This window comes from Danio aesculapii, chromosome 7, assembly GCF_903798145.1.
Source record: "Danio aesculapii chromosome 7, fDanAes4.1, whole genome shotgun sequence".
Lineage (NCBI taxonomy): Eukaryota > Metazoa > Chordata > Actinopteri > Cypriniformes > Danionidae > Danio > Danio aesculapii.
In genome coordinates this window covers 34089545-34161633 of record NC_079441.1, presented here as the reverse complement: position 1 = coordinate 34161633, position 72089 = coordinate 34089545, and the positions used below count along the sequence as shown (strand labels likewise).

Here is a 72089-nt window from a genome sequence, read left to right as displayed (position 1 = left end):
TTAGTTTTAGTCTCGGTCCCATGTTTCAAGTTGGTTTTCATCATAGGGGTTTGTCTAGTTTTAGCCAAAGAAAACTAAGTCAACAAAAACTTAATAAAAACAGACTACTCTGTCCAAAACTATATTCAGTTTTTACTATTAGAATTTTAATTTAAAAAAATTTGTTAATAATATTGTCCGATCTTTGTCTTGACTTAGTCTTAGAAAAAAGTCATTGATAATTTTTTTGTTATTTTCATTGACGACATTAAGACTCTTTTTTTTTTTTATTTTGGCCCAGTTGACCCAGTTCCTAAACAATGTAAAACATTACATTAAAAAGCAAGCTTACAGTATTTACATCACAACAAGTTTCCACATACAAGTATCATCCCACTTTATAATAGATTTAAAGTACACTTAAAAAACTATTTTGCTGCTTGTTAAAACTACTTATTTAAAATGAGTTGAATCAACTCAATTCTTGAGTTTTTCTGGGACAACTTAGTTGTTTTATGTTCAATCCACTTAAATTTGTAAAATAATTAAGTTAGCTTTATCAATTTGTGGGCGGCATGGTGGCTTAGTAGTTAGCACTATTGCCTCAAAGCAAGAAGGTCGCTGGTTCACGTCTCAGCTGAGTCAGTTGGCATTTCTGTGTGGAATTTGTATGTTCTCCCCGTGTTCACATGGATTTTCCCCCACTGTCCAAAGACATGCGATATAGGTCAATTGGATGAACTAAATTGGCTTTAGTGTGTGAATATGCGAGTTTATGGGTCTTTTCCAGTACTGGGTGGCGACTGGAAGGGCATCCGCTGTGTAAAACATATTCTGGATAAGTTGGCGGTTCATTCCGCTGTGGCGACCCCTGATAAATAAGGGACTAAGCCAAAGGAAAATAAATGAATGAACGAATGAAAAATCAATTTGTGTTAGGACAACATGAGTAAATTGTGTAGAACCCAGCATTTTTTACAGTGTAAACACTTAATGAATATGACTAATACTGAAGACTACTATTTTTGGTTGGTATGAGCCAAAAATGGTTTAAAACAATATAAAAACTTATACAAATAAAATAAAAATAATGTGCCATTTTGGGGTGATGAAAGCAACAAGTTAAGTACACAACATCAATGTGAGGTTGTAAGGAAACATACAGAAACTGCTCATGATTAAAAGCATGCACATCGTTTTGGAATTTAATGCATGACTTCAACATTGCATCATCATAAGTTTGCTTTATTTATAATGAAGAGATACTTTATACATTTGCTGCCTCAATTTCACATACAATTGAAGAGTGCATGCTAAGAGCTGGAAACAAGGTTTTTGTTTTTCTTCCTGAGGTGAGCCACCAGTTGAGAAACACTGCATGAATATTAAACTACTAACCCTTCATTTTGATGCTCCACCATACATTCTGCTGAATCTAAGTAACTTTACAAATACATTAACTTGATTTACCATCCCTAACCTAACCGTTTGCTAATACCCTGCTAATAGTATATTGGCAGTTGCAAAGGCACTAACAGAATGTCTAAATTGTTTAAAATATTTTTTTAAAGTAACCATTTTAACCTCTAACATTAAATAACCTTTTGTCTCATTCCTTTCCTCTTTCTCTCCTACATTCTGTGAGTTTTGACATATATATCTGATTTGTTTTAAAACATTCGCAGTGTAGTCTACAGTGTTCCTGTATCAGAGCAAAGTAGAGCCTGGTAGAGGATTCTTGGAACTTAACTCCATCCCAATTACAGCTGGCATTAAGCCTTCAGCAAAAACAAAAAACAGCTATATGCTCCCCCCTGCTCAAGATGAGGAGTTTTTTCCAGTCTGAAGAGCACATAAAACTCTACATAAGAGTAAAGCTGAAAAGAAAAGGGGTAAAAGATTTATCACGCAAGTTTTACGCAAGGTGCTCTGGTTTCATTTAGCTTTACGGGAATTTACTTAACATACATGTTTTTACAACCACCCAGCTCTTTCCTTCTGTCACTAACACATTTACTGTACACTCTTACAGGTACACATGCGCACACACACACACAAACACCTCATAGAGCAGGCCTGTGTGATGTCTGAAAGGTTCCTCTGTGTGTGTGTGTGTGTGTGTGTGTGTGTGTGTGTGTGTGTGTGTGTGTGTGTGTGTGTGTGTGTGTGTGTGTGTGTGCGCGTGTGTGCGTGTGTGTGCGTGTGTGTGCGTGTGTGTGTGTGTGCGTTTACACAAGCAAGAACAAACTCTCTGGGTTGTGAAAAAGACCTCATGCTTCAAAAAAGTTTCTGATAAATAGAGGCAGTGGTTAACCTGTTTAAGGTTAACATCATTTTTTAGTGTTTTATTGACATCATAGTTTACCTCAGTAATTTCTTTTCTTGATGGTTTTTTTTTTACCGTAAAATAAATATTCAGCAATTCCAGTGGAAATTGATCAAAAGTACTACAGTAAGATGGGAAAAATAATCAGCAATGCAAGAAGCACCAAATCAGTCAAGACAATCTGCTGCAGTTCAAACTGAGCATCAGAATAGGGAAGAAATGTGATTTAAGTGACTTTGAATGTGGCATGGTAGTTGGTGCCAGACGGGCTGGTCTGAGTATTTCAGAAACTGCTGATCTACTGGGATTTTCACACACACAACAAGGACCCTCAAGGATTTACAGAGGATGGTCCAAAAAAGAGAGAATATCCAGTGAGTGGCAGTTCTGTGGGCGCAAATGCCTTATTGATGCCAGAGGTCAAAGGAGAATGACCAGATTGATTCAAGCTGATAGAAAGGCAACAGTAACTCACATAATCGCTTGTTACAACCGAGATGTGCAGAAGAGCATCTCTGAACGCACAACATGTTAAACCTTGAGGCAGATGGGCTACAGCAGCAGAAAACCACACCAGGTGCCAATTCTGTCAGCTAAGAACAGGAAACTGAGGCTACAATTCACACAGGCTCACCAAAATTGGTCAATAGAATATTGGAAAAACGTTTCCTGGTCTGATGAGTCGATTTCTGCTGCAACAGGCTGGGTTGTAGGGTCTGAATTTGGCGTCAACAACATGAAAGCATTGATCCATCCTGCCTTCTATCAATGATACAGGCTGGTGGTGGTCTAATGATGTGGGGGATATTTTCTTGGCACACTTTGAGCCCATTAGTTGCAATTGAGCATCATGTCAATGCCACAGCTACCTGTGTATTGTTGTTGACCATGTCCATCCCTTTATAACCACAGTGTACCCATCTTCTGACGGCTATCTCCCACAGGATAATGCGCCATGTCATAAAGCGCGAATCATCTCAGACTGGTTTCTTGAACATGACAATGAGTTCACTGAACTCAAATGATCTCCACAGTCACCAGATCTCAATACAATAGAGCACTTTTGGGATGTGGTGGAGCAGGAGATTCTTATCATGGATGTGTAGCGGACAAATCTGCAGCAACTGCTTGACGCTATCATGTCAAAATGGACCAAAATCCTTGAGGAATATTTCCAGTACCTTGTGGAATCTATGCCACAAAGGATTAAGGCAGTTCTGAAGGCAAAAATAGGTCCAACTCGGTGTAACAGACGATTCTGTTCACTTCTGGAATTTCAGTTCCCCCTTTATGGAGCTTGTCCGCTAACAGTATATGCCGACACACCCAAACACAAATGGATGTACCGAAAAGCGAAAAGGAACAAAAGTGTTGACAACACTTTCATGTCTTCTATGTCAAAGTAGCGTAATAAAATTAATCTTACGCTCCCATTACGTATTTTCTGTGGTTTCTGTTTGTATTCTCAGCTTTTTTTATGTCTGAGTTTATGCACCCTAGTTTAATATTGCGCGTAGGCCTACAGTTGTGTTAGTCCTTTTCATTTTTAAGCTTGGAAAAAATACCACTTTGCTTTCCATACATCCACTTGTGTTTGGGTGTGTCAGCATACGCTGTTAGCCGACACGCTTTGTAGAGTGGGAACTGGAATTCCAGAAAGGAACAGAATCAACTGCTACACCGGTACTAGTAAGGTGTACCTAATAATGTGGCTGGTAGGTGTAGTTATGCGAATATATATTGTATATGCAAGAAAAGAGATTGGCTGCACCTGAAAGCTCTAAAATCACAAGAAGATATCAAAGCCAAATCCAAATTCTGCTTTATTTTCTGTTTCCAGACATACTTTCTTCTGATTACATTTTTATGATATCCCAAAATTCTGTGTTCCATTTCTCTGACAGTTAAGCTAAAATAAAAAACCAAGATGGCATCTCAAAGCAACATTTGGGAAACATGTTGTGTGCAATTGTACATGTTGACCAACGTTTTCCACTTTCGATGGCATTTCTGGCAAGAAGTTAGTATTGTAGTGAGCGAATGTTCCTTTAATTAACACCAAAGCTCTAAGAAGTTAGCTGCCTATTTTTGGAATCCAGCCATTGATTGAGAGACTGTGATTACTTTCTATATTCGTTCTTCAGGTCAAACTCGTCTCCAGATCACTTTAAAAAGCATTTGTTTGAATGGCCAATGAGGAAAGTGTTGTATGCCTTCAACAGCTGAACTGGTTTCAAATTCAACAACAAAAAAATAAAAATTCTTTTTGGACGATTTAATTTAGCATAAGACAGTCTCTGTTGCCATCTGATGGTGGCACAATGTAAAATACTTTTACTAAATTATTTTACAGGGTATCCGCAGGGTCTTAAAATGTCTTAAATCTCAAAGGCTAAATTTTAGGCCTTAAGAAGTCTCAAATCTACTGAAATATTGTGTTGTAAGTCTTAAATCTTTTTTTAACAGGTCCTAATTTTCCTTTGTTGATGTATAGTTACCCAATCTGGCCATTAACGCCCATACAATCACCAACAGTCCATCTCAATAAAACTTTTTATTTAAACAATAGAACTTTTTATTTAAAAATAGCATTTAATTACTTTCCTTAAAGTGACAATTGCTCAAAAGTTCTTCATTTATTTACTGCTGAGTATACTGGCCTGATTGATATTTTTATTATTATTATTGTAGACTGAAGTAATTGACAGCTATGTTTTGTTCTATTCTTGGTAAGGGTTATAGGGTTTGTAAATAGATATATTTAAAAGTAATACTTATTATTATTAGTAGTAGTAGTATATATGAAAAATTTGTAATTGATTAATTTGGATAATTTTTTGATAGGGCAAGTGAAAATCTTTACCAACTGGGATATTTTTTTAAAAAATCCTTAGCATTTAGCACTGTTTAAGTCTAAAATTTCATTCATAGTGGTCTTAAAAATGTATTAAATAGTCTTAAATGTAACTTGGTGAAACCTTCAGAAACCCTGTTTTTATTTATATATTAGCCAATTTCATTTAAAAACCAAAAACAATATTGCATAATGTTTAATTAATTTTAGAATATTACAGTAGTGAGCATGAGGCATATTTAAAAAAGATTTAGACATTAATTTTCAAAAACCTGTACAGGTTTATGTGTTTTCATTGAAGTTGGTCCGTTTTGCACATTTCTAATGTGTTATTAACACGTATGAAATATTTTTAGGTCACAGCTACTTCTTCAAAGACTCCCACTATCTCAAAATGGATGACAGCACTCTGAAAATTATCAAAGTCGGCGAGGTCAAAAAGGACTGGTTGCGCTGCTGAACCTCGACAGACCATTCAGCTCCATGCCCTTCAACACTCGATAAACAAGGCCAGAAATGACAGCACTCAAATTTACCATTCAGCCCCTCTTGGTTAGTCAGAGCCTCTTAGATTATAACCCTTTTTTACTAACCAGAGAGGCCTGGTAAGCTTCACTGCCTGGACCAACAATAAGCAAACAGGACCGTTGTTTTCATTGTTTTGTCATAATGTGTGATATTTTTCTTTATTTTTAAATATAAAAGGTTTAGTGCACTCCTTAATATAACCTTACATGTATATCATCAGACTTAAAGAGGACTTCTGACATTTCCCATGTACATGTAAAATGTATCAGTGAGATGGATCTCTTTTTTTATTTGCACAGAATAACTGAATCCAGGCAGTATGTAAAAAGCACAATGTAATGTTTTGCTAGTACTGATATGAAAAAGATTAAAGACTTAATTCATGTTTTATTTTGTAGTAAATACCATCCAATAAACATTCCTGCATTTAATTAAAGGATGAATTTTATACATGACAAATGTATACAAACAGAGACCAAACAACTGTCAAAGCAGATGATTTTATGTTTGTTTCTTTCATCTCATGGTACAGAGAGATTCATGGCACGGGCTGCCTGAAGACTGTATAGGGTTTGTTGCATGATGGACTCATGTCAAGCAAGTATCATGAAAAGCTGATTATTAATAATCATTTGTACTCTTTTTTTATATAATTACTTTTTTGTAGTTTTTTAATTGACATGCAATCTGTTTATATTTGTAATGTTTTATTTTTTATTATTTTCTATATGCTTTGTGCACTTTGTCACTATGTTTCAAAATAAATAATAATTATCCTTTACATTGAATTCTACCATAACTTTTAATTTTCTAAACAGTGTTTAGAATTTGCTATTTTGCTATTTCTCAGATGTCTCATTTAGGCAAACAGCGACATCGTGTGGTTGATTGAACAAAAAAAGCAGTTCTACATCCCCTTTCCAAAAAAAATGAAGAGAACTTCAAAGCTATTATATACGTTCTCGCTAGTATTTGCCTTTAGTGTTTTGTTTTACAACTACTGCACTGTAAAAATGATATGATCAATTAGTCATGACAGCATATGTTTTTAGTTCATTGTAACTTATTAAACTATGTCAATGTTCTAACTTAATTTTATAAGTTACAGAAGCTGTTTTAAGTCAGGTTATCATAATATAAGGTCAATGGACTCATAAGGTTAATTTGATTCAGCTTAAAAATTTAAGGCAACCAGGATCTTTTTTCAGGTAGGAATATTATTATGTAGCGCATTTATTTGCAAAAAGAGAAAAAAGAAAGAAAAAAAAGAACAACAGATCAATCAATAAATAAAGATGTTCTCTTCAGGTCTGAAATATCCCATATTGTATATTACATAAATAGTTTACATACATTTAATTCATAACAATTGAGGTATGAAAACGAGGAACATTTTAAATCAAACTTGATATTTTCCGCAAATAAACATTCTAAATTATCATTTTAAATTACTTGAAATATCGAAGAGCGTTATGAGCAGTTAAAAAGCAGTTTTTGCTTGTCAAGAAAAGGCTTCTTTGTTTAAGAATTTATAGATATTTGGACTAGAAACAAGACAAAAGTCTAAGTAAAGAAACGCATTTTTTGCAGTGCACAAGTGCACATTTTTTTGTTTTTCTTTTTCCCCCTTGGTTCTTTAAATGCTTTCATGATACTCTTTGTTGGAATTAGAAACGTTTTTTAGCTGCACTGTTTGAAATGTGGATTTAGCATGTACCAAGTGTACATTTTTACTTAATTTTACGCCTTTTTGACCTCTTTACTTTTTGGAAACATTACTGTGAAGAACCGATTCGGGTGCTCGAACTGATTTGATCAAAACTTGTTTGTTAAGCCCATTGAAAGGAGTCGACTCGAATGAATCTTTCTTAAATCGGGCATCGGTGCTTGCGAATAACTGGACACTGTTTGCTGAAGTATGGACTTTCTCAACTCGGTACACTCCCTTGTTGGACAATGTATTATCAAATTTCATAAGGGTGTGTTTTTCCTGTTAAAAAGAGTCCAGCGACTCCACTGGTTCAAGCTGTAAACCTGTAAGGTTACGTTAGAGAATAACTTTACGAGTGTAGGCTATATCTTTAGCCCCATGTGGCTACTAAACGGCTAAATAGGATTATGTCCGTAAGAGGTGGAGTGTAAACACACTGGCTTTGTCTTCAAACCACCTGAGTTGCCTGCTTAGACAGCATTTTAGAACAAGTGCTCGTAAACCTCGACACCAAACTCGACTGGGATGCACTACATTGCTCAGGCTTCTGTGAATAAGAGCCATTTGTTTTCTGGTTAGGTAGCTTGTTTGATTGTGAAACACGAGTCATAACGAGGAAGCGCGTCGCTCCCTGAGGTCTGGACACATGAAGACAGGCTGCGATGAGTAAAGATGCCTCCGCCGCACAGAGTGTTCGCGCTGCCCAGACAACAGTCCCTGCTGCTGCCCGCGGTCATCAACCCGTTCGTGCACGACCTGAGCTTAAGCACAGCCGACAAAACCAAAGTGAGTCCAGCACTAGATAAGCCAGAAAACAAAGTCTGGGTGTGCCACATTTATTGTCAGATTTTGTATGTGTGTTGTCTATGTATCATTAGCGTAGACAGAAAAGTGATCTGGGTGTGCCACATTTATTTTCAGATTTTGTGTAAACAATTAAATTAAATAAATACTTATTACCATGGATTACACGCAAAAAACAAACAAACAAATAGCTATTAATGTTACCAGTATTATAAGTGATTTATTTATTAATTGATTTATTAATTTATTTATGAAATAGGCATGCCATACGTCAGCACCAGATATTATTTTCTCATTATCCGTTACAACCGACGGCTGACTATTATTACATATTTATTTATTTATTTATTTATTTATTTTAGAATTATTTATTATTATATTATTAAATATTCATATTTTTTTAATTGAGCTATATGTTAAAATGATAATATAAAGCATTTCATAACTTTTGTTTTCAGGTAACATTTTGATTTTTAAGTCCATCCTATATGAGCTTGCTATTCATGCACTGACATCTTATTTGATTTGACTAACGATTTATTTCCATGTGTTTCTCCAGTATTGTGTAATATTTACATAATAGTAACTTCCCCCGTTACTTCGCACCCAAGCGGCAACCTCCCGCTCTCCCTCGGGAGGCCAATACGGAAGTAACAGAAACTGCAATTCATCAAAATTCCGCTAGTCCTGGCTCCATAATAGAGCAAGTTGTAATTGAGCCCACTGTTAGAATGGTCAACTTTACAGCAGAAAAAAAGGTGTTTACAGCCTGGTACAAAGAACGATTTTGGTTCATATAGCTATTATTACCCTCCATGACAACTGTGAGGGGGGTGAATTTTTTTATAACTCATCCATTTCCTTTATATAAGGTTATATTAAGTTTGCATAATTAAGGGCGTGGCCACCTGAGTGACAGCTAGGTCTCGCTGGTCGCCGTCACTTCACCTCAGCTGAATCTGGCAGATTAGCCACTGATCTCGGCATATTTATCGTATTTTTGTTCTGTTTTATGTGGCTTTACACAGTCAGCTGCCTTTTGGACTTATTTCTTACAATTATCAGATGATATGGGATGCTGTGTGCACTTAATTGTGCTCACAAACCATTCACGTGGCCTCCGTTTCCCATGTGAGTAAAGTTATATACTTGTATACCATCTCTATAAATGTATTTGTTTTATTTAAGATCATTTATCATTAATATTTTTCTTTAGACCCGTAAAGCACTCCAGAATGTGACAGATTGATTAGCTGTAGGCTCTAGAACAGTCATCTGAAGCGTTGTCATACTGTGTTGTGCTGGATTTTATCAATAGTCTTGCATTTACTAACACACACACATATCTGAAGTGTTTGGAAGTAATTCGCGTTTTCCTCCTGTAGAAAAACGTCATAAGAGCAATGTTTAGTGGCTCAATGTATTACTACAGTGTTTTTGAAAGTCTAAACACTTTATTGACATAGTGTACAGCCAAGCAAATGTGGTCAGAACACAAACGAGTCGCAGGTAATAAAGTATCAAGCGTTTCTCCCAAAGTAATGTCTGTCTGCCAGGTCTAAGCATAGGGTCTAAGCAAAGTGCCAGCAGGTGTCTGTAGCTCCGCCCACTCTCCGCCTCTTTGCCCTTGTTTGGTATCCCGCCGTGGGTGCGATGACGCGCGAACAAAATGGCGACGGTTGGCCGCGCCTACTTGTGGCTTCTTTTGCGCTCTTCAGAAACCTATGGGTGACGTCACGGATACTCCGTCCATATATTTTACAGTCTATGTTCGCACCACAGTGACTTTGGAAGAAGGTTTGAACAGAGAAGGGCTCAGAAATGTTGTCAATACTTTGTTTCAAAGTGATAAAATGTTACATTTGTACATTTGTTACACTCCCTCTGTGCTGTGGAAAGAGTTCAACTGGATGCTACAATTGTACACAGTGTTGCAATTAGCGTTTTGTAATGATTTAACATTCTTTACAGCTTGTGGTTGAGAGAATAGTGTAAATGTTGCATTTCTGGTCTTTGAAATTATTATTTTTTTTTAGTACAGAGAAGTTGAATGCCAATACAGTAGATTATGTGGGAAATATTAGATTTATGGCTTTACAATTAAGAAGGTCAAGACCTCTGCTTGGTCAGTGGTTTTGACCTGAAAGCCCTACTTGTTCAACATTTTTAAACAACCCCATCTTGCTTTAAATGCCTGTATTTTATATTACTTACATTGATTTTATTAAAATATTCTTATTTATATGATTGGATGTGTATTTTGCAATAGATAAAAATATTAATTTGATATTATATTTATAATAATACCACGATTGAAGGTAGTTGTAATTTATTTCCTACAATTTCATCCAAACTTATTGTAACACTTCCTCTTTTGCGTCTGGTACAAACTGTTACACATTTGCATGACAGCCTTACAAACTGTGGAGATTAGTTGTTGGATTAATTAGCTTTGTAAGCCATATCAACTTACGTTTACATTAAATTTACCTGTTAAACATGAAACACACTTAACCTTTTTTCATAAGTAACAAAAACTTTGCTGTCATGATACAATTTTTACAGTGCAGTTTATTACAAAGTCTGACAGTCTTTTAAGTTGAATCACTTCTTCAATGTTACATCAGATGCCTTAAATAAAAACAGTGAAATTTGGTTTGCATTGTGCAGATTTCTGTTCACCATTTATTATGTGTTTTGTGTAGTGTTTTCTTCTAGGAATTATCCTTGTGCCGCTCCGTGCCATTTTCTTGCTTCTAGTTCTCATGGTCATGTGGCCTGTTTCTGTCATAATAACATTCGGACAGTCTCTGAAAGGAGCGGTGGAGCCCATGACTGGCTGGAGAAGGTAAATACCACTCCCTGTTCACTCGCATTACACCACATTTTGGCTTACAGTTTGTTTAAACCATAATAAAACACAATACTCTTGACCTAATAATTAAACCTGACATCAAAACACCTTCTATCTTACAGATAGCTTTACATCTAACCTGACAGTTTTTTATTTGTTCATCTTTTGCTACCTTATTCTTAGAATGAATAGTTATGCATTTAGCAAGTCTTCTGACTGTGGGAGTTTCTGTATTAATAATAGAAGTGTGAGCTGGTAATGTGAAATTTGGGGTTTGCATATCAGCGGTTGCAGATATTTGGTGCATTACAGAAGCCTCTCCAGTCTTTAATTCATGCTTCTCAGTCTGATTGGCCACGTGGTTTCTTGCGAAACAGCTCATTTAGTATCTCGTTTTTTCCTAGGACTGACCACGCAGATCAGATTAATTAAATTGTAGCATAGCAGGCAGAGCGACTGTAGGAGGGATGTGGTTACTCTCTTAACTGATGCAATGACATACTGATCTGACACATTGATGAGCACAACACCTCAAAGCTGTTAAAGCAAGCATTATCTCTCCCCTCTCTCTCTCTCTCTCTCTCTCTCTCTCTCTCTCTGTGTGTGTGTGTGTGTGCGTGCACGTGTTGCAGTATGTTGGATTAACTAGTATTATCACTTAGTAAGTTTTGTGCTTGTATATGTACTTTTGGGCAGGTTCCTGCACAAAAGGGTGATGACCTTTCTTGGCCGAATGTATTTCTTTGGGATGGGCTTCAAGGTGGTGGTGAAGGGGAAGAAGGCCAGCACTTTAGACGCCCCCATTCTAGCTGTGGCCCCCCACTCTTCTTTCTTTGATGCCATCGCCTGTATTGAATCCGGTCTGCCCTCTACCGTATCCCGCATAGAGTCTCTAGAAGCACCAATCTTTGGCAGTAAGAACACTTTTTTCTTAAAACAAGAAATTCCAAAAATAATAAAACAGCAAATCATTTAAAGAAGTTTTCAAGTAGCTTTTGAAGGAACATATCACATAAAAATAAACATTGCTCTTGACCTCAGGCCATTCAAGATGCAGGTGACCCTTTTCTAAAGTAGAACATAAAGAAACTGTAGCCTTTGATGAGTCCTATATGACAAGACAATGGTTACAGTCTATTTCGAGAGTAAAAAATATATAGATATATATCGAAAATCTGTTTTAAAGATAACAATCACACACACAAACAATCTTACTCTCTTACATAAGTTGAAACATCTAGGATAAGCACAAATTTGTATTATTTGAATGAACAACACAACACACATGTCCTTACACCTCACATATTGGATGTCATTCCAGATGGGGACTATTTTCTGTTTTGCTTTACAGTATATATGCTTTTTTTGACTTTCAAAAGGATGGCTACCATTGTCTTTCATTTTATGAATCACCAAGGACCACAGTTTCAGCTAGAAATCTTTTGGAATGTTCTACTGATAGATTACAAGTTTCCTAAATCTTGGACAGTCTGCAAATAAAAAATTTTGGGTGAACTACCCCTTTAATATATACACTTCCTGATCAGTTTGGTTTGCATTGCTGCAATATATTGAAGATACCACAGTCGAAGAAGCTTGTTAAATGTCAATAATATACATTTTAAACTATTGAAGAATAAAGGAATTTTGTGATCCCCAGGGTTTTTGCGTTGTGTTCAACCAGTGCTGGTTTCACGCACTGATCCAGACTCTCGTAGAAACACTATTATTGAGATTGAAAGGAGAGCAAAGTCAGGAGGACATTGGCCACAGGTGAGAGCCACCACATCTAACATCCTAAGAACAGCATTCACCAAATGCGACAAAGTGCAACACCATGATAATTCCTAGTTAGAGTGGAAATGTTTTGGGATGATTCAAAATTAAGAATGACCAATGATTAACACAAAACAGCAAATTATACAATATGCATGATGATTCTAAGAGTTTTGCTGTAATACTAGACTGATTACAGCAAACATTAACCTTTTAAGATTCATCCAAAAACTCTATTCCCATATACCTTGTGTCTAAAAGGTAATTTATGCGAATGAATTGTTCATCTGCAAGAAATGTCCTAGTTTTTTTGTTAATTTTTTTGTCTTTAGTAAATCTTGACAGTTATTATTGTATTTAATTATTGTAGTTATCAAAACCAAAGGATTGTTGCAAGCTGCCACTAAATCTGCCCCTGAAGGTCTGGAACTCTACAAGATTGCCACATTAGTTTAAAAGTTTAAAAAGGTTAAATCTTCTATCTCAAGTGAATTTCACAATGTGAAACCAAAGTGACAGACTAAGTGTGTTCATCAACTTTTGAAAGCAGGAAATTGACCTGAACTTCCTCATCCTGCTCCAAAAAAAAACTGCTTGCTTGTCAATGCTGTGGACATTTCTTTTTAAATCAATCAAATTGAGCTGCATCTGAAACTGGATGTTTATTTACGTCTTGTTTATTGCATGACAGCTGTTCTACCACTGAAAATATCACTGGTGTTATTTTCTTGTTTCAGGTGCTCATCTTTCCTGAAGGAACATGTACAAACAGATCATGTCTTATTACTTTCAAGCAAGGTTAGCGGAGCATGTTTTGTGTGTTTTTTTTATGTACAGCAAAAAGTTAATTATGATGTTGCACAACATAATAATACACATTCATTATTTGGATCTGACTGAAATGTTACAGATACTATATTATAGCAGTATACAGAATTAAAGTCTATAATTCAGTAAGTAAGGAATGGTGTTTATGAACTGCGCCATATGAAAATCTTGTTGTTTGTTATCAGTTAACTTATTTTCATAATGCAAATGTATACACGAGAAAAGCAACAGAAACTATCAAAGAATTAGGAGTTTTCTGTGCCTGGGGTTTGTTTTTTGTGTACTAAAGAAACAAGAATGAGTGTGCTGAGACCAGCAAAAACCAGCAGCACATAAAGAGAGCGAGTGTTTGTGCCAATGAATAGGTATAATCCACACCACTAAGTCTTTATCCCTTTGAGTATGTGAAATTTATTTAAACATATTTTAAAAGCAATTCTGTTTGCATTATAGGCTCCAATAATTAAGCAGGCCAGTGTGTTGTTGATTGTTGCATTATGTACAAACTATAGATTTGTTTTATATTCAGGTCATATCATTAGTACAGTGTTTACTTTGGTTCTCATTTGGGCAGTCAATGATTATCAAACAGTTTTCTAGCTGTGGCTTGATATGTAGAGCATGCTGTGATCAATAGAGTGTTAGATTGGGACTTAACTTCATCATGAAGCATGTGACCCAGAATATGGTAAATTGAACTGTGTACAGAGCAGCTTTTAGAAGGTATGACTGTGACTAAAAAGAACAATAGGATGAATGGAGGACGCTTATGTTTGGCTCTTTTTACTTCCACAGGTGGCTTTGTCCCTGGGGTCCCAGTGCAGCCTGTTCTTATCAGATACCCAAATAAGCTGGTCAGTATAAATTCATCGGAAGCCTTACAATATTATCTTGACACATCAGTTACTAGTGATAAAAACAAACACAATGGATGAACTCAAGATATTTGCAAATATGTAAAATACAACTCCATAAATAACCATAAAATCCTAATAGAGAGTACTAAAGATTGACCCAAAAAACAAACAAACATTCAGCTGGCAAAGTTGTATGCCAAGTCTGCCTGTTGAGTTGTCTTTTTTGGGAATAGCTTACATTTCATACCTTTTTAAGGTTACATTTTGCTTTGATGGTTTTGGACGTTATTTTGACTATGTAACTTTGCAATTATATGTCAACTACTCTCTCATCAGAGCAATGGTGGAAAAGTACTCCATTGTCATGCTCAAGTAAAAGTACTATTACTTACTAATTCATTACTGTACACCTCTGCATCAGAGTGCTACAACATTTTGCATTTAATCATTTTGTCAGCCTTTATTTTTTTATTAGTATGTGTCTTAGTAGTCTTAGTTAATTAATATTCATACAATTATATTACAAATGAGAACAATAAAAGTAACTGTTGGAAATTGATGAACCCAGTCCAAGGGTTCAAGACACTCCAAGACACTCGTTTCAAGCAGAGTTTTTTTATTGGGATGTGTTGGTTGTTGTGCTGTCAAACAGCATCTTCAAAAAGTCCACATGAGTCTAACAAGACTCTAATGTGTCTAACGTGAGTATAACAGTGTATAATAACAGTCCATATAAGTTTAATTTGGTCGGAGATGCCCTGTCTATTATGTTTTAGGAGGGGGCAGTGACTAAACAAGTCATGTAAATGTGGTAGAAAGTTTGAGAACCTGTCCAGACAAGTTTATCAACAAAATAGTTTATTCGGCCTGAATGGCTCCACAAAGATAAAGTTATAGTTGTTAAGACCCTGCCCATAGCATTTGCATTAATTTGGGATCTGCCAGTGCTCAGGTAGCAAAACGTTTGATGTGTCTCACATCCTGGCTGCTAGAGTTTTGAATGAAATTCTATAATTAAAAAACAAAGAATATACATTTTCAGTTTCATATATTATTGCTAATTTGGAACTAGTTTATACAAATTTATATTTCCACATAGCCAAAGCAACAGAAGAATACAAGTACTGTTTCCAGTTAGTCTAATGCATATTAAGAATTGTAAATATAATAAAATCAGGTTGTGTAAATTATCAAGTACTGAATTATTAGACAATTCTTGAGAATTAGAATTCATATTAGTAGAAGTTAGGTTTAGCAGAACAAATTGAAGTATTTGTAAAATGACTTGTAGTAAGTATAATGTCTGTTGGTGGAGCATCAAAATACAGAGTCAGCAGATATTAAGCAGATAGTCTATTCATATTGTAATGACTGTTTTTTCACATGTAGTTTACAAAGTCATTGATAGTCAACACAATGTCTAAAGGACATCATTAAAATAATGTGTTACATCTTTCATTATTAAATACAAAGATTTGTAAGAATGTTTCTATGTTTAATGCTTACAGGATACAGTCACATGGACATGGCAGGGCCCAAAATCGTAAGTCATATTAAAGTTCACCAATGACAAAGGCATATTAATGTTACAATCAAGACGTAACCAGAATTTAGATTGACACTAGACTTGCCTATAATGTCACAAGTAATGCTTCGGTGGACCGAAATGCCTGTTTTATTGTCTTATTGTGTTGAAGATAATAAAAATTGAGATACATTTTATAATAAATAAAGAATAAAGTACAAAAGAGAATTCAGATTAACACTAGACTTACATATAATATCACAAGTAATGCTTTGGTGGGCCAAAATGCATGTTTCATTGGTTTATTATGTTAAAGATAATAAAAATTGAGCTACATTTTATAATAAAATAAAAATAAAGTACAAAAGACAATTCAGATTAACACTAGACTCACATATAATGTCACAAGTAATGCTTTGGTGGGCTAAAATGTCCACCAAACCCAGGTTTATTATGTTAAAGACAATAAAAATGAAGCTACATTTTATAGTAAAATAAAAATAAAGGACAAAAGATTGCAGTCTCCCTCTTCATACATAAAGGCATCTGTGGGTGTGCAATGTTGTAGATGACTTGTACAGATAAGCTTTGTTTTGAGAGCTTTTTTGTTAGTATGCTATACTTGCACTGTCATGCATATGTAGAGAGCAATGCTTCCTGAAGTGCTGTTGTTTTGGAACCTCACCACCAGTTCCTGTTTTAGGGCCAGACTACTGCTGCTCACACTCTGTCAGCTCTGTACTACAGTGGAGGTCGAGGTCTGTGAGAACCGTTTGTGTATTTCATACTAATATTCTCTTCTTTTGCATCTCTTTTAAATGAAGAAACATGTCAAAAGGGCAGTGAGAGGCTGAGGAGAACACTGTTGTTGTTGTTATAATAAATGGTGAACTTATTCTTTCATGTAGCATATGCTTTCTGTCTGTTTTAGTTTTTGCCCCCTCAAGTACCTACTGAGATGGAGAAGAAGTGTCCTCTGAAGTTTGCTCAGTCAGTGAGAGCTGTCATGGCTGAGTAAGCATGTCATGTTGCTGTTTCTTCAATGCGTTTATGAAATTATCATCACAGGCTCAATGGAAATATGAGCCTCAGCCTACATTTTTGTGAAACTGCGTGTGGAAAGCGTACTTCAATATACAATTGCAGTAATAGGTTTTACTGCAGTTTCTATGTAAATTGAACACTGTAGGACAGTATGACGCCAATTTATCATGTGTTCCTTTTCACACTAATGATATTTACTGGGATATATTAGAGATGACTAGTGGATTATTTTCACCAAATGAATACGACAAAACATCTTAACAATCTTCATAACTTTTAATTGAATACTTTTGCCTCATTATTTTGTACACTGTTGAGTTTGAGTCCTGTGAAGCACGGTTTTACAAGAAAGACTTTTTGGTCACACTTTATAGTAGGTGTCCTTAACTACTATGTACTTTAAAATATAAATACGATGTACTTAATGTGTTGATACTGTATTGCAGAACACTTCTGGTGATATTAAGGTGGGATACGGGTCAATTTAGGGGTCGGTTTTGTGGTATGGGTGGGTTTAAGGGTGGGTTAAAGGGTAAGGGATGGTCTACAGTGTAATTATATATCTATTTACAGAAATTAATTACAGATTCAATTACATGCAGGTATGTAATCGAGCATGAGCAAAATGTAAAAACACGTATTTACACCAAGTAAATTGTAATGAATTAGAAATTTTTATGTAAGTACATATTAGTTAAGGACACTTAATATAAAGTGGCCTTTGTTAAATCAAAAATCTTTTTCTTATGCTTTTGAAAGCACTATTGGTTGGGTTTGGGTCAGTTGTTCTATAGGCCAGTGTTTCCCAACCCTGATCCTGGAGGCACACCAACAGTACATATTTTGGATGTCTCCCTTTTCTAACCGATTAACTTCAGGTGTTGGAGTCCCTTCTGATGTTATGATAAGTTGATTCAGGTGTGTTTGATTAGGGAGAGGTTGCAAATGTGTACTGTTGGTGTGCCTTCAGGAACAGGGTTGGGAAACACTGCTATAGGCAATCTATTCGACAAGCCTTGCCTTTCTGTGAGCAGGTGACTAGAAAGATGCGATATACACTATAAAATGTAGCTTAAAGCATAGATTTTCATTAAGCCTAGGTTGGAGATTATTTTTGGCAGACATTTAAATTGTAAACACAGTTAAGTATTTCAGTGTAAATAGGTTTATCACAATTTCTTGTGCATTTACTAGGTCTCTGCACCTGCCAGTCACAGACCACACTTACGAAGACTGCCGTTTGATGATTGCTGCTGGAGAACTGACTTTGCCTATGGAGGCTGGGCTAGTGGAGTTTACCAAGATCAGCAGAAAATTGGAGTAAGAAAACCGTATACACGTGTAATTTTAATAATATAAAATATACATAAACTTGTTGTTTTTGTAATAGTGGTGAAACGGTAGACCTAAATTATGGTTCAGAATGTACCTTGGTCTTAAAGTCATAATGTGATACATTCCAGTACAACCTGAAGAAACTAGAACCGAAATTGTCTTATTTACTGAACAATTTGTGGCTTTATTTTTAAACAAAAGATAATTAGCATTACAATTTGTTGAATAGAAATTGGGAAAGGTAAACACAAATGAACACATAAGCTAATATAATAATAAAAAGATAGCCGTGAGCACCAAAAGAGGTAAATGTAATGCTTCTTGATGTATTGGTTATTTATAACTACCTGTAAAGAGGAAGGAGGGAAGGAAGGAAGGAAGTAGTATCTTCATTTGCGCTTCGTAACTTTTTTTGAGCCACCTATACAACAATCGGTCACTGTTACAACCGACTCAAAATCGTAACATAAGTGAGACAATGCAAATGCAGAAAAGATTTTTTAATGAAAGGCATAATTAACAAAGGATATTAAAGCAACTGAAGTCAGTATAAATGGAGGTCATTGGTGAAGAGCGTGTGGACGGTAGTGACAGGTGAGAAGAAGGGCAACATGGTGGCTCAGTGATTAGCACTGTCGCCTCATAGCAAGAAGGTCGCTGGTTCGAGTCTGGGCCAGTTGGCTTTTCTGTGTGGAGTGTGCATGTTCTCCCCGTGTTTGCATAGATTTCCTTTGGGTGCTCCGGTATTCCCTACAGTCCAAAGACGTGCACTATAGGTGAATTTAATAAACAAAATTGGCTGTAGTGTATGTGTGTGAATGAGTGTATGGATGTTTCCCAGCACTGGGTTGCAGGTGGAAGGGTATCCGCTCTGTAAAACATATGCTGGATAAGTTGCGGTTCATTCCACTGTGGCTGCCCTTGATGAATAAAGGGATTAAGCTGAAGGAAAATGAATGAATGACAGGCGGGAAGGTCCGGCTAATCAAGCTCTCCTCACATCAGATGTTGAGCTTTTTATAGACGGCACATAATGGGCCTCAGATGAAATGACTCGCCTTCAAATCACAAAAACACAAAAAAAAAACAAGTCCCTAACAGTCACAAACCATCAAAGAGCTTCAAAAGAGCATCTATTGTGTTAATTCCTAATTAAATAGAAAACATTTGAAATTTGAACTTTGTTTCTTTCCAAAAAAATATATATTGTTGGGCATTATGTCTACTGTAGTGAAGTTTAACTTTTATTCACGCATAAACTGAAAAATATTGACAGAAAGACATTGTAACAGGGGCATCGGGGTACAACAGATTTGAGGGTCCAAATGCAGTTTTATAATCAAGAGTAGTTAGGCAGGCAATGGTCAAACAGGAACAAACAGAAACATGCAGGTAATCCAAAAGAGTAGTCATGGTCACAGGCAAAGAGATGGTACAGGTGGCAAACAACAGAAAAACAATTAACAAGACGAGGGTCGGGAAACACGGCAAGGCAAGACAATGGAATAACGCTTCATAAAGTTACAGGTAAACAAGACCCAGCAAAGTCAGCGTGTGTGCTGTTTATATGATCCATTTAGTCATTTAGCAGATCCATCTGATTAGTCTATCATGAGCTTTGAGCTGAGTGAGTACAATCGCGGAAAGAACTGGTGTGTATGTGGTGCATGATGAAATTTGTAGTTCTTTTCAGTGGCATATGTGTAGTCCTTCAGTGATGTGCACAGGCTAGATCGCTGATGATTGTGCCACTGATCTTGGGATTGAAGAATTGATATCTACTTGTTAAATTAATGGTAAAGCTAGACTTTTCAAATTAGGATTTGCACAAACAGTGTTTCTAGCAACATACTAAATGGAAAGGACTTTACCAATATGAATACTGTACAAATATATGTACTGTTACACCCATAATTTGGAGTTATTAAATGTTGTGCAATGAGTAACCTACATTACTTAGATCAAATCAAAGCTTACAGTAGATTTAGATAAATCTCTCTCTTGAAAACTCAGATTAAAATGGGACAATGTGAAGAAGGAGTTGGAGAGTTTTGCCAACATAGCTTGTTCTTGCAAAGGCGGGAGGATCACCGTTGAGGAATTTGCCAGCTTCCTCAAATTACCCATCAGCCCAGCTCTACAGCAGCTCTTCGCTCTGTTCGACAGGGTGAGTGAGCTCATGAAAGAAGATCCATTATTGTTCTACAATCATGTGAATTATAATAATTTGTGGATCCCCCCAACCCCCCACCCCCCAAAATGCTCTCAGATATCTGTATTAAAAGCTACTTATTTTCAGAGTTTATTATTCCGCCAATTCAACATCTAGGATTGGATAAATCAAGTGATATTATATTTTATTGACTGACTTGCCTAATTAAAGTTGTGTTTTCTATTTCTGTTTGTAGAATGGGGACGGCACTATTGATTTCAGAGAGTATGTCATTGGTGTCACGGTTCTGTGCCGACCAGCTAATAATGAGGAAGTCATTCAGACTGCTTTTAAGGTAATGGTATTAAAGATGCTATTTGTGAGATAATGATTGCAATACATAAAGTCTCATAGAGTGTCTATGCAAAGATTACAAGAGGATTTAATGGACTGTAGTGAAAAAAGATGCTTGGATGTGGTAAACCATAAAAGCAATGATGTGTCAGTGGTTGTTAGCACATTGGGGTGGTTTTTCAATTCTTGAGCTACTCAGCTAAAAGAAATCAGTAAACGATAGAACATACGGTATAGAGGGATCATTAGTGTGTGATTTATTGTCAAATTTGGCCTTGTGTGTTTGTATAAAAAGAGATTTAGTCGTGTTTTTTTTCTGCAGTTGTTTGACATTGATGAGGATAACTGTATCACACAAGAGGAGTTCAGCAGTTTGCTACGTTCAGCTCTTGGAGTGTGTGATCTCGACGTCCACAGCCTCTTCAGAGAAATTGATGCAGATGGATCAGGACACATAACTTATGGTCTGTATGCCAACTGTACAACAGCTTCCTTTGTTGTCAGTCAGTATTTCTAAAAGTGATTTCCTTCAAAGAATGATTCGTATTGTGGCAGATTTGTTTTAGGATTAGAATCAGCTCTTCAAAGCAAAATCTTTAATTATACATCAGCTGTCACATTATGGCAATAGACATTAGATGGCTGAAAATTTGAGTGTATTGTCAACTGCCAAATAAAAGGAAAAGCAACAGCTCAAATATGTACATGTAATATGTCTGCACATTCACTTACTCAAGTAAAAGTTTGTTGTTTTTCTTTTAGTATACCAGAAAGGTTGAATCATTTTACCCCTATATTGACTGATTGCCCAATTCAACTTCAGATTGTTTCGAAATGAGGAATTAGTTTTGTACTGTAGTACTTTCAGGCAGTTTTAATGACCTTTGAGCTCCTTTCAGATCATCAGCTACATGTTTTAGCCTACTTGAATACCTCAAATACATTGTCAGTGAAGATCTGTGCCTGATTCAGCTGGTTACTAATTTCATCCCTGTCTGTTACCTCTCTTCATTAGTCTGGTTTCATTTTGAGTACAAATTTTTACTAACTTTGCTATTTCAATGTCTCTGTCAGATGAGTTTCGCTCCTTCGCTCTCACGCATCCGGAATATGCCAAGCTCTTTACCACCTACATCGAGCTCCAGCGTTACCAGGGTCTGCAAGGGGACGAGACTGACTCTGACAGTGCTTTTTCTCACTGCTGTACTGCTGCTTTTGATGAGCATCAGGAGGACAGTGCCTCCGATAAGAAAGATGACTGACTCGGATGAAGGAGATTGAGCATGCAGACACAATGGTAATACTCCAAGCCATGCCATCTGAACGTGTGCCTTAAGCCTGCATGGGTGGGGTGCTTCTGCACACGAGCACATGCCCTATCAGAAAATGTAGTTTTCTGTTTACAGCATCAAGTGTTTCATAAACTATTTAATGATTTATTTAAAAGCTTGTTTATATGTATAAGCATGCTGAAACTGTTCTTATTGTAATGCAGGTAAAAACATACCTGCAGCTTTTAGACTTAATGGCCTGTAATTCCACAGTTTTATATGATATCTAATTAATAAATATGAATTGCTTATATATAATTTTGGGGAAAGGTTGGCTTTTTTTTAGATCGAATACTGTCAATACAAACACGTGAAAATCAGGAACTTGTATATTATTTCATAAAATCTAATTTCTTTCTTACTTAATCCCAGGGTCGTTAATATCGAAGTTGATATTTAGCCTACTATTGGTGATATTTTGGTGTTTTGTAACATCTAATTTTTACAAGGTGGATCGTTAGCCTAATGCTCAACCCCCAACCTGGTGGACCAGGACATACACACATGCACTACAGACAATTTATCTAACCCAATGCATCTGTAGCCTGTCTGTGGACTTGTGGGGTAGACCAGAGCAACCTGCAAACTCCACACAGAAATGCCAACTAACCCAGCCACGCTTGAACCAGCGATCTTTTTGCTGTGAGGTGACAGTGCTACCCGCTGCGCCACCGTGCAGCCCCTGAACTCTAATTAATAAATAATAATTGTTTACATATAATTGAGGGGAATATTTTTGAGATCCTGTACTTTTAAAGGGGTGGTCCAGAGTGTATTTTTAAGGCTTGGTTGTGTTTATAAGATGCAAAACAATGTGTGCTCATGCTTCATTTTTAGAAAATCACATTATTTTTTTTCATATATCTTTAATTATATACTGCTACTCGGCTAACATGAAAACGACTGTCATATTTCCTAGTTCCTCTGAAAGGCTCACCCTCAATGGGTCTGATTGGTCATCTAACATAACGTAGTGTGATTCGTAGATTTGCTGCACGTCACTATGTCATACCCCTACCCCTAGCTTTTCCTATTTCCAGTTGTTTACATCCTTGTTTATGTACTCGCTACAACATACCGTTAACACTAGAAACTGTCCACGTAGTTGATCAAATTAAACAAATAAAAATACTTACAGGTTGTGTCTCACAATCCACAGCTTCGATGGTTGGAGGAGTTTTTAGCTGAATCCAGCACTGAACTGGGAGAGATTCTAAAGGTTCTCCTTTGTCAAATGCTAGAGCTATATATTTTTAATAATTCTCTAGAACATAAGTAAAATTAAACTGTAAGCACTTCTCTCTTTGTGTCGTGTCCTTTGGAAGCCCAAATACAGAAACAGAAGAAGCTCTGTGTTTTAGCTTTCTCTGCTATAACATTACAGCGCTCTGGCCACGCCCCTTTGCTGCGCTGTGTGTGTGCGCATGGTGAATGCACGTAACCGGAAGCCCTTGTAATCTCACAAGCCTGGATGTATTTTTTTGTAGTCCCCAAACATCGTTCGCTGTAGGCTTTGCTAAGCTAACTCTGTAAAAGCCAATGTCTCTCTTTGCATTAAACTTTGAGCGTCTTACATTCAGAGATGTTGTTTATGTTCACACAGCTACATTAAACATCAACTAAAGTTTAACATATGATATCGTAGTGGACCCCCCTTTAAATACACACAGATACAAAAAAAGAGAACTCAGATTTTTTATTTAATTTCATGAAATCTGATTAAATGTTAATTTAAAAATCATATTACATATTTCCTGTACTTTCAAGAGAGACGCACACACACAGTTTAAAAATGTAGTTTTCGCTCAGAAATTACTAATAAATTTCCACAAACATAAACTTATTACATGTTCCACATATTGTATAAGAATAATGAACACACCAAATTAAAGATTTAAAGAAAAATAGAAAATCAAAACATGTAAAACAGCTTTCGTTCTATGCTGTTTTATTTATAACTTACATTTTTTGTCAGTGAGCATATCTTAATAAGTTTTTCCTTTAAATTAATACTTTAAAAAAAATCTTATACAAACTTTTCTTTTCCTCTCCATTCCTTTTCTGTTCTTTTCTTTCTTCTCTGCTCAGGGACTTTGGTACAAAAAGTGAGTTGTAATCAAAGGTTTTGCTTTGCATCTTGTTTTTATTTGCATTCCCATTGAGAGGAGATGTTGCTGAGTTAGCGTTTTGTTCCTGCTGCTTGTACAGACTAATACTCTGTTGCATGCACTGAAAATAGGCCAATTTGTGAGCAAACAGGCAACACAACACGCCCACAGTATCAAGCACCAGAGGGTCTGCTTCCAAATTATCCCACTGCAGTGGTATTTATTTAGCAATGCGGGTTCCAATTAGGATTTTGTTAACACAGCAAAGTTAGCTTCTTCTTTTTTTGCAATTAAAAAAATCCTTTGAATTTTAACTAGTATTTGTTGGCTCTTTTATGTTTGAGTGGATGAACACTTGTTAGAATAGTTTGTACATTCTTTTGAATTATCAAGAGATGCAGAAAAAATTGCTGATTAGCAAATCCACTAACAAATACGTTCATACTGAAAGCATCCACTAGGTGACAGCAGCGCCCAGTATATAAAATGACCGACTGCTCAAGTAATCCATCTACTGTAAATCTGCAGAGAATGTGCAGATATTGTATATGTGCATCCAATATAGATCATATAGTCCTGCTTTCATGTTTCTGAAAGCATGGGTATGCGTTTAGCGTACATGTGTACACGTTTTGTCACCTCTCCTTGGTCATTTTATAAAATGTCACTTAATATTGAGGTCAGAGGTCAAGTTTTCCTTTCTGTGCTCATATGCTGCATTCTAGATGGGATAAATATACTTCTGAAAGGCACATTAATATAGGGGGGAAATTATCAATGCCTTGTTGAAGGGTCGTTCCAAACTAAATAGCTCTAAATGGGTCACTTCAAAGGCCCATTTGGTTGCTGTAAAAAGTATTTGACCATTAATTCAGAAAAAAACATGTTACACATAATATATGCATTCAAAGGGACAGTTTGTTTGTTTCTTTTTTTGTTTCTTTTGGTTGGAACAACCTGTCCAGTCCTGTCCGAAGGGCCAGTCCAGCAGATTTTACCTCCCATCAAATTTCTAAAGATGACCTTCATTTTCTGGTTCCAGAGTGTTTAATTCAGATTGAAGCTAAATGCCAAAAAGTTAAGGTGACTCAAACCATTTGAGGAAACAGATTGCAACAAACCATTTAAGTTCAAAAACTAATCCTAATGTGTACTGTCAACTTAATCCAATTGAGTAAATGAAGCAATTTGAGCACAGTAAAACCCAATAAATAAAGTGAACTCAAACCAGCTGAGTACTGTAAAAACCAATAAGTTAAGGAAACTCAAACTGTTTGAGGAAACCGATTGCTACAAACCATTTGAGTTAAAAAAAACTAATCTATATGAGTACTGTGAACTTACTCCATTTAAGTTGAAGTAATGAGGTTTTCAATGAACTCATTACTTTCACCACTGAGTTCAAAACTCTTTTCAAATGAGTAGAAATTTTTCATTTGATAAAGTTGACTGTTGGGTTTTACAGTGTACAGGAAAGGGATCCTTCAGCAAAATAGATTGAATGGATTAACACATAGGGGAATTGGCCATTCAGAATGAAACACAGCCCTAGTCGGCCCTGTTTAAACAGCGGCCAAAATCCTCTCAATCTGAGCCGACACTTTGATGACAAAATGCAGCACAAACTGTTTTGGTGGAAGTTCGATATGGAGTCAGCGTCAGCGCAGCTCAGCAGAAAAAAATATTCTGAAGGCACACAGTGGTCATAAAGAGTCCGTTTGTCATTTTAAATGTTCTTCAAAATGGCAAGCGAGACACCCTGGCTACATCCGAAGCTCAGGCAGTTGACTTGTTGCCTTGCCGCCCTATCAGGCAATGACACCACAGGCAGCATTTGCGCACAAAAGCACCCCACGAAACTGATTTTGAGCAGTCTTCAGAGGCTGCATGAAGATTTAATGATCTACAGCAAAGCAGACAGAGCCCTGGAGATGATTTAAGTGAATGTTTGCTTCCTACAATGCCCATTTATCACTAGAAATTAAATCAAAAGTTGCGCAAAAACACACAAACTGACCACCAACGACTATTTTCAGACATCACCGAATGCCAGATCAGTGGGATATCATATAGAGAGGGATACATTTTGTCTTCAAACATCAGTCAGATGAAGGTAGTTGAATAAGGACTGCTGAATAAAAATGACATTAATGATACTTGTATAAATCTACTTGTTTTAAAGTATGTAAAGATTATATTTTAAAGGGATTGGGGTGTTCACTTGCTTACAAAATAATGAACCAATTACAAGCGTTTATACATATACTATAACTATTTTTCAGGAGAATTTTACAGATATTAAAATAAATAAAAAGGTACAATATCACTGCACATTAATGACATTAATCAATAGGGATACTCCGATCAGGATTTTTGCTGCCGATACCGAGTACCAATTCCTTATCATGGTGATTGTCCGATACCAAGAATACTGATTCTGATGCTTCAAGCTTTATAATGCACAAAGGGCATTTTTCCTCTAAGTATGATACTTCAGAGGAGATCTTGCCTTACCTGAGATAATAAATTAAAGATGCTGCATATAATTTCTTAAACATGTATCTTATAACCATTTAACTTGGACATGTAATAATCAGAAGCAATTTTACAAAAAATAATAGATAAAACAAATACAAAAAAATTGTTAAGAAAAGTCACTAAGCAATTTAGAAACATTGCACATAATGGAAGAAGAATTCAGCATGTCTCATGGAAGTTTGGAAGGCATCTTTGATGCATAAGAAGTTAAAATGCACACCTATAAATCCAGAAAATAGGCCCATAAACTACCTGTTTATTGCAATAAGTATATTACAAGAAGTTATATTATTAAATATTCAAGTCAAAAATATTTTTTTTTATTTCCTTACACTGTAAAACCCATCAGTCAACTTTATCAAATGAAATGAGTGTAGCTAACTCAAAATTTACTGAAAGTTAATTTCAGTTTCGAAGGTAATGAGTTCATTTAAAGACTTCACACTTAGCTGATGATTGGTAATAAACTTGTTTGGCATGCTGTCCCAGGAGAGAGCCCTGAGCTCATGAGATCCTTGAGCCTGGGGCTCCCTCCCGTTTGCAGGGCGAGAGGGGAGTTTGAGCTCAGGTAGATCTCGAGAACCCCCCCACCCCTCCTGCTGCTTAAGGATTGTTATTAAGGTGTGTTGCTGGTGGAATTTGACTATGGTGCTGATTTGGTTTAGTCAATTTACTTATGTCTCATGTTCTTGGACTGTGGGAGAAAACCGGAGGACCCAGGGAAAACCCACACAAGCACAGAGAGAACATGAACTCCACACAGAAATCCTGACTGGCCGGGTAGAGACCCGAACCAGAGGCATTCTTGCTGTGAGGCCACAGTGCTAGCCACTGGGCCGCCGTGTTGCCCTATAAAGGAAAAAGAGGAGGAGAGGGGATGGAAGGGGGGATTCTTCAAGACGAAGATGACTAAAGGTAAGATGCTTGGTTATTTATACTGAGTTAGGAATCGTCTGATTGGTGGTTCGTACATTAGCTTGACTCGGTGCCAGCAGTGTCAATTATAAGCACCTGATCCTGTTGAAATTAGTATATAAATAAACTTCACTAAATACCTCATTACTTCAACTTAAATGGTTTGTATCAGTTTCCTCAAATGGTTTGAGTTGCCTTAACTTATTGGGTTTTACAGTACTCAGCTTGTTTGAGTTCTCTTCATTGATTGGGTTTTACTGTGCTCAAATTGCTTCATTTACTCAAATGAATTAAGTTTACAGTACTCATTAGGATTCATTTTTGAACTTAAATGATTTGTTGCAATCGGTTTCTTCAAATGGTTTGAGTCAGTTTAACTTTTTGGGTTATTCAGTTTTTTCATTGGCGAGTACCGATAGAGTCATGAAATGTTATTATCCAATGATACTATTCTCTGGCTGAATGATCAGGGCATCTCTATTAATCATTCATTAATTAATTCATTTTCTTTTTGGCTTAGTCCCTATGTTAATCAGGGGTCGCCACAGCGGAATATACCGCCAACTGACCCAGCCGAGGCTCGAACCAGCAATCTTCTTGCTCTGAGGCGATTGTGCTACCCACTGTGCCACCGTGCAGCCCCTATTAATCATACTTGCATAAATCTATTTGGAAACACAATGTTTTAAAAGGATTGGGGTGTTCACATGCTTACAATATAATGAACAAACTACAAGCATTTATAAATATAATAGAACTATAATTGTCTTTTTGTTCAGGGGGTCTAACAGAAATTAAACAATTGAAAAAGGTAAAATTGCACTGCATAGACTTCACTGTAAAACACAATGCATCTGTTACAGCTACATAAATTATTGTTTCTTTTCTAAATTCTTTAAAATATCCTACTTGCATGTAGTATGGATGTGAGTATGAATGAAATTTGGACACGCTACATCTGGCATATTGTCCTCTCAACACACACTAGTACCATTTGCATAATGTCCATTCATAAATATTCTCCCATGGCCTCATGGAAGAATAAAATGTCCATTGAAGAATCTTGGTGAAAAATAGGTCATCCAGGTACTTTTCATCTGCTGGACAAACACTATGAATTCAGACATGCTTTTCAGCTCACATATTGTTTCTCACATATACTGTATGTTATGTAAGCGATGTTGGATGCATCGGATCTGACTTGATCATAGGATACAGATGTGTCTTCCGATGTCCTGCCAGCATTATACTGCACTTTTTCATCTTTCAGACGCAACCCCAATAACCTTGTAGATCAAAACCACATGTTTACACACAAACTCATCTCAGCTGTCACAAAATCAAAAACTCAGAATATTGAATCATAAGTGAATAATGCATTTTGCCTCCATAAGCCTGCATTGTAGTTTGATTTATCTCTCAGAGACACCCCTGTGTCCATGTGAACTTCATGTATACCTGTCATTGCAAGTCTGCCAGATGGCTATTTGGAACAGGGCCTACAAATTGGTTAGTCCTAATGCAAATTTGTCTGCACAGGATGTAATTTCTGTCCTTTTTAAATATTATAATAGTGGTCGGTAAAGAAGACAAAGGTTGAGCTTTAAGTGGTTCCATAATGCACCTTTTGTTGTGCTGAGCTGCAGTATATCAAAACCAAGTCAGTCAGTATGGGTACTCTGCCAGTGAGTGCTTTTGTCAATATATCTTCAGAGGGCAGGTCGGGATGATGATGTCTTATGAGTAGCTAATGTTCTCTCTCGTCTGATACAGCGGAATGAAGGATGGGATTGCAGTCACTTCATTAAAGTCCTGCTGCTCCGCGCGCTGTGATAAGCAGCTGTGATTTCCACCGTCAATTTGTTTTAACCTTTTCAAACATGAGGGGGGCATTTCATTTTAATCACAACTGATGAGATTGCACCGAATCAATTATGGCGCATTGTTGTTACTGTTTCCTTTTCTCCCTCTCCCGCGCTCTCTCTCTGTTTACCTTTTCGTTCTCTCGCGCCCTGTCCTTTTCTCCCTTCTTTTGCTACGAATATTGCAGCATTCATTTTTATTTCAGCCTGAGGTGAGTCTGCCTAGTCAAATTGTGGACAATCAGGCCAAGTAATCGGGTTTTATTTGCACAACACCAAACAAGAGTTAGCTGTTAGGGCTTTGGCGGGGCGGTCTGTGCTGGAACAGATGAGGGGGCTTGACTGAAAAGGTCAGTGCCGACAGGCTGTACTGCTAATTGACGGGTTGCAAAATAGCTGCAAATCACAAGCCCTTTACTCTCATTGCATGTGCAGACAATGTATATGTTTTCTCTTTAGAATGAGGGCGTGCGTGTAGTATGTTTCATTTTGCCATTTTCCCATTGCTTCTTTCTCCCCCAAGTTGTCAAAGTGTCAGAATATTGCTTTAAATCAGTGTGTTTTATTGTTTTCATTTCTTTTTCGCCTTCTTTTCCAGTTTGAGTTATCATGCCCTCTGAGCAGGAGGTCCTGGCCTTAAAGTTCTTCTCAGCGAGAGCGCATATAAACCTTGCATTATCCTTGCGCAAACCGCTGGATGAATTCATGCTAATGTACTACTCTGCTCTCTCTGGCAGGACGAGCAGAGCACACAATGTAATTTCACGGATATCATCATAACACCTGCTCTTGATTTTTTTTTGCGTGACTTAAGTTACATTGTTCAGAAAAAAGATGATGTAATACTTCACCCTGTGGTGTTGATGCTGTGTAGGGCTGAGCAAAAAAAAGTCATGTTATGTCAATTAAATGTTGTTCAGTTACAATACAATTCATTTATTCATTTTCTTTTTGGCTCAGTCCCTTTATTAATCAGGGGTCGCCACAGAGAAATGAACCGCCAATTTATCCAGCATATGTTTTACGCAGTGGATACCCTTCCAGCTGCAACCCACCACTGGGAAACATCCATAGACTCATTCGTACACATCCACTTCCGACAATCTAGCTTACCCAATTCACCTGTACCGCATGTCTTTGGACTTGTAGGGGAAACCAGAGCACCTGGAGGAAACCCGCGGAAGACGGGGAGAACATGCAAACTCCACACAGAAATGTCAACTGACCCAGCCGAGGCTCAAACCAGTGACCATCTTGCTGTGAGGCAACAGTGCTACCCACTGCACCACCGCGCCGCCCCGGTAACAATTAACATTAAATATTTTATATAGGGCATATAGGCTAAGTTTTTTTTACACTTCTTTATATGTTGTTGAATGCCAGTGAAACATTATTTCATCCATATATTGACATTTTATCTTTACAAAGGTTCTTTGTAAAATTAAATTAGACACTTTACTTGCATTTCATGTTTTCTACTGATATAAAATTCAAATTTAGACCTGTGTGCAAGTATGTAATCATAAATATGCAATTATAATATATAATATTCACTAAGGCTGTCTTAATTGAATTGAACTTACTGTAAAAATATTTTACAGTAAAACTAGAAAGCAGTGCATTATTGTAATGGTAAAGTTCAGTAGCAATTACTTCAGTCTTCAGTGTCACATTACCCTTCTAAAATGATTGATTTTGTGTTACATTTTTAAAGACTTTTAAATAAATTTTGTTTAATAGAAGGTTCAGAAGATTATAATTTATTTGAAATTCATTATAAATATGCTCATAATAACAGGTTTGTGACTTTATCATTGGTCACACTGGAATAATGTCATTGAGAATACAGAACAAATTCAATTCTGGTTCAGATTTGACGATGAGAAAATTAGTTCTTCATTTGTTTAGCTGTGAAGCCAGTTGTGACAGACAGATCAATTAATATTGACATTTAGTTGAATTGAAAGCTCCATGCTGCTGGGTTTTGTAGACAAGAACACTTTAATAGTAGTAGGGATGAACTCACTGTTCATCCCTATTCAAAACATCATACTATACATGTCTCTTCACTTTTTTGGAAAATTATTATCACTCATAATTGAGATGCTAAAAAAAGTAAGTCTAATTATAGTCTTATTCCATTTGTATATTATTAAGAGTTTTTTACTCTGTCACACCATTTTTTAATGGTAGTTCAGTAAAACGTTTTTAAAAATAGTGAATGAATTGATAAAGTAAGCAACCCCTTATATTTTTGCTAACATTTTTCATATATTTTTCATACATTTTCTCTTTTAGTTTCCCAAATTTTAAACTACATAAATATTGCTATATTATACAATATAATTACTGTTGTTGTTTTTTTCCAAACATATACACATTAGCGGGAAAATGTTTGGGGTCATTTTTTAACAAAAATTATTCTGTTTATCAAGGCGCCATTAATTAAATGTAAAAAAAAAAAAGTTAAATTAAATATTTGTTTATTAAACATTTATTTATTACTTATTGTATGTAGTTTCAAATGAAATTATTACTCCAGTCATTATTGCTATTATTGCTTTTATTACTAGTACCATTATTAACAATACTATTAATAATAATAACAATAATAACAATACTAATTAACAGTAATTTCTGAAGGATCATGTGACTCTGAAGACTGGAGTAATAAAGCTGACAATTCATCATTAAAATCTGCAATAAATGATTAAATTAAATGATAAACTACTTTTGAACAGTTATTTTATAGTGCAATAACATTTCATAATTTTACAATTTGTACTGTATTTTTGATGAAATAAATGCAGCCTTGGTGAGCAGGAGAAGCTTATTTTAACACATTTAAAAATCCTACTGACCTCAAACTTTTGACCAGTAGTGTATATAAGGCCTAATGGCTACTATATAAAATAATAACAAGATGTTCACTACAAAAAAAATCGAATAAACTCAGCCCCTGAAGCAATGATAGGTGCATGGGAGAAATCACCATGTGAAAGTGTGTAAAATGGAAACAAATAATTCCGCACACCATCAATACTTGCTGAATGAATAATTTATTATAATGTTTCGGTCCCATGACCTTCATCAGACATATACACAAAGAATAAACAACATGTTTGAAAAACAATAGTCAGTGAACATCATCAATATGAGCCAATCACCTTGCAGAGTGCAAATGAGCAATCATGTCTCATTTAAACCTTTGTCTATCAAAGAGAAAGAGGAAAGAAAGAAAAAAAAATACTATCCAAATAATCACCTAATACCCAAATCTTTGATAATTTATGTTGTCACAATATAGAAAAAAATATATTGCTTTGACAGTACTTTTATGAAGGTCATTATTTTAGTTCTATAACAAAATCAAATTTACTAAAACGGGGTGAGTATCCACAAGATTTATTTCTGTTATCCTTCTTGTAAGCTATCTTCTCTTGGCAGTATATTCATGAATGCATTTAATGGTCAATGCTGTATATGGTTTGTAAAACACTATAGGTGTATTGATCCAAGATTAAATCCAAACTGCATGTAAATACAATCACTAGAAAATGAAAAGGGCAAAACTGATCCCAGGTCATTAGTCTTGTCTTGAATGACACAAATGACCCCATATTAGTGATATTGATCTGTCACAGAGCTAAAATCGGCATAATTAAGGAAAATCAAGAATATTAATTCAGTGCAATAAGTGTCATTCTTCTGTGAGCCCAGATGCGGTCAGTCATCACCTAAACATAGGGATTCATAAATATAAAACATATTCAAACATTATGCCATGAACTGGAGTATATCTTTATTATACGTTTTCAATCTATGCAAATAATGGGTCTAAATAATAGATATAAATGGTTATTCTGAGATGGGTTTTTACAGTGAGATTGACTCCTCAGGTCAAAGGTCAGGGGCTGTGTTTATAACATGATTGGCTTGTTATAAGATGCCCTGAGATACAGTGGCTCATAATACCTGTGCATACTCCCATCAAGTGGAGACTACTTGCAATATTGATGGAAAATATGCAAATATCCTTCATGCCTCGAAGGAAAGGTTGCTTTGCTCCAAAGGTGACCTTCTTCGGCATCAGCCTTTCCCCACATGTACAGCAACATCCTGAAGTAGAAATGAGGGATTCCAGCTCCTTTAGGAGGAAGAATGTGTGTTAAGGAACAAATAAATCAGCCTCTAAAACCTTGTTCCTTACTTTTGTTATCTAATCTGAAGCAGAATATGTACAAAACTGCAGAAAAACAGGCCTGTAAAGGTTTCATAAAAGAAACGCTGGAGAGCTTTAAGGGGACATTCATTGACTTTAATGGGATGAACTGATTGCCCATATCTAATAGAAATCGTCGCCTTTGGCTAAAGCGGGTGTGGAATTAGATTACACGTGGAACACAATGCTTTTACTGCTTCTTAGAAAACAACTAATTGAATCTATGTAGAAGAAGAGAGAAGAAACAGGCAACTCAAAGGGTGAATAAAAACAGACTTAAAAAAAATACAAAACTAGTAGTGATGGCAGAGGGATAAAGCATAATCATAGTTTCAACAGAAATCAGTCCAAGGCACTCGGAAAATGTGGAAAATTTAAAAAGCCTTTATTCACATGGCTAAATCTTTAAAAAAAACTACACGTTTCGGCAAGGATCTGCCTTCATCAGGGTAACAGTGATCAGGTGCGTCTAGAGTCTCTTTTGAGAACTATGGTCACATGACTCATTCAAACAGCTCAACAACACTCAAATAATTTAACAAACATAGTCAACTACTATCATTAATTCAGAATAGATGGGTGACTTTTAACCATACACAGACATACAGAAAAATATGCTTAAACATGGCATGTACATACATACTTCCGAACACACATTTACATGTGCACATACATATATATATATATATATATATATATATATATATATATATATATATATATATATATATATATATATATATATATATATATATATATATATATATATATACACACATACATGTATAAAAACATGTACACATAAGAAAATACAAACACGTTCTACAATATATGATGATAATCTGTGAACCATCTATAGAAAAACTGTTTTACAAAAAAGAAGAAAAGTCTAATTCACCATTTAGACCTGGGAATCTAGTTGCTTTTAACGTATAGATCCTTTCTGGGTTAATATACATAATCATAGTTTATTTGCTTTTTATGTCTTGACAAGTTACACAGGGTGTGAATTAAGAGGGAAAATGCTTAGTTTTGGTTGTTGAACCCTAATTTTGGGGGTAAGAGAGATTTTTTATTAAACACATTTAAACTCATGCGCATCTAAATAAGATGATGATTCACAAGACAGTGAATTGTTTTATTTTTTTGTGCAGCAGACACATGAGAGATGACATGGTAAAATTATATGTAGTATGTCCAGAATAGGCCCACTACCTAATTAAAATCAGTTTGTAATCAAAAGGCATACAGTATGTCTGGTTAATTGGAAACATGGAATTTATTAAATTTAACAGTTAATAATTAAGAGTTGAAAAAATGCAGTTTTGTGGTTAAATATTCACAGTCAGTGTCACAATTTAAATGTACATCACTACTTTAGATTTATTCAAGCATAGTTTGCTCATTTTTGTGACATTACAATTACAAATCTTATTTTTTATGTTATGTTTGGATTGCTGGATTCCATCCATGTTTTCCAAATCATGGAAATGATGGGGAAAGGCAAGTAAAGGTGTGTTCATGCTTGGGCAGTCATTTGAGATATTGGAAACATTTACAAAACATGATGTTCTCCTCTCCTGTCACTTTTTAATTGTTATCTATATAAACATTTACAGGACAGTTTTAACATTTATTGGCATCTTACACTGTAAAAATGCTGGGTTCCACACAATTCATTCATGTTGACTCAACATGAATCGATTAAGTTAACTTAATTGCTTTTTTTACAAATTTAAGTTGATTGAATGTAAAAAAAAAAGTTATCCCACAAAACCATAAAGAATTGTGTTGATTCAGCTAATTATAAATTTGAACAAGCAGCAAAAATATTTTTTGTGTATGTTTTGGGGCTGTTAGCTCAAGACTTTGTGGCACATTCTGTGACAGATCCTATTTTCAGGCATTTCCAGACTGAACAATGTGGCGTTCAATATCATAGCTTCTAAGCTTGTCAAGTTAAATGTTTAAAAAAAACGAATTTGACCTTTGCTTTAGCACAGCGCTTGGTTAACATTGAATAAATCACATTGTAAATTAGAAAAATCTTTCATATGTGAACAACTTAAAATATAATCATGTATTCCATGAAAATGTAATTGTCTGATTAGAGTGTTTTGCAAAAAAAGTAGTTTACTCTAGGGCAGCACGGTGGCACAGTGGGTAGCACAATCGCCTCACAGCAAAAAGGTTGCTGGTTCGAGCCTCGGCTGGGTCAGTTGGCACTTCTGTATGGAGTTTGCGTGTTCTCCCCGTGTTGGCATTTGTGTACTCTGGGTGCTCCGGTTTTCCCCACAGTCCAAAGACATGCGGTATAGGTGAACTGGGTAAGCTAAATTGTCCATAGTGTACAGGATGTGTGTGAATGAGAGTGTGTGGGTGTTTCCCAATAATGGGTAGCAGCTGGAAGGGCATCCGCTGCTTAAAACATATGCTGGATAAGTTGGCGGTTCATTCTGTTGTGGCGACCCCAGATTAATAAACTGACTAAGCCGAAAAGAAAATGAATGATATTTGATAATCCAGATCACATGTAATCTATTACTACTCTCTCTCTCTGTCTCTGTCTCTCTCTCTCTCTCTCTGTCTCTCTCTCTCTCTCTCTCTCTCTCTCTCTCTCTGTGTGTGTGTGTGTGTGTGTGTGACATCTACAATATTCTGAATGTGTCAGGGTTTTTGCTCCGTTTTTATTCAAGTTATGAAATTACTGTAAATGCTTATATTTTATTACACTATACTATTTTGTTGATGCAATTAGATTAATTTCAAATTACAAAGAATAATAATCACTTCAACAAATGAAGCAACAGTCAGTTCGTCAACTGCATCCCATTGTTCTCATGGACACGCCTCCAAGACGGAAACGAAAATCCCGACGTTCCCACGACTTTATGATGGCTTTCATGTCCGTTCAACTCTTAAAATCTAATTTCCCGACATTACTTACCCTAACGCACCATCCTGTTGTTGTTACTTATTTTGTGCACATCACCTGCAAATAACAAGTGTTTTGGCAAAAGTTGACTGTTAGTTATGACGGTGGTGCAACTTTCAGTGAATGATTTGCATTTATTTACAGAGAATTCATTTATATTAAATGCATGCAAACACTGCGCCTTTGGGTTAATTTCTGAGGACGAAGAAAAAACGAAATTTCTGTCAGGGATGTAACCACCGCTCACACATATAGTGTGTTTTCAAAGTCGACCAGCAGATCTAGGAGAAATCATTCAAGTGCTATGGAAAAATCTTTGCGATAAACGTACAAAAAAGTACTCGCAAGGTGCGTCAGCTTCATTTTCAAGTCCAGCCAGCATTGTGTTGCGTCCAGCGGTGGCGCACCGCCTGTTTACTTCAGCATGAGTTTGGCATTCTGGGAGGAGGAGAAGCTTCCAAAACATTATCAAGCCGGTGATGATGATGACGATGATGATCATATAGAAAATATCACGTGTGGAGAAACTGGATGTTGGTTTAAATACTCACAGTTTATAGCCTGCAGCTGGTAGGGAGGGGAGAGTAAAACTTCCTAGAGAAGCGTCAGTCTCTCATTTTCTGGATCAAGCAGGAGGGACGGATCATGGAGGGACCCCCTCATGACAAGTACAGAGTCATCTTTAAACATTACACTCGCGAAAAGCGGCACTTTAGGCAGACATGTACAGTTATTCCATGAAGTGTGCTGCGTCCAGCGAACAATGCTGAGCGAATGACACTGTAAAGTTTTCTTCTCTTTGCTAACCTTGACTAAACGCTTTCGCATATAGCCTACAGTAAATTGCTTTGCGCGCGCGCTTGGTTAAGAGTGCATGGGATGTAACACAGTAACAGTAAACTTTCATTCCTTTTTTCTTTCAGCTCATGAAAGCTTGGCAACACTCTCTACCTCACCGGGAGAGGAACTGCTGTAGCGTTTCTTGTTCATCATCATCTTCTTCATCATCCTCCTCAGCAGCAGCAGCATCATCAGCAGCAGCAGCATCATCATCATCGTCAGCGCGAGCGGCACGCACTTCACTTGCTCCACATCCTCGGGGCCACGAGAGCGCCAGGGCGCAAAGATGAACATCCAAGTCCTGCCCGAGCACAAACTGTCCTCGGTGGCCCCGCTGAAACAGTTTAACGTGGAGAAAAAGGAAGTGGAGCTGATCCTGGTGAAGGAGCAGAATGGGGTCCAGTACACGAACTCCTCGGTCGTGGCCTCCCCGAGCTCCCGCGGCTGCACCTCTGCCTCCGGTGAAGATGTGGAGAGGGAGACCTGGGGCAAGAAAATGGACTTTCTGCTCTCTGTCATAGGCTTTGCTGTGGATCTGGCCAATGTGTGGAGGTTCCCCTACTTGTGTTACAAAAACGGAGGAGGTAAGCTTATTGCTTCTGTTTATTTTGAGGGTTACCCCATAGCTCATATGACTACTTGTGATCTAAAATATGTGAATTAGCTTACTTAATATGTCATTATTTGCTGGAATAGATTGCAAACTTTTTTATTGCTTCTGAAAATTATTTCATTGCATTCTTCGTATAACATTGACACACTCTGTCACAAACTATTTTTAAATCATTCTGTTCAGAAATAATTTGAACTGGATATTAATATATAAAGATGATATATTAAAATAAATATATATATAATTGTCTTACATATTAGGATTTATCTTTTATAGATAAATAACAGTAGAATGCATTTACTCCATAAAATCTTTAGAGTTTTGTTCAGATGTTAAAAGAGCTAGTCTGAAGAGCTGTTAACAAATACACAATTGAACATTATTTCATGATGCCACTTTAGTCCAGTCATTATGACTCGAATCACTCAATCATTTTGTACCAGTTGTTTCTTTGAAAAAAAAATGTCAGTATCAACAAACTCATTAGCTATCAGCGGGCTATTGGGCTGTCTTATTTGCATAACTTAATTGAAATGTCTTATGCTTTTACAATTTTTTAGTATAAAAGACAACACATTTTCCACCATGAATGTTAAAGTTTCTTTTAATATGGTAAACAAATGTCCAATCATAATATTATTAAACTATAATATTGAAACTGATGTGAACATAAATAGGGCACGGTTGGGTAAATGTATGTTTTCATGTGGAGTTTTCATATTTTCCACATCTGAAAATATATCAATGCAAACAACACAAAGTGAGAGTTAAGAACTATGATTATATTAAAATGATCCTGACCTTTTCACTACATAAGCAGTTACAGGGACAATCGCCTATTCTTCATCTGTTTATTCTTTGGCCTTCTATACATATCTGTCAGCATTCAAATGTTAAACTCTATAATGTGTCCCCCAGGTGCCTTTTTGATCCCATATGTTCTGTTCCTGTTTATTGCTGGGATGCCTCTGTTTTACATGGAACTTGCCCTGGGTCAGTATAACAGAGAGGGAGCAGCTACTCTTTGGAAAATCTGTCCTGTATTTAAAGGTGCGTAGAAAATTAACTAAAGAGTAGGTACAAATGATAAGAATTCTAAAATCACTGTGTGTTCTACAAGCGTCATCTAGACAATTTTGATATTTCACTACCAACAAACACCACAGCAAATATCCTTTTGGATGTCTCATTTTTTAAACTGACCAGGCAAACACAAACATGGTTAACTCAATGACCCAACAAAAGCCAACAACAGTGTTCGTTGAGTCTGTGAACTAGGTTACACAGTGGATCTGATGTGATCTGATGTGATTCGTGGTTCAAGTCAAACCTATCTGGCAGATTGTATCAGTAAATGAAAAGGTATCAAATCAATAACAAGTTTTAATTATGGAGTGCCGCAAGGCTTAGTTCTAGGACTGCTGCTTTCAACTTTGAAGTCATTACACACACTTTTAACTGCACATATTAAAACAAACAGACCTAAATTAAGTTAAAATATATAATTTTTTTTTACTTTTCTCTTTAGGTGTTGGCTACACAGTGATTGTCATAGCACTCTATGTTGGCTTTTACTACAATGTCATCATAGCATGGTCACTGTATTACTTATACGCATCACTGACGAGTGAGCTGCCCTGGCTCCACTGTAACAACCCATGGAACAGCCCCAACTGCACAGAGCCAAAGGACATCAATGGCACCATCTTGGGTAACGGAACCTCCTATGCCAAGTACAAGAACACACCGGCCGCAGAGTTCTACGAGTGAGTCTTACATTTATTTTCATCACTGTCTTTTCCAGTTGCAAATAAGTGGTTGCTTATATTTTGTTTTGGTGGCCCCTGTAGACATTCATACTAAACTTAACTTTGGAACTACATGTCAACTAGCAGTCACTAGCAGATATGCTCAATATAATGTCTGTTGGGCAAGCCTCAAATGAAGTATTATCAGATATTAAGCACTTATATTCTAGAATCTGCTGGTTGATAAGTGTCACCAAATTTACAATGCTCAGCATATATAAGTATACCCCTCACAAATCTTCTTTTAAATTAATATTTTTAATAGGAAGCTATACAATATTATATTTGTGCCACACATTAGATTAGTCAGTACTGAAGCCAAATCTGGAGCTTATCTAACAAAATAACTTACAATAACGGTCCAAAAATAAGTACACACAAATTTATATGTTATAGAAAAATATGAAATACAAATTTTAAAAAGAGGAAAAATCAAGAGAAACTAAAATATTGAAAAATTTTGTTGAAATTTTGTACTTTGGAATTTTTTTTTTTGCAATATTTAGCTTGAATTGAATTGTATTAACTTTCAATTTCTAAATATGTTTGGTGACTAAAATATAATTTTAATAAATATATCTGTTTAATAAATCTTTTTGTTTAAATGCACCAAAATACATTGCCTATATCTACTGAGAAATGGATTAAAATATTCATTTTCAAAATGGGGTGTACTCAATTATGCTGAGCACTGTATTTATAGTCCACAGGGCACATTCAAAATAGTTAACAATTAACAAATTGTTTCTAAATGATTCTGTATGTATGTTATTGTAGCAGTTTATTTACAGAAGTGTCATGAAATATGTCTGGGCAAGCAAAGTTTTAGCTGTGAAGCAATATCATTATCAGTTAAAATAATTCATGCTGAGTGTGGATTTAATGGACTGCAGTCAGCAAAAGATTTGCAGGTATCAGTTTTATTAAACAGTCCCCTACTGTATGTGAGTATTGTAAAACTGTTAAAAGAAGTTCATCTCCACTAACAAAATCTTTTATGGGTTAATAGCTGTTTTACTTTGCTTTGTCTGTGATTTTCGTCGACATTGTTCCAGTTTGTCATGTACCAGTCGCTTGCCGCTTCCTGTGGTCTTAACGATATGACATGAAATGAAACTATCTCTCTCTTATCACCATTTTCCATTCAGTCTTGCATTGCATCGTGCATGTAATGTTGCTCAGGGCTGGCACAAAGTATGGCACATCTGCACAGTATCATCTGTGTAACTGTGTGTGTGTGTAAGATCAGGAAAACATTCTAATGGATGTTGATTATTTCTTTTGGATAAGACAGGAAAAGATGAAAAACACATTTCACACCTGGCTGTGACTTTGTCTCTGTCGGGATGTGTCGAGGAGATTTATGCATTAGTTAATCATCACTGCTAGTCAGCTATGTTGTAAAACTCCCAGACAGAAGATGCGAATGAGTAAGGAGCAGTCATTTGAATAAGTTAGTTGGCTTCACAGAGGAATAACTGGGAAAATATATTAGTCTGCATTCGTCTAAGAATGTTGCCCCATTTTGTAGTTATTTCTGATTAAAAGGCCTTTGAGGAAATAATTTATAGTAGTTAAAGTTCTTCTGCATTATTTACTCTTGCTCACGTCTTTCTTTCTTCTGCGGAACACTTTTTCTTGTCTTTTTTTTTTCTTTTGCCTATAGAATGGACGTGTATATATATCCAAAATCTTCAATATATTTATGCGTATATGTGTGTTCTGCAGAAGAAAGTCATATAGCTTTGGAATGCCATGATGGTGAGTAAATGATGAACAGAATTGTGTTCTTGTCTAAGATGTCTATTTAAATTATCAAGGTATGTTGTACCTTGTTGTCATTCTGAGGTAGATGTTGATCATATACAAACACTTTTGCTGTGGTTCTCCAAAATAGGTCAGTATCACTGAAACTTGTATGCAGCACTCAAACTCAGAAACTCCTGCCTACAGTCTGTGACGCGTGTCAGGCTATGTTTAAACTCTTGATGTAGACTGAAAGAAAGGCAGTCGCTTGCACTTCAAAGAAAAGCAGTGCTTTACCGAGTTTAATGGAAAATTTGGCTCCTCACGTTAGGGGAAACCAGAAGAATGCATGATGGAGCAATAAAGAACACACAGCACTTGTTGATTTGTTAACAACTGGTTATGGGCAAAATTGTAATGCACGTCATCAGAGTTTAGTGAGTTCTCCTCTAATAATTTCTTCAATTTATTGCTCAAATCATATTCATAAATCTCTTGAAGAGACAAATGTGTTTGATGTAGATTATAACGATTGTTCACCCAAAATGTGCTGTTGATTTACGAATGCTCAGGCCATTCAAGGTGAACATGAGTGGTTTTCCTTCAGTAGATCATTATAGAAGATGTTTAGCTGAAAATGTGGTTCTTGGTGATTTATCAAATGCAAATGCTACTGGTACTTTGAGAATCAAAAGTCATCAGTGTTTCTCCTTGGATATTTGGAACCTAAATTGACTGATTTTACAGTGTCTTTTCTCAAAATGTGCAGCAATATTTGTGACAGATAAACACTGGGACTAGATTATTGGGAGATAATATTATCTTGGGAGATAAGTAAAGACAACACGGTGGTGCAGTGGGAGGCACAATCACCTCACAGCAAGAAAGGTCTCTGGTTCGAGCCTCGGCTAGGTCAATTGGCATTTCTGTATGGAGTTTGCATGTTCTTCCCATGTTCGCGTGGGTTTCCTCCGGGTGCTCCGGTTTCCCCCACAGTCCGAAATCATGTGGTATAGGTGAATTGGGTAGGTAATAAAACTAAATAAATAAATAGGGCGGCGCAGTGAGTAGCGCTTGCTGGTTCGAGCCCTGGCTGGGTCAGTTGGCATTTCTGTGTGGAGTTTGCATGTTCTCCCCGTGTTGGTGTGGGTTTCCTCCAGGTTTCCTCCAAGTCCAAAGACATGCGCTATAGGTGAATTTGGTAAGCTAATTGTCCATAGTGTATGTGTGTGAATGAGAGTGTATGGGTGTTTCCCAGTGATGGATTGCAGAAGGAAGGGCATCCGCTGCGTAAAACATATGCTGGATAAGTTGGTGGTTCATTCCGCTGTGGATTAATAAAGGGACTAAGCTGAAAAGAAAATGAATGAATGAATGAAGGAATGACTGAATGAATGACAACATAAATAGCCAACATGCTATGGCTGAATACGAATTGCGATAACATCACACGACACTGGCCACACATTGAACGCAATGTGTAACACTGCATCTAAAAGCATGATTTATTTACTTTTGCCTGACTCTGCAGATAATTTTTTGATTTCCATCTGGTTGACGCAACATATTTTATGCGAGTTTACTTACTTGTGTAATCAGAGTGGAATTCCACCATATGAAATATACAGGGCACTCTCTAATAAAAAGATAGGGGTAACACTGAGCATATACAGGCAAAACATAATTAACAGCTGATTATACATTCAGGCCTTTTGAAGTGAAAGCACTGGTCTGTGCAAGAAACTCAAAATTCAGCAAAAGATCCTGTGTGTTCAAGACAGCCTGGACTGTGACTGGCCTGTCTCATAATGATGTGTTGTTGATGTGATGTATACAGTAAAACATTTGTAATCTGTAAAATTGAATCTTTTTATATAGGTTGCAGAACACGTGAATGTGTTTGCCGTGGATGAAATGTTGTAAACAAAGTTCGTTTTCTAAATAAAATGATTCACTTTATATGACCCATGAACCATGGGTATTAAACAGTTAGTTCACTGTAAAAATGAAAGTTATCCCATGTTTTACTCACCCTCAAACCATCCTACACTCTCAGACTAAAGGTACAGGAGCTGGGGCAATTCCTTTTCAAAAGGTACATATTTGTACCTGAACGATCCATAATGGTACTTCAAAGGTACTTTTTAGGTACAATTGGGTACTGATGTGCACCTTTTAGCTACCACTGACTGTTTGGGTACAAATATGTATCTGTTGCAGCGACAGCTCCCCTTCCTTTGTTTCTGAGAGTGTAAGTATATATGACTTTACTCTTTCAGTTAAATACAGTCAGGAATATTTTTTTAATTATATTTGGCTTTTGTCCTTCCATAATAAAAAGTGCTTTGTATGGCTTTGGGAGCAGGGATAATTGGGGGTGTCTTAAAAACAGTCAATCTATGTGTGTGTGTTTTTTTTTATCTATCTTTACTGCACTTCTGCGTTAATTTCAGTATTCGAAGTTTTAAATATGGATATTTTTTCTTACAAAAGCACATCAATTCACTACAGGATACCTTTATTCATCCCCCAGAGCCATATGAGACACTATTTTATTATGGATCGATGCAGTTCATTGGGCTTCTTTTGGCCCGCTAATAAAAACAGCCGCTATTGCCATTGTAGAGCTGCAAAAGCCAAACACGATTTCCACATACAGTACCTCTGACAGGATTTGACTGAAAGAAAAATGTCATATACATCTAGGATGCCTTAAGAGAAGTAAATCATGGGATAATTTTCATTTTGGGGTGAACTACCCCTTTAATTTTATTTTGCTTGTATGTTTTTTTTTACTCATAATAAAGTGTCAGTAGATGTGACTTGCATTTGATCATGTTCATTTTGGGGTAAACTATTACTCTAAGTGTAAGAACAGTGACATATTGAGAATTTAGATGCTTGATCAATGAAGTACCCTTAATAGCATAACACTTATTGTATTTACATTGTTATGACAGTTATTAACAGCATAGATGTTCATCATTATATCTGTCTCTTTTATATGGCACTTAATATATTTGAATTCCTCCAACCCTCAACTCGTTTGTTTTCGTTCCTGGTGATCTACTACTTCTTGAATTCTCTGCTTGTCTTGTTCTCGCTGTCTGTTTGGCTGTTTCTCTCACTTTCTCTCTGCTCTTACTCTCTTTTGGACTGGTTTCCCACCCGGCAGTGCTTTGAAGTGTCATTTCCCCAGCTGTCTTCAGTGTGTTAGTGGATGTGGAAAGCTGTCATTTCCTGCGCTTTTCCCCCTCATGCAGCTCTATTATAATAGTTTTCGGCCACCAGTAATCCTGCCATCGTGGAACAGCACACGGGGCACTAGAGAATATTCATTACTGTCACACATACAGCAGACACATACATGCTCAGCAGGTGTGCCATACACTGAATATTAGATTACGCCGTGTGTTGCTCAGAATAGCCAAAAATGACAGGGAGCGGTCCAAACCAATCTCAGAAATATGGTGTTGAACCAGCATCTGTCAGTCCAGACGCCCTTGATAAAACCCAGTCAAGCTCATTGGTCTTACATGCCATGCAGCTTTCTAAAACAACCGACAGCCAGACAAAAGCAAAATATGACAAGCTCAACAAAGCATATTTCATCATCTAGCGTGCCACCCACATTTCCTTTGACTACACTGCCTCTGCCAATCTTGACATGTTCGAGTCAATCACTGTTTGTTGAGAATAATGAGCCGTTACTGCTCCATTGTATTGTTTTACACAGCGGGTGTCCGAAATCTAATTATTCCATCATTACTGAAATCTTGTTACATCACAAACGGTCTCAGATTTAACACCAGACTGATGTCATTAAGACAGAAATAGTGGATTTTGGAGGTAGAAATATAATTATTTGGAAAGCCAAAACAAAGATTGTGACCACTTTATGATGTCTTTAATATTATAAATTAAACAAGCAAATAAATGTGATACCTTAGAATGTAGGTTCAATATTAAAAGGTTGTTTGATTAATTTACTCAATTATTATCATTTTGGATGCCAAAACAGTGTTTTTGACCACTTGGCCATGACTTTATTATAAACAAGCAATTAAAAGTGAAATCTTTAAAGGTACATTCAATATTAATAGGTTGTTTGATTAATTTAGTCTTTTTTATGTTTATACACATGCAGTTGAGTCAAAATTCTTAAAAAATGGCATATGACGGCTATAAATCTCACAGATGCAATTTATTTGCAGTCCATGTTTGGGTAACACTTTATTTGAATGGTCCATTTGAGTATTAGTAGACTGTCTGCTTAATATCTGCTGATACTGCTCCTTCAACAGACATTTTACTGACTATATGAAACTTTGCAAGTACATGTCAACTTACACTAACCCTATCCCCAACCTAACAGTCTACTTAAAATCTAATGAGAATTAGTTGGCATGTAGATGCAATGTAACTTAAATTCAACAAACGGACCATCAAAATAAAGTGTGACCCGTGTTTGTTTTTAATCAAACACAAAAAAAATAAAAGGAAGGAAATCTTAAAAATAAATAAACAGTACTGAACTCTTGTCAGCCAGAGGGGTCCATAACCACGACGAATTTGTAGTTTCACAAACAAGCATAGGACATTCTGTTGCCTGTTATTAAAACAAATATAAAGTTAAGCAAGCTGTGATGAGACCCCGCGTGCCATCGGAGTTCTGGTTTGCGGCCACTTTCTGGCTCAGAGAACATAGCGGAGGATATGTTGAAATCAAAGGTGTTTGGATTTCATTTGGCCAGACAGGACATCAGATGAACGAAGAGCTCTAGAGGGAATGTTTGCCAAGATACTCGCCAATCTAATGCAATTATTCAATTAGAGGAGGCTGTGCTTGCATCTGTCCTGACCCAACCAGCTGAAACCCCAGATCTGCTGCCACAAAAACCAAAAAGTGCTTATGTCTGTTTCTGAAGATAGAAATACTATGCAGGAGTCTCTGTGTTTTGCTATACGTGTTTTGGACTATACGGAACATAATAATCAGGCAGTTTTGTCATTTTCAGATAACAAAGCATGGGAATCTTAGAAATGGCAGCTTGAAAAAGCATGTGAACATCTAGGCACCAAAAAACCAAAAACAAAACAATGGTGGCCTTAATTACATTTACATTTTGAGCTTTTATTACACCGGGCATATATTTGCACTGGGAAATTGATGTCTGTTTAATGTGCATTAGATTTCTCTAAAATGTTTGGGCAAGAGATGACTTAGAAACACCCTAACGCACTGACTGATACCCAAAGTATAACATTTTTACACACGTTTTACACAGACTTTGTATGTTAACATATGCACACAGACAAACACAACTTTTTAAAATAATCTAAAACTTGATAGCATTTGCAAACAAAGGCATTTGACACATAAGAACCAAAATGTATCCCTCTCCAGTGTCTGTGCTTTATTCTCCTAAGTTATGATCAGTTATATTGTATATAGTTTAAATAGTTTAAGATATAGTTATAGTTATCCCTCTTCAGTGTCTGTGCTTTATTCTCCGAAGTTATGATCAGTTCAATTGTATATAGTTTAAATAGTTTAAGATATAGTTATAGGTATAATTTAATTCAATCACACAATTATTATTAAGCTTGCTCTAAAAACATTTTAAGCCAAATTTGTTTAAACAATTTAAGTCAAATGTAAAAAATATGTGTACTTAGAATACTTAGTAGTAAAGGATGTTACCATCTAATGCAGGGGTGGGCAAACTCGGTCCTGGAGGGCCGGTGTCCTGCACAGTTTAGCTCCAACACTAATCAAACACACCTGAACAAGCTAATCTGTGTCTTCAAGATCACTAGAAATCCATAAGCAGGTGTGTTTGATTAGAGTTGGAGCTAAACTGTGCAGGACACCGGCCCTCCAGGACCGAGTTTGCCCACCTCTGATCTAATGTTACCATCTACAGTATTTGATAACATAACTACTGTACACAACAAAGATAATGAGGTTCCTAATCAAATACAAACCTCACTACTTGGTAAGCAAAACCAATTGACACTGTACTTACATGTCCATTTTCAATACTCTTGCATGTGTAATATTGCTTAACTATATCTTACATATCATGATTTTAAATTCAATTCATGTTTATTTCTATAGCACATTACAATGTAAATTGTGTCAAACACAGATGAAGACAAGAGAGTAAAAGCCGAAATATTTCAAACTGTGGAACCTTCTAGGAATTCAGGCAGGGATGAGAGTAGTGTAGAATGCTAGTGTAGTTCTAGTTAAATTGAAACTGCTTCAGTTCAGTTTAGAATAAATGTCACTCTTGTAGTTCAATTGCGTAAGTGTTATTAAAAAGCAAAACCCCATGCAGGGATGTTGTTCTTGGCTTTTGTAACTTGAATTATAAAGCAGCATATTGGCTCAGTGGGTAGCAAAAAGGTCATTAGTTCGAGTACCGACTGGGCCAGGAGCTCTTTATGTCCAGAGTTCTCCCTGTGTTTGGGTGGGTTTGCGGTGGGTGCTCCGGGTTCCGTAAGAAAAACTCACGACTACACAATGTTTTTTAAAATGATCTGCATTTACACAGATTCATGTAAACATCCAAAAATCCATTATTACACATGCCACACCTGTTTTTGGGAAGTGCCCAAGAAATCAAAACTAACCGTATGATTTTGTTAGCTCACATTGCTAGTTTTGTGGTGAGCAATTCATCTGTGCATGTCATTAAGAAAAAACAATAGTTTGCCCTTCTATTCTTTAATTGAAATCTGAAAATGTACTTCCTGTTTGTTTTCAGTTAAATTATCAGTGGCCTGATTTTGAGTTAATGTGCGTGGCTAACATATTTAATCATGCTGCTCCAAATGTCAGTTTTGACAACAAACAGAAACGGTGAGGAGGAAGTGTCTGTTACGTTGCTATAACTCTCCACAAACCCCTTTTCCCAATCTTTCTGAATGAAATACCTACTTTACTACATCCATTCAGCTCGCAGTAGAAAATACAAGCTATGCCCACTGTTGTGTCACTTAGCATTCTGTTTCTCTAGGAACTGCGTCACAATTTGAAAAAAACAACAGTCGCAGCTTCTGGTTCATGGGGACTTTTAAGTAAACAGTACCTATAGGGAAGTGACAATGTGTCATCAGCAGCTCGGTGCTCATGTCTATGTACTGTATAATGAGCTGTGTGTGTAAGATTTGTCTCCGCTTGCGGTTGTAAATAAGTAAATCCACACTCTGCTGATGAAGTGTTAGGAAACACTTAAACAAGAACACTACGCAGTACTCCACCACTGTTGTATATGTTTGTTTGCGCTTGCCTTTAATCTACACTCCCATAAACACATGCATGACATTGTTTCAAAGACTTCGTTTTTGAGTGTTTACATGTACACCTAAATGGTGGGATTTTCAAAAACTTCCACTTTGATTTTTTCACTTTTGAAGTGTGTGTTTTCAATGCCAAAAAACATTGTAGTGTAAACAAACAGGCAAAAAGTTTTCAGTTTTTGGCTGAAAACTGATTGTTTGGGTGTTTCCCACAATGGGGATTCATGAGTTAATGGGCTGGGTTGCGACAGGATGAACATCCACTGGTAAAACCTATGCCAGAGTAATTGGTGGCTCATTCCACTGTGGTGACCCTTGATAAAGAAGAGAACATTGATGGAATCTATAGAGTAAATTAACTTGAATTATAGGGTCATTCTGACTGTATTCTAATTGGTTTCTTCACACAGAGATTGTGTTTTGCTTAGTTTTCAAAAGGAGTGACCTACTCAATTATGTCATCTCTTGGTAATTGAAATAACTGGGATATTATTGTTAAAAACAAGCTTTATCACAATCTTGATCAAATGTGAGTGAGATCATTTGTGAAAGTACTTTTTTTCACACAGCCTGACCTAAACAAGATTTGTATTTGCAAAGTGTAAGTAAATAAAGAGCCAGGGGTCAGATGAAATGTCACAGAGAGTGGATTAAAGGTCAAGCTGTAGTGGACAGGTAGGTTGACGGGATGTTATTGGCAATTGTGACGCAAATTGGAGACTTCAAACAACTTGAACGAACGGACAGGGATTGGCCCGTCTCCCGTCTCTTGAGCCCTGAGGGTTTGCCTGGCTTTCCTTTTCCTCATTAACTTAGCCATGACGGCTCCATCATCTATGTTTCTGTAGACCTCACACTCTCATTTATTCCCTTATTCCGAGTGCATGACAAAATGACTTTCTTGATGAGAAAATTGTCAAGCTCTCTCCAGCTTCAAGTTTTACTCTTCAAGACAAGTGTTTTAGTTTGGAATGTTGTGAATTCAAACTTGTGCATCTCCTTTATGGATTTCGATTCACTGTTTATGTCATCAAATTAATCTTTTATTAAAAGTATGAGTAACCAACATAAGGTTAATGTTCTCGATCTTCAATCTTGTTTTAAAGTTTTTCAAGCCTGCAGCACTGGCTTTACCTCTTTGAGAAGGAAAGGCAACAGCAATGTCCTGGCAGTGCTATAGGGGTTTGTTTATAACGTAAGAACAATGGCCTGTACTGTTTCTCCTCTTTGAACCTCACTGGGAGGTGCAGCACAGGAATCATTTAGATCACATTCTACAGAGACTCTTTTCATGGGGTGGATCCAGATATTTTGCTTGAAACCAGTAATAACATTCATCATTGGATGGTTGAGAAACCTTTGGTCTTAACTATTATTCACCTTTTCTTTATTTGTGCAGCCATAAAAAAATGCTGGAAACGTAGATCATACCTCTTGGGGAGCAAGAACCTAAGGGAAACTAGCGATTTATTGGTAATTTATGAGCCGGCAAATCTTTTGAAACAACTGACGCAGCATGATGTGGGACACAAATTGAGATTATGTGTGTAATGGTTTGGTGTTATATTCATTGGAATGGTTCTGTGTTTTCATTTTTTGGACTCTTGTGGTTCTACCTGGTTTTTCGTTTCCTTTAGGTATTTACTAATGGGTGTTAGAGCACCTGTGTCTTGTTACACAGTGCTTTGTCAGGTCTTTTCCTTACACAGATATATTATATGAAGGGCTTAGTTAATTTTGTTTCTGTTTAGTCTGGCTGATAATATGATGTTGATACTTTTCCGTTTGATAAAATGATTGTTTAGCTTCAGTAATATCCCTGTAATGGTAAAGAATAGGTTATTTTTATTGCATTTAAAGTGAAATTACTGATCATAAACATATGAGGCTGAGAAAAATGTTCGTTTTAGAAGAAAATTCTGTACTTAAAGGCTTTTGTGTCTGAATTCTTCAAATGGTAGTGAGTTTTCCACAACTCTCACTTATAACAAAAACACCCTTCCATTAACTTGAAAAGAAACAGAGATTCACATTCATACTTATAACTATCAACACTGACTGATATCAAGTTTTTTAATCATAATTGTGTTTTTCAGCCCTACTTTTGGTATTACATCAATATACACACTGCATTTGGATCCACTGCTCCTTTGTTTCTGAGTTCTTTTTGTTACAGTAGTGAAAGCCAAATGTTTGGCAATATCCAGTCAAACCTGCCACTTAAAAATGGTCCTCTCTATTTAAAATGCTCATGAATTGGTTTTCTTCGAATCTATAAAAGTTTCTGCGAATTTTAGGATGATGTTAGCATGTAATAAACATCAGGTCCGAGAGGAGTATCTAGAGGAAACAGCCGTAAAAGGAGAGCAAGGACAAGCATAACATATAAAGCACATGAAAGGGTGTAAGAATGTGCTGTAAAAACAAGAGCTCCCTGGATAGGGATGGTGTGGACTAAATTCCTTGTAGCTATACAATCGTTACTGGGCCTTCAATCAAGGCTTTATCATACTTTGACTTGGGGGAACATCCCTTACTGTTTGATACATGAGACAGTGATAATTGAAATCCCCTTTTCCAAGTATCGTAAGAGCAGTGACATCAAGTAACAAAACTACTCCTACATAGTGGTTTATGTAGGAGTAATTTATGTCTTGGTTTATGAGGTTTCCCACAACCCTGCATAGAGGATGTTGCTTATACAGTGGTGGACAGTAACTAGTTTTTTTACTTCACTACTGTACATTTTTCTAGGTGTCTGTTGTTTATCAGAGTATTTTTAGGACAGTTTTGCTTTTATTTCATTGCGATCAAAAACAAAACATTGTACTTTACTCTACTACATTTCCTGGATATAGCTGAGTAAAAAGTTATTTTGAAGAAGAGATTTCATCAGATGCTCAGAGATGCGATAGATGTGTTTGATAGGTGAATGAGCTTTGTTGGTTAACCTGGTAAGTTGGTTCACAAATTGCATTGAACAATTAATTCATGATTTGGACTGATTTGTCCTCATGTGTTCTCAAGTCAACAACTCTCTGATTCAAATGATCCGTACAGAGTGAGTCTTCAGTAAGGGATTTACAAACTGATTTGAATGGGGTCAGTTTTGTTATAACATAATGTTAATTTAATGAAGTTTAACAAACTAATTTCGAGAGGAGCATGTGATGTGATTGATTGCGTCTGGTCTCCCATCTGTAATCATTAGTAAGATAATCGGATTATTCCAAACTCAATATAAATAGCCCATCTAGTATTACTCCCTTATCTTCATTTTTTTAAGAATGCCCCAATCCACCCCATCTCCCCCCTTTTCCTCCTTTACCAGGGGGAGCTCTCGAGAACTATCTGATCTCATACACCCTTACATGCTCATTGACCAGCTGGGAGCCCTGGGCTCGATTATCTCCGAACTCAGTGTTCTCTTCCGGGACAGCATGCCAGACCTGCTATTATAGTCAAGCAATATCTAAGTGTGAACTCTTGAAATTTAAATTCAAGAGTTCACACTTAGCTGATGATTGATAATAAAGCTTGTTTGGCATGCTGTCCTGGGAGAGAGCCCTGAGCTTATAAGATCCTTGAGCCCTGGGCTCCCTCCCGTTGCAGGGCGAGAGGAGAGGTTGAGCTCAGGGGAGGGGGGGGGGGTTTCTTCAAGACGAAGATATTGAGATGATAAAACTCTGGTTATTTATAGTGAGTTAAGGATCGTCTGGTAGGATAATTAGTCATGAGCTAATGCTGGAACAGCTGTGAACAATCATAAGCACGTGATCCTCTCGAAATTTGTTTATGAATAAACTTCACTTAATGATCATTTTGCTGTTGTAGCACATACTAGTTATCAAATGAAAATGATTACATAGTGTTCTTCTTAAAATGTTTAAAGTTTTAAAAACATCACATTTTTTTAAATATTGTTTGTTTATTTGTCAGCACACATTTACACACATTTTTGTTTCATATGCTAAGGTAGATACTATATTTTGTTATTTGCACGTGTTTGCACAATTATATTTTCATGAATTATAATTATCTATAACTTTTGTAACCATGATTCTATAACATTTGGTTACATTTCTTTTTTTTTTTTTGCAAAATAAACATTCATCAATAAGAACCTTTAATACATTAGTAGATTACAAATCAAGATTTACTTTCACTAAATCCATTTTGAATTCATTTTATTTCATTAGAGTATATTTGTACTCTTACTCAAGTGCATGATTTGTGTACTTCTTCCACCACTGGTTCTTTAGGCCAATGAACCTGTATGGTGGTTATTCAAAACCAGTGTTTGTTTGCAGATGAATATTTTACAGTACACTGCTCTTTTGCAGCATGACTAGAGCACATTATAATAATATATAGTTTATTTGTTGTTAAGCATTGCATAGTTTGATAACAAAAGTAATCCATTTAATGTTTTTTAATCATTTAACAATATTTCACCTAGTGGATTTACAGTACATGGTTTAATCACAATCACCTTTTTAACACTTTTCTTAAGTTACATGTTTGTAAAAACCAACAGACAGACATAAAAAAGCATTGGTCTATAAAATATTAAAAACAGCCAATAAATGAACATCATAATAGAAGAAAAATATCACACACACACGCACACACACACACACACACACGCACACACACACACACACACACACACACACACACACACACACACACACACACACACACACACACACGCACACACACACAAACACACAAATCATGCCCCTCAAACAAGTCATTGCTTAATCTCACCTATTATTTCTCATCCTCTAGGCGCGGAGTGCTGCATAGTCATGAGAGTAAAGGCATTGGAGATTTGGGTCTTCCTCGATGGGAGCTCACCATCTGCCTTGTTGTTGTCGCCTTCATCCTCTACTTCAGCCTCTGGAAAGGAGTCAAATCCTCTGGAAAGGTGCAAAAGATCTATATATAAACTTAAAATAGAATCACGCTTTATTTTGATGATCCGTTTGTTGAATTAAGTTACATTGCATCTACATGCCAATGAATTCTCATTAGATCATAAGTAGACTGTTAGGTTGTGGTTAGGGTTAGTGTAAGTTGACATGTACTTGCAAAGTTTCTTATCGTCAGTTAAATCTCTGTTGAAGGAGCAGTATCAGCATAGTCTACTAATACTCAAATGGACCATTAAAATAAAGTGTTACCTAATTGTGCAATATTGCTGTTTGATTTTAGCCATTCTATCATTGATAGGAATCTCAAGGCGTTGGACAGACGTTCACAGAGCCATATTTGTGTGTGGGTGTGAGTGTGTGTTCAGGTGGTGTATATTACAGCTACTATGCCCTACATAGTGTTGTTGGTGTTGCTGATTCGAGGCATCACTCTCCCTGGTGCAATGAATGGAATCAGGGCATATCTTCACATTGACCTAAAGAAGCTCAATAACCCTCAAGTAAGTTTATGTGAATAGAATCAGTTATTCAGCTTCTTCGATGACCTCGTTGCAAAGATATATCACAAACCTAACATACTTTGCGTTTTATAGATGGCTTGTCACTCATTTTTGTTGCTGCAGGTATGGATTGACGCAGCTACTCAGATTTTCTTTTCTCTAGGAGCTGGGTTTGGAGTCCTCATTGCCTTTTCCAGCTACAATAAATTTAACAATAACTGCTACAGGTATGACAAATCTTTGATACATGTTCTCCAATAATAATAACATTTGTCCGTGAACAGGTTCAAATCTCACCTGAAGATGTCCATATTTATTTCCACTTCGTCTGTAAGCTCATAGTCATTCCAGTGCACTGAGGCTGTGAAGCTGTGCCTCATACGTTTAAGTTCTCACGGGAAAAGCAGCATGCCACAATGATAAAACATAGGTAAAGTTGTTGGTGAGACCAGCAGGTGGCAGTCTCTTTGAGGACTTTTGGATAACAGTCAAAGATTGTCAGATCATATAAAAATATTCGTTTCAAATAAACTGTATCTGATCAGGTGATTTGAGATGTTGCACCACTCATTTGAGTGCTGAGAGTTAAAGCCCATCATATTGTTGCATCCCATGGTTCAAGAGAAGCAACGTAAAAGAAGGGAGACATGAATGCCGAATTTATTAAAAGAACATCAAAATGCAGCTCCTTCAGTGAATCGAATGAATTAAAAAAAGAAACAAAGATTGGGTAATTGTTCTTTCTGTTAAAGGATAAACTGTCCCAGTGGGCACCTTGATGTCAAAACAACATAAAATTCATAAGCATGAATTTTAAATAATAAATAATATATAATAAAAATAAATAAATAAATAATAATAAATTCATAAGCATGGTAAAAACACAAAACATGTCAAAAATGCTAATTGACGATGTCAAACCTTAACATCTATTTGACATCCACACATTGATGCCCTTTTGACCACCAAAGTAACAACAACACAAAAAAGAATTATACTATAATAAAAGTTACATGTCAAAAATCGATTACCGGACAGTCCTGTAGTTGGTTTTTGATGTGTTTTTTGATGCCAATGATAATATGATAATGTCAATATGATGTCACATATTAAGGTAGTCAACTGGCATTAAAACAAGTAGCATTTTCGATTTGTTCATTTTGAAATTAGGGTGTGATGTACAATGTAATGTGCTTGATTGAATGTGTATTGATGTTGAAAATCTGAAATGTGCACAAACAAATAAAAACCCAACCGAACACAGCAGAATCTCAAACCGAAGCCCCCCAAGATGGCCCAGTGAGTCATTTATTTTAAAGAAGTATTTATTCAGCTTCAGGTCTGTACAACTGATTGCACATTTAAGTAGTTCAACCTAACAAAGATACTCTCAGAAGATAAAGAACAGGCGTCCTTACACATTAGGTTGCAAAATTAGAAAATACCTTTTCAGGGGACATGTACTGTACACAATTTTAAATTAACCTCTTCAGGCCCAAGGTGTTTTTTTTACATGCATTTTTATTTCTTATTGCTATTTGAGCTCATTAAAACCTAATTAGAATAAAAATCTAAGTATCATCTTTTGATACGATGTTCTTTTAGAGAAAAATTATGTCCATATATGTGGACTCGTGGTCCGAATTTACATTAAACACTTTTTCCTGATTTTTTTTATGCATATTTAACAGAGAAATTTTTTTTGAACTTGCTTTGACCATCAGAGAGTAAAAACATTTTTTTGGACAGTTAAAAATAGTGTTTGGGACATTTCATATGATGCAAAACAGTTGCAGGATGACACTGTATGTCTGTAACAAGATATAAAACAGTATTTTAAATAGCCACTTAAGAGCTAAAATGTGCTCTCAATGGACACTCAAGCCCCAGGAGGTTAAATTAGAAAAGACTGGGTGACACGGTGGCTCAGTGGTTAGCACTGTCACCTCACAGCAAGAAGGTCACTGGTTTGATTCCCAGCTTGGTCAGTTGGCATTTCTATGTGGAGTTTGCAAGTTCTTCCCGTGTTGGTGTGGGTCCCCTCTGGTTTCCCACACAGTCCAGACATGCGGTATAGATAAATTGAATAAACTAAATTGGCTGTAGTGTATTTGTGTGAATGAGAGTGTATGGGTGTTTCCCAGTACTGGATTGCATCTGGAAGGGCATCCGCTGTGTAAAACAAATGCTGGATAAGTTGGCGGTTCATCCTGCTGTGGCAACCCCTGATGAATAATGTGACTAAGCCGAAGGAAAATGAATGAATGAATAGAAAAGACTTTGTTGACTACACTTAAATGACCAGTGTTTTTCAGCTTCATGCAACCACATGTTAAAATCACATATGAAATATGTGTAAAGCTCATGTGAAACATGGTTCATCCAAAACACATGTGATCAAGTTTCCACATGGTTCTACATTGGTTCATAAGTGATCATATGGGTTTTACATGAATGTAGCACATTTCATTTTCATATTTTTCATATGGGTTCCACATGTACTTCCCATATGATATTAACATTTGATTGCATGTGAATTTCTCTAATGGTGAATATACAGACATTTGAAATTAAGTTTCAAAATTCAAGATTTTTTTATTTGTATTTTTTTATTATACTGCTTTTGTCTCCATGTAAACTCCAAAATACACTGGTCTTGCCAGGATTATACTGGCCTGGCATGCATTTTACAGCAACCACATTTATAGTCATTTTCATTCATCTGTGCAAAAGGATAGCGTTTTGCCAATGTTGACGTCTGTACACAATATGAAATTGGAAATGAAACCACTGTTGTAATGTTTAATTATAATTTGTCAAGTTTGTTTAGATTGATAAAGCATTTAATTGGCCACAGAAAGATAAAGTGGACATTTCAATTCATCTTTATTTATATAGCATTCTTTATAATGTTTATTGTGTCAAAGCAGCTTAACATAGATGATGTTATAGTAAACTGAAACTGCTTCAGTCCAGTTTTCACTCTTAAGGTTAAATTTAGTTCAGTTCAGTGTAATTTAAATGTCACAGCTGAAAGCCGATGACAGCGAGGAGCACCGATGCACAGCTCCCAAACTAAAGCAGGCCAGTGGCAAGAAACAAACTTCACCAATTGATAAAAGTTAAGGGGAAAAAGCCTAGAGAAATTATTATTATCATTATTTCCTCTAACATGTTAAGTATTTCGAAAGTGTGAGGAGGCACAGATTAACTGATTCCCTCAAGAGTCAATTCCCACTTTGGTTGACTTGAGTTGAATTGTTTGCAATCATGCTTTTGAAACCTTGTCAATGTATACATCTGAAGCATGTTAATGACTTACAATAAGCAGTATTGATTTCACATCACTATATGCTGACGTCTATTGCTGAAACCCCACTGATCCAACAGGTTTTGCTCTCCAGGGCACAGATGTCCTACTAAGACCTGCAAGCTGCAGTCGTCAAAATATTTGCTTTTATTTAATAACACAAAATAATAAAAAGCAATCAAAATGTCAGCTTAAAATATTCACGTTCACGTTATTTATATTTAAATAAGCTAATTTTCAGCAGCATTTTTCATCTTTTTAGCATTTTGGCTATTATGGCAATATGTTGCAAGCAGACGGCTGGCCAGATTTATGCGTTTCTTCACAGACTGCACTAAACGGTTCCACCCTCAGTCACACACTTTGAAATGATTCAAATCAGACATGATGGACTTGGACTTGGTCTCTGTATAAATTGTTTGGTTATGAAAAAGGCTATTGTAATGTCTAGTCTCTGCAACTGGCAACCGTTGTGGGAACATGAAAACAAGCCTTCAAAAAAACTGAGCTGAACCTCAAACTTCACAGGAACCATCAAAAACGAGACATGATAGAGGCTCGAGAGAATCCACAATGGAGTTAAGCCACAGCTTTAGCATCGCCTGACTGTGGGTTTAAAGTGTTGTTATGTCCTGGATCCTGCTCAGCAGTTCTTTGAGTTCTGAGGTGTAATGTTAGTTTTCATTTGTGCTTTCTTACAGGGATGCTATCCTGACCAGCACAATAAACTGCGTAACCAGTTTCTTCTCAGGGTTTGCCATCTTCTCAGTACTGGGGTATATGGCTGAACAGCATAAAGTCAATATAAAGGATGTGGCCACGGAGGGTTTGTTTTTCCTACAATATATATATATATATATATATTTTTCAAATTTAATAACTTTAAAGAGTTTTTCGGTGTTGTTTTGTGCTCTGTTTTTCTTCTGTTGTGGTTAAGCAGAGTGTGACTCCAGATACACTTTTTGTTTTGTTTAGTTTTGTGGTCTATGCAGTAATTGTTCATGTCTGTGTGCAGGAGCTGGACTAGTATTTGTTATCTACCCAGAAGCCATCTCAACACTACCAGGAGCTACATTCTTCGCTATAGTGTTCTTCATCATGCTTCTGACCCTTGGAATTGACAGCTCTGTGAGTTAAGAGTAATCTGATAATGCCTATGTGTACATACAAAGAGTTTGGGTAGCACATTATTTTAACGGTCCCCTAGACACCTATTTCAAGTACTTGAATTATTCTTTCACATAAAAATTGTGGGTAGTGTGTTCAGACAGGAAATTTGAAGCATAAAAAGTTCACTTTAAATATTTGGAAAAAATGAAGTGAGGAATGTTTATGTCAGAGCTCAGAAAAATAACTATAGTCATTTGCGTCTGTCAGTGTGTAGTGTGAACTGCTCTGTTTTGTTGTTGTTATGTTCTGTTAAGATGGGCGGCATGGAGGCAGTACTCACTGGGCTTTCTGATGACTTCAAAATCCTAAAGAGAAACAGAAAATTATTTACATTCGCTACAGTTGTGGGGACATTCCTGATGGCCCTTCTGTGCGTCACAAATGTAAGTCTGTTTAGACCAGGGCTATTCAATTAGTTTGTCATGGGGGCCAGTTCATGAAAAGCATCACAAAAGAGGGGCCGGAGAGATATGACTTGCAATATGAGTGATGACACAACAGCGTATAAGATATACGTATTTGTGCTCATAGAGACACCCACGTTGACTTTTTCTACATTAAAACGTTAATATGTTGTACTTTGAAACTACATAACATCACTGCATTGTACAATGTGGCTTTTTTTACAAGCATATCCAATTTTTGAGGCACAAAATCAGTGCATTGCTTCAGTAGGCTTCTTCTACATTCAGACACATTCATGTTATGTTTTGAACTGCATAACAATTAGGGATGCAACGATTATAGATTTTGGTTATACAATTAAAGTCTTAAGAATAATCATGGTTTCACAGTTATCACCATTATTGTGCATTTATTAAATTTAAAACACTACTAGTTTAGAAAATCACAAGAAAACTGCTTCTATTTTAAAGTATTGCTTATTGCTGCTCAGTAACCAAATACAGCACAAAATATTAATAAAAACAAACAATAGTCTATTTCTCTCTTAGGACTTAAACATAAATGAAGTTTTTGATTTAAACATGAGTGATAATTTTACAATGAAAATAAATGACAGAACAATGAATAAATACATAAAAATAAGACTAATTGACTTGACTAATGTTAATTTAATCTATATATTAGCTAAGAATTTAAATGAACTGTTGTTATTTCCTTCATTCATACATAATCACTCTCACCACGCCAGTGTGTCGGTCCAACACAATCTCACGGCAATTCGTAACTTTTTGATTTAGTGGTTAATTCGTATGAATTCGTACGATCTAATTCGTACGATTTAGTAAGATTTGCTCATCCCCCAATGACGGTTGGGTTTAGGGGTGAGGTTAGGTGCCACGCCTCCTTTTTAAAATCATACAATTTGATACGACTCAACACAGCACGCATCGCTTCCAATATGCACACGTCTCCACTGGAAATAAACAACTTGCGTGCGAAAAAGACGCAACATGTCAACGGCTTGCTGCTATAGTTAATCCAATGTGCGTGCGTATTGGCATAACTTTATTTAGTTGCAGCAGCTTTTTTCCGTGCAACAAAAATATGGCGTTGAGAAGCCTTTAATGAATAAAAGCGGGGTTAATAGTGAAATCGGCTAATCATTGCATCTCTATTAACAATATCAGTGCATTGTAAAAAAGACCTTTTCTACAAACCTATCCAAATGTTTTCGGCTGCCCAGTGCCCATGCCACTCGCTTGATGTCAGGTGACTCACTCTCTGCGCAACCTTCAACTGCAGCTCGTGCTGTATTGAACAGACGCATGTCACTTCATAACAATAGCGGCCGTTTTTCGACTGAACTAATTTATTTTTGATGTCTTGGTCACACTATTTGGAGGGCCGGAACAAATTGCCTCGGGGGCCGGATTCGGCCCGCGGGCCGCCAATTGAATAGCCCTGGTTTAGACTGTCAAATGTAATTTTAGGTTCAATAACTAACTGTGTTTATGCCAACAAAATCTCATGGCAATTTGTTACTTTTTGATTTAGTGGCTAATCTGTATTCAATACTATGATCTCATTCTTACGTTTTTAGTATGATTTGCTCATTTCCTAATGATGGGATTAGGGGTGGGGTTTGGGGGCATGCCTCCCTTTAAAAAAAATCACACATTTTCATATGAATTAAACTGTATGAATTTATATGAATTAGCCACTTTTCTGGCAATAGGTAAAACAGTTAAGTTTCCTTATGAGATCAAGCTGGTTTAGGCATAGCATATTTTGAGAATACAATGAAATGCATGCGTGTCCATGTTTAATATGCTTTTAAAATGGATTGTAAAATGTTTTGTGTTTTCTAAATAATTCAGACTCTGTGGCCTCGTTTACACTAATACGTTTTAGTTTTTTAGTTTTAAAATGCATAAGTTTTGCTACGGTTATGCCTTCCGTCCACACTACCCCGGAGTTTTCGAGTTCTGATAATGGATTGTTTTTAAAATGCTGTTTTAAAACGCTACTGCTCCATGTCAGTGTGGATGGGGGAAAACGGAGACATCTGAAAACAGAGGATCTGATTGGGGATTTTTCTCAATATTAAGTGCACAAAGTTCAGTATTGCATGGAAAACAAACTCCAAACTCAAAGGGAACAGTGTACTTTATAACCTCATTCACATCACCATGACTTTGTTGTTTCACTATCTTAATAATAAAATGAAAACATAAGGAACTGCCTATTTCCATATTAATATTAACAACTTTACAGACACCCAAAACGTTAAGGCATCATGTAGCTACATATTTATATGACCGTCACATTTAAATGACTGTATGCATATTTTTGCCACAAAACGGAGCCTATAACATAACTACCTTCATTCATTTTTACTGAAAAATACAAACATGCTCTCTCTTTTGCTGAATATCAGTTTTAATAATTAATAATGGCCATTATAAAAGTATAACGTACAATACGTTTATACAATATAGTAAAGGCAAGCAGTCAAATGTGCAGAATCAGAGTACGTGGTTACATAAATGAATATATACTTATCTTTGCGCTCAGCCAAAACATGTTACCTGAGAACAAGTAATAGATTCAAAAGACCAAAGAGTCGTTACATAGAGACAAGATGAATTAAATATCACGTTTAACAACTATAGTGAGATGAGATCCAGTGGTATATCTTTGGTAAACTGTCTGACGTGCGCTGCTCTCATCTGGGGAGGTGTGCTTAAAGCACCCGCTGACTACTTGGAGCTCAGGCGTCTGCATACGCTGCAGCGCATGACAGAGTGTGTGTGTGTGGTCACATGATTTCAGTGGCGAGTGTGGATGGAGATCTGTTCAGAAACACTAGGTGAAACCCCAGTGTGGACATGGATCATTTCATTCTAAAACGCCGTTTTAAAACTAAAACATATTAGTGTAAACGGGGCCTGTGTCTTTAGAATTGGTAAGTGTGTTCTATAGGATTGCTAAAATGTGGATCATTTCATAGCATACAGTCAAGTCCTTGTGTCATCCAAAACACTTTTATCCAGCTGAAAATGGCAGCCACTCTTCTGAAAACAACCTTTTTTATTTTGCTGATAGTTGTTTTTGAATATAAACATGTAGACACAATGTGAAGTGCTTGCTCTGGTTCTAGTTTTGAATGTAAGTAGACAGACCACCAACTGGTCCAGTTTGTGTAGTGAATGTGGTTTGGATCCACCGCTCTCCCACTCCGATTTGATGGCTGGGTAAAAAAAATTACAACAAGCACTGCATTAACACAAAGAACATGTTTCCACTCTGGGTAACCTATAAAAAAAAGAAGATGAAAAAAAACAGCATGAAACAAACAGTGTCTCGTCAAGATGTTTTCCCTTTTCTTTTTTCTTTTCTTTTCTTTTCTTTTCATCAGTTAACCTATGAAAAATGCTTTGGTGGATACACAGGCTTAGCGGATCACTTTGATAATTTAATGGATATAATTTGGTGCATAAATCTGTGTGTGTAAATACATCATTAGAACAGACTGATGTCCACAATGCAAAATTATATTTAAAAAAATATAATGATGAATTACTTACTAGAAGTCCTTTATTCAGCAGCATTTTGTCTTGTATCTCGGTCATCACAGGGAGGGATCTATGTGTTGACCTTATTGGACAAATACGCTGCAGGGACGTCCATTCTGTTTGGCGTACTGTTTGAGGCCATCGGAGTATCTTGGTTCTATGGTGAGTAGATATGATCTGCATACATTACATATTTGATCTGCATACATTACATGTTTAATCTTCATTCATTTTAAATAGTTTACTGTTGAAAAAGAAGCCTATTACTACATCATTGTGAATATAAACATATACAGGCAAACAAACCTCAGGAGTTAAGGTAGTTCAAAGCCTCAGGAGTTAAACATTTCAAGATTGACACTACATTCCATGGTGTTGCTTCCTGACATCCAATGCTTCTCATAACTTTCGAACACAGTTCTGTCTGAGAGTACAGTACAGAGAGTTCAGATCATTGTTGATACAGAAAGAAGAGAAGACACAAATCAGATAAAGGTCTTGGGTGCCTTTATCTTGATATGATGTCCAGATGCTGTTAATTTCTTTGTGTCTTTGCCCCATAGGCGTGGACAGATTTAGTGAAGACATTGAACGGATGATGGGCTTCAAACCAGGGATCTACTGGAGGCTCTGCTGGAAGTTTGTCAGTCCAGCGTTCTTGCTGGTGAGTGAATATGGACATAACGTACATAACTCAGACCTGATGTCATTTGACTTTTATGGATAAAACTATATTTTTCAGGAAAATAAATGTTTCAGAAACATTATAAAATAGAAAAGCCCTCAACTGAAATAAAAGTGATTTCAAACATTTTAAGCTTGTATTTTTACATGTATTACTCCCTTACTTCACATCAAATGTTTTAAATTCTGCTGTATTCAAAACAGGATATGGAATGAAAAGTATACATCTAAAACAAACCAAAATTATAGTGGCATTCACTATAAAAAAAGCAGTTACTATAAACTTCAAGGCTAAAATAATTGATTCGAGGAAACACTTAAACTAGTGGTGTGTGGGAAAAGTGCTCTAAATACCCGTGCTTATATTTTTGTGTGTGTAATGTAAGGACATTTAAGATGATAAAAAGACATGTGAATATAGAAAGTCAATTTCTCTGCCACCTTGCTAATATAACATTGACTAGACCTATTAACTTAAACTTAAGCTCTGTTAATGTATTTGTAAAATAAAATGAGACATGGGGTTGCGCTTGCTCACGAAGTTATGTAACCTGTGGATGTATTTTAGGCATTCACAAGAGTGAGTAGGCATTGTAAAGGTATAATTTAATGGTGTAAACATGACAAACGAATGGCTTTCAATCAGCTTTCTTCTCAAAAGTGTTCAGATGTACATTAAACGCAGCATGATTAAGTACACCGCATTTTGAAAATGAATATAGGCAATATATTTTGGTGCATTTAAACAAAACAGATTTATTAAACGTATATATTGTTTAAAATAATATTTTTGTTACCAAACATATTTAGAAATTTAAAGATAATACAATTAAATTCAAGCAAATATTGCAAAAAAATAATAGCAAACTCCAAAATTTCAACAAAATTTTTCAATATTTTTTGTTTCTCTTGATTCTTCCTCATTTTAAAATTTGTATTTAATATTTTTCTATAACATAAATTTGGGTGTACTAGTTTTTGGACCATTATCGTAGGATATTTCATTAGATAAGCTCCATATTTGGCTCCTGTACTGACTAATCAAATGTATATGCACAAATATAATATATAATACATATATAATAAAATATGAATTTAAAAGATAGATTTGTGAAAGGTGTACTTATATACAGTATACTGAGCACTGTAAAAGCGCACAATTAATACTAAAAAGAAATATTATTCCCACTCTCTATTCTATTTTCTGATATGTCTGTAGTTATGTCTGTTTGCCAGCACGTCTTGTGTGATTGTTATTATTTACTTAGCTTATTTTATAAAAGTAGAATTGACATACAGTGCATCTGGAACTCTAAAACTTGATCAAGTTTTAGAAACATCTCAAGGATGAACAGTGGAAACAGGACACACCTGAGATTAATTTTGAGTGTCTTGGCAAAAGCTGTGAATACTTTTGTGCGTGTGAGATTTTATAAATTTGCAAACAAATGTATGTCACATTGTCATCAAGGAATATTGTTTGTAGAATTTGTCAAATGTAATCAATTTTGGATTGAAGCTATATAACATAAAAAAAATGTGAAGGGCTGGGAATGCTTTACAGATGCACTGTACTGTATGTACCTAACCTAAAACAATAGAACTATTTTACTCATTGTTCATATAAAACAGTCATCTCATTTGAACTGGAAATACAGCTCAGGCTATTGAGTTTTACTATTCATTTAGTCTCAGCAAATAAAATCTACTTTCCTATTTTTTTTTTATTTATACTTTACATTTTTACTTATTTTGCAATATTGCGAACTATTCCTTATTGTTTCTGTACTTCCTGACTTCTCTTTTCTGTGCAGTTAGTGGTGATCGCCAGCATTGTTACCTCCGGACGACTGACATATGATGAATATGTTTTCCCGTACTGGGCAGATATGCTGGGCTGGTGCATAGCATTGTCTTCTATGCTGTTTGTACCATTTTATGCCATCTACAAATTCTTTAGTGTGCCAAGCAGTTTTAAAGAGGTTAGCAAACGCACACACACTGACAATTACTTACTGATATATTTACATACAGCAACTTATAAGAACTATAACTCAAACCCAATCCATAATATTAGGCTGTATGCAGTTTTACAATATTAATATGTATCTCAGTTCTCTGTACAAATTTGTCTTCAAATACACCTTCACTTACCCCCAAATACACACATAAAATGCTGGGCAGTGCACATTTACATCTGAAAACGGAAATGATGGGTATAGTTCTAAATGTTGAGGACAATTTCACTTGATCCTCCATTAGTGGAGAGGCTCATATTGCTTATTTCACACACCCTTCATTGGGGGGTGGGGGTGGGGGGTGCAGACTGATCCAAGCCCTTAAAGCTGCCTTTCCATGACACATGACAATTGACAAGCGATAGACCGGAAGTCATTCATTTCCAATGGAGAGTAGTTCAGGTGCTGCGTGGAGTTTAGATCATCTCCGTATGCGGAAAGTTCAGATCTGATTTGAGCTGCGGAAATATTTGTTAAAATATTTGAATTCCTGCGACTAGACCGTATGCAACCGTATGCGGATGTGATGTACTCCAGTGTTGTCCAAGCAGGTCCATGTTCGCAAGATGAGAAGTTTTTGGTTATTTTTTAAATCAGAAAAAAGACTATGTAAAAAATATTCTATTCATAAATGAGTCATTAAAAAATATTATTTATTTAATGTTATCTCACCATTCCCTCCAAAAATTTTTGCGGTCTATGAGTTTCTAGTATTGCATTCATTCAAGCATGGTAAACGCACACAGAATAGAGGCTCTTGCTTTTTCACTCCTATTTCGGACACCTTGCGAGAATCAGCTTCTCTCCTATGATGCACAACAAAACTGAAAATTCTGTGCGACTGCCACAAGGGGTCGTGTCCGAATGTCGTGTGCAGTGGAAAGGCGGTTTAAGTTCTATGCTCTGCAGTGAGTTTCTCTATTCTCTTGGTCTCACTGTTCCTCTCCATCAGGAGGGTAACCTGTAGACTGCTCACTATCATGCTAAAAGCCCCGGTATGCTTTAAACGAAATTGAAGAGTGAACTGAAAGGTTCTGAAAGTAGCTGTTTTGGGAACCCAGCCAGACAGGGATTTGCACTTTATATTTAGATATAAATATAGCTGCAATGGCAACAGTCACGCATTGGATCCTCATTCTTCTCGACATTAAACACTTTATTTACCACTTTCGGCTTCTGTCGACTTAAGGCGTGGCACGCGTATGGTCCGGTGCAGCTTTGGCGCAGTCGCATAACTCTCGCTGGGACTGACGCTGACATGCACCACTCAAAAAATTTAACTACACGTCACAACGAGTTCTGTGATTGGTCGGCTTGGTAGCGATGAAGAATGTGGGCGGTGCTGGGAGCCGCAAGCTTGATGGACCGAGTGTTTACAAGTGTGGAGTCTCATGAAGGAGCTCCAGATGGAAACTTTTGTTTTGTGTTTACCTTATGATTAAAGTTGCTGCACGTCTGCCGGTTCCCGCCTCAGAATGAGCGAGTTTGAGCTACTTGTACATTTAGGTAGCGTTCATAAAAAACAAAACACCTACGAAGAAACTCGACACAGAGGAACATAAAAACCTCACTGCCAGCTAGCGTTTCGGAAGTTTTATTGCAGAGCAAGGCAAACAGCACGCAGAGGTATAAATGCACGACTGCGTGCAAGGCAGGCGTTGTGGGTTACACCGATCACTCGATACAGAAGTATAAATCAGCCGTTAGTTCCTGGTTTGTTGGGATCAGCCACAACCCAGAACTGAGAGTACAACCATACACTATGACCAGTTTTATATTATTTAGTTAACCTGTTAACCATCTCTTCGGACTGTCTGGGAAACTGGAGCACCCTAAGGAAACCCATGCAGACACGGGGAGAATATGCAAACTCCCCACAGAAAGACTTGTGACAGTTTTGTTGTGAGACAACCATTATTTTTTACGTACCAATTTCCCTCAAATTATTCTATATGTAAGGGAGTCAATGTCATTCACAAATGTGAGGCAACCAGTAGTTGAAATCCCACTAGTGACCAAACCATCAGCCATTGTCAACAAGCAGCGATAAAGTCTCTGGTGATGTGAACGGGGCTTCATGGTGACTGGTGACCCTGTCCCACTCATCACAAAAATAATAATTATATACAATATCAAGTCAGATTTTTTTCGGTCTTATTTTCACACACCATTTTATTTTCACTCAGCAGTGAGAACACTTGGCCAATGAACTTTCAAGCTTCAGTAGATTTCATGAAGGCCATCAAGTGTTCAATGTCCTCAATAAATCTCTTCATGACTTAAATCTGTTTCATGACTCTGTGTGGTCCAAGAAATGTGAGATGTTTTCATCTATAAATGTGTCACTTCCCAAAGCCACAAGCACGCTACTGACATCTGGCTCACTTACTGTTCACACTCATATTTTCCACAAGCAGCATTCAAGCTTAAATGGCTTCAGAGATCATCTAGCATACTATATGGAGAATATAATGCCACATTGCCATCTGCTTCTAAGCAGATAATTAAGTTTCTGTTTAGATTTGTTGTTTATTATTGTGGTGTGTTTATGCCTGGTACAGTAGTTCACTTTGTGTGTTCGATGTCCTTTATTTCAGAGGTTAGCGTATTGTGTTACTCCAGAACATGAACATCACTTGGTGACGGAGGGCAATGTCAGACAGTTCAAGGTAAGACCCGGGTACAGTGCTAAAAGTCTCAATATATTTATGCGATCTGAAAACACTGTGTTGTTTCAGCCCAACTTTGGGTAAAAAGCCATATTTGACTCAAATCTAAGTTGATACAACCCTGCGTTTTTACAGTGAAGTAAAGAGATTGTAGCCCATTTGCCAAGAAACAGCATTCTTACATGTTTTATTGTCCATTTTGTCTCATTCTTGCAGCTCAAACATTGGTTAACCATCTGATGAAGCAGTCAGGTGGGAATGACCTCTCTAATGCTACTTGAATGCTGGAGAAGATGTGGTGTGTGTGAGAGAGAAAGGTTTCTGCAAAGGTCTCATGCCATGTGAAAGTGTCCCCTGAGAAAAGGACAGAACGATGCGATGGCTTTGTGTGTTTCCCAACCACACACTATACTGTCCGGTCTGCTCCATTTGTGTTCAGTGGTTGACTTGACTTTTTTATATTGTAAAGCAAAATAAATGTTACGCCTATACTTTTTTAAAATCACACACTTGCGTTTTAGTGTGAACATCTCTTTAAAAAAAAACATCAGAAACCTTTCAGAACACTTCATTTTAGGGTTAAACAGGTATTTTACTTTTGAGATGTTCCACTTTGGTAACACTTTACTTAAAGGGGCGGTTCATAAGACTGTCATAAAACATTCATAAACATGACATGACAGATGTCATAAATATGAAGGAGATTTTATGAATTCTAATGACAATTGTTATTAAGTGTCATTCACTCAGTTATCATTTTATATGCAAAAGTGACATTGTTTGAGATGTCTTTATTATGACTTGACATAAATACATCTTAAACTTTGTCTTTCCCACAACAACTTGACACTACCAAGACAACATAACATTTCATAAATCTGTCGTAAACATATTTCATGAGGCCATTAATATTTTGTCAACAACATTATTAATATTTTCTTGACATCAATTACAAAGGTACAAAGTGAATTTGTCTTTAATATGTCATTAAATATATTAACGATGCAATTATAAAATTATTTGTCAGAGTATTGACACATCCACTGAGTAATTTTAATTACAATTTAATTTTGTTCCACTGAAAAAACTGATCAGAAAATCATTCATGATACAGTTATAATGACTATCATGTTTATGACAGATTTATGACCAGCTATGTTGTTATGGTAATGTCAAGTTGTCATGACAAAGACATCTCAAACAATGTCATCTTTGCATTTAAAATTACATAACTGAGCAAATGGCACTTAATGACAGTTGTCATAAACGGGGACAATCTTCTTTATATTGATGACATGTCATATCATGATTATAAAGGAGTTATGACAGTCTTATGAACACCCCCTTCAAGTAAAGTGTCACTTTCACTTTTTAAACACTTTTTTGGGGTCATAGGTTTGCATTTCTGTAACTGTTTTGGGAAAATGTTTAATGTGTGTTTATATGGAGTAAGTGCGTGTGACAGGTTATCTTGCACCGTATTCGTACTGTAGGTCTAGGTAACACACTAAGAAATGGAAAACCCCTTAATATTCCTGGAAATCTTTACGCCGTTTTCGGAGAGTTTTGAGCCATTGCTACAGTATGTGTTAGCGTGCAGCTGTGAGTTTCTCACAGTTTACCTTGTTTCCCAAGAATGGTTTGGTTTCACAACAGCTGGTTTACATCAAGGGTCCACCACAAATTATCTCGAGCACATCTTTTCCCTTTTGGACACACCTCACAAAGCAGACATACACCACTGTGTCAGTGCCTTATCTAGCCATAAACTTCCTGTCATTGAGTCACTCATCCTCATGAAGAGAGTGCAGGCATGTTCTTTATGACTAAAGCACCTCATTGAGAGAGAGTCTCAATTAACTCCACGCCAAGGGAAATTTATACTTATAGCTTTCAAATTGAACTTATACCCGGAATTCAGATTAGAGCTTGCTCTTCTTATAGGCCAATATTTAAAAAGGGATTTTGTTTTTGAGTCCAGGGATCAACATTTACTTATGCCCCGCAGAGCAACAATTATTAAAAGGTCAATTTCGCTGCCTTGTGTCGTTTCAAGGATATATTATATTGTATGTAAAGACCTTATGAGCCCCTGAATAGAACAATTATGAGCCAGATTTACTAACAGCTTGTGCCTGTGGACACTTTCTTTTGGCATTAAAAATACTACAGTCAGGGTTTACTAAAGACAGAAAAATAGCAATTAAAAGTATTTAAAAGACATTTTATTTTATTATCATTGCATCTTTTTTGTTTGTTTGTTTGTTTGTTTGCAGCTGATCTTATTGCATTGTAATTTGTTGGAGTTTCTCTTTCAGTCACCAGATTTGTTCGAGGAGAGTATTTAAGTCTTGCAACGTGACGTACTAAAGTTTTTAAATTTCCATTCATGCCTTAACCCATTTAGCATCCTCTACCTGCACCTGATCATCACTGGCTCTGTTTGCTTGCAATCCAATGCTAATTTGCATCGGTCATTATGGAAATGAGCTGAGAGAACATCTATGTTTTAATTTGCACATTGTTGCAGGAGTTCGAACTCACATTGGTGCTTTAATAGGTTTCACTAATTTGATCTGTTCAGTAAATCTGGCCCTTTATTCTAAATTAAAAGTCCTGCCGACCATGTTAAACAATATTGGGCCACACTAGGCTGGGCTATTTAATTTGAATTGGGCTTGATATGACAAAGTTGCACCGATAATCTATTTACACCATACACTGAAAATCCTATTATTGAGCTTTTTGTGGTACATTCCCTTTATCACATGGTCCCTTTGAACATTTCAGGCTGTTTATGGGTTGTGTGTGCGTGTCTATGTCTGTGTGTGAGTAAAGATAACAAATTAGGTTCTCAATCCATTCAAGATCAATGGTCTGTGTGGTTGTTTTGTCTCAAAATAATGCATACATTTCGTGGTTCACTGTGGCTTTCTCATTTTAAGTATTTGAAAATTTCAAAGTGCCAAAATCAACTCCCTTAATGTTTGTTTGTGCTTAATTTATTTGTGTACAATCATTTAAAAGACAAAAAAAGATGGTAAACACGATCACTAGTAGGAAGCAAGCAACATATGTCGATTATGAAATATAAAGAGATACAAATCTATTCTTTTGTTATATATCTAATATTGTATGTATCAAATTCTTTATAAAACGTGAATGTAAAACATTTTAAGCAAAGTGTCTACTGTTATATCATGCTGTGTGATGTCGGTAAAGTTATAAATATTCAGAAATGTATTATTATTCCGTGTAACCAGGGGTGACATAACCACATGAATGTAAACGGAGCAGCTCTGGCATTTCTGAGTGATGCTTACAGAATAATGTGTACAACTTAAAAACTCGTCCTTTTGATTGTGAGTGACAAATATATATGAAGAAGTCAAAATATGCACATTATAACAATAAAGTCAATTCCAGTACACATACAGATAGAACTCAGTATGTCTTTTCTTAATGGAGTATTTTCTGCTGTTGTTTTTTGTTTTTTCACCACACACTTTTATGTTTTGCTGTGCACAGGCCACAGTTTTCTGTTTCTGCTGGACATACGGTGAGCTTTAGCCAGTGCTGAGTGGTAGATTATTTAGAAACCGTAGCCCATTACTGACTACACCATGAAAATTGTATTGAGTATTATAGATTACACATTTTAGGTAATG

At 36.3% G+C, this 72089-nt stretch overlaps 3 protein-coding genes across 4 annotated transcripts in view; all 3 read left to right on the top strand.

Moving 5' to 3' along the window:
- The window catches only part of mmp2 (matrix metallopeptidase 2), a 24997-nt gene extending 18529 nt beyond the window's left edge, over window positions 1-6468 (top strand). The window contains exon 13 of the mRNA XM_056461776.1: window positions 5516-6468. Coding sequence (XP_056317751.1) covers window positions 5516-5619 — 104 coding nt within the window. The 3' untranslated portion in view covers window positions 5620-6468. The remainder of the gene's footprint in view (window positions 1-5515) is intronic.
- A 1207-nt stretch (window positions 6469-7675) lies between these two features.
- On the top strand, window positions 7676-22559 carry lpcat2 (lysophosphatidylcholine acyltransferase 2). The gene is made up of 14 exons (XM_056461775.1): window positions 7676-8184; window positions 10908-11050; window positions 11753-11970; window positions 12717-12829; window positions 13570-13630; window positions 14456-14514; window positions 16026-16060; window positions 16746-16800; window positions 16974-17056; window positions 18281-18406; window positions 20435-20588; window positions 20830-20928; window positions 21250-21391; window positions 22002-22559. Exons 1-14 carry the CDS (start codon window positions 8071-8073, stop codon window positions 22187-22189), a joined length of 1590 nt encoding a protein of 529 aa, XP_056317750.1. The 5' UTR covers window positions 7676-8070; the 3' UTR covers window positions 22190-22559.
- A 14838-nt stretch (window positions 22560-37397) lies between these two features.
- On the top strand, window positions 37398-71864 carry slc6a2 (solute carrier family 6 member 2). Of its 2 annotated transcripts, none has more exons than XM_056461774.1 (15): window positions 37398-37506; window positions 37762-38262; window positions 39210-39341; window positions 39820-40057; window positions 53945-54083; window positions 54456-54590; window positions 54714-54817; window positions 58602-58726; window positions 58916-59028; window positions 59325-59453; window positions 63113-63212; window positions 63614-63714; window positions 65549-65716; window positions 68350-68421; window positions 68638-71864. In XM_056461774.1, the coding sequence occupies exons 2-15, from the start codon at window positions 37965-37967 to the stop codon at window positions 68659-68661; spliced, it is 1878 nt and encodes a 625-aa protein (XP_056317749.1). In that variant the 5' UTR covers window positions 37398-37506; window positions 37762-37964; the 3' UTR covers window positions 68662-71864. The 2 variants fall into 2 exon arrangements, with proteins under 2 accessions (XP_056317749.1, XP_056317748.1); XM_056461773.1 differs by having other exon boundaries at window positions 37409-37620.
- The last annotated feature ends 225 nt before the right edge of the window (window positions 71865-72089 follow it).

Excerpts from the sequence above, each read along its gene's own strand:
- lpcat2 (XM_056461775.1), top strand. The coding sequence starts at position 8,071 with ATGCCTCCGCCGCACAGAGTGTTCGCGCTGCCCAGACAACAGTCCCTG. Across the intron at positions 16,801-16,973 it reads GTACTACAGTGGAGGTCGAG|TTTTTGCCCCCTCAAGTACC; the intron begins GTCTGTGAGAAC and ends TGTCTGTTTTAG. Across the intron at positions 20,929-21,249 it reads TCATTCAGACTGCTTTTAAG|TTGTTTGACATTGATGAGGA; the intron begins GTAATGGTATTA and ends TTTTTTCTGCAG.
- slc6a2 (XM_056461774.1), top strand. The coding sequence starts at position 37,965 with ATGAACATCCAAGTCCTGCCCGAGCACAAACTGTCCTCGGTGGCCCCG. Across the intron at positions 54,591-54,713 it reads AGAAGCTCAATAACCCTCAA|GTATGGATTGACGCAGCTAC; the intron begins GTAAGTTTATGT and ends TTGTTGCTGCAG. Across the intron at positions 65,717-68,349 it reads TGCCAAGCAGTTTTAAAGAG|AGGTTAGCGTATTGTGTTAC; the intron begins GTTAGCAAACGC and ends CCTTTATTTCAG.